At 45.7% G+C, this 72,089-nt stretch overlaps 1 pseudogene; it reads left to right on the top strand.

Moving 5' to 3' along the window:
• The first annotated feature begins 20,181 nt into the window (after nucleotides 1-20,181).
• Nucleotides 20,182-31,634, top strand: LOC137379131 (uncharacterized; annotated as a pseudogene).
• The last annotated feature ends 40,455 nt before the right edge of the window (nucleotides 31,635-72,089 follow it).

The following is a 72,089-nucleotide window of genomic DNA, read 5'->3' as shown; positions in this document are numbered from 1 at the left end:
ACTGTTCCAGAGTCTATAGAATCTTGGAAGATGACCACCAATGCATCCATTATTTCTAGGGCCACTTCCTTAAGTACTCTGGGATGTAGATTATCAGGCCCTGGGAATTTATTGGCCTTCAATCCCATCAATTTCCCCAACACCATTTCTCTACTAATACTGATTTCCTTCAGTTCCTCTCTCTCACGAAACCCTGTGTTCCCCAACATTTCTGGTATAATATTTGTGTCCTCCTTTGTGAAGACCGAACCAAAGAATGCATTTAGTTGGTCAGCCATTTCTTTGTTCCCCATAATAAATTCCCCTGTTTCTGACTGTAAGGGACCTACATTTTTCTTCACCTATCTTTTTCACTTCACATACCTGTAGAAACTTTTACAGTCAGTTTTTATGTTCCCCGCAAGCTTGCTGTCGTACACTATTTTCCCCTTCTTAATCAATCCCTTGGTCCTCCTTTGTTGAATTCTAAACTGCTCCCAATCCTCAGGTCTGTTGTTTTTTCTGGCAAATTGATATGCCTCTTCCTTGGATCTAGTGCTATCTCTAATTTCCCTTGTAAGCCATGGTTTGGCTACCTTTCCCGTTTTACTTTTGCGCCAGACAGAGATAAACAATTGTTGCAGTTCATCCATGCGCTCTTTAAATCTTTGCCATTGCCTATCCACCATTATCCCTTTAAGTAACGTTTCCCAAGACGCCATGGCGAACTTGCGCCTCATACCTTCATAGTTTCCTTTATTAAGATTCAGGACCCTAGTCTCAGAATCAACTACGTCACTCTCCATCTGGATGAAGAATTCTATCATATTATGACCGCTCATCCCCAAGGGGTCTCGCACCAGTAAATTGTCAATTATTCCTCTCTCATTACACAATACCCAGTCTAGGATGGCCTGTTCTCCAGTTGGTTCCTCAACGTATTGGTCCAGAAAACCATCCCGTGTACACTCCAAGAATTCCTCCTCTGTGGTATTGTGACTAATTTGATTTGCCCAATCAAAATACAGATTAAAGTCACCCATAATTACAGATGTTCCTTACAGATGCGTCTCTAATTTCCTGTTTAATGCCATTCCCAACATCACCACTACAGTTTGGGGGTCTATATACAACCCCCACTAATGTTTTTTGCCCCTTAGTGTTTCTCAGCTCTACCCATACAGATTCCACATCGTCAGAGCTAATATCCTTCCTCACTATTGCGATAATTTCCAGCAATGCAACTCCACCGCCTTTTGCTTTTTGTCTGTCCTTCCTAAATACTGAATACCCCTGGATGTTCATTTCCCATCCCTGGTCACCTTGCAACCATATCTCTGTAATCCCGACTATATCATACCCGTTTACATCTATTTGCACGAGTAATTCATCCACTTTATTGCGAATGCCCCGCGCGTTAAGGCGCAAAGCCTTAAGGCTTGTCTTTTTAACATTACTTGTCCCCTTCCCACTATTTTTCACTGTGGCCCTGTTTGATTATGGCCCTTGATTTCTCTGCCTATCACTTTTCTTATTCCCCTTACTGTCTTTGTTCTTGTCTTTGATCCCTTTTTATTTTCTAAAATAAAAACAGAAAATGCTGGAAATATTCACCAAGTCTGGCAGCATCTGTGGAGAGAGAAACAGAGTTAATGGGCTGGATGTTACGGTGGGTTGGGGGAGACGTCCACTGATTGAAAAGATGGTGGCGATCCCGCCTCTACCAGGGCGAGGGATTTTACTGTTTCCAGGCCCTTAATTAATCTTGGGTGGGACTTCCACCTCATTGAGGCAGGAAGTCCTGCCTAATGGAGCTGCTGGCCAATCAGCGGGTCGGCAGCACGTAGTCCCAGCAGCACCACTGGGAGCAGCAACCACTGTTGGGACTGCAACTCAGCTCAAGGATGAAGATGACATAGAGCACTGGAAAACTGGTAATTTTTGGGGCCACACCAGGGGCAATCAGTCGGGCCCCGGCGAGGCAAGGGGGGGTTGGTTAGGGGGCATGTTGGGCGTTGGGGGCAGTTGGGGCTTCGGTGGTGGCCCTCTATCGGGCACAGGGTGCCCAATTAGGAGGGACCCCCCCCCCCCTCCCCCCACCCCACAACCAGGCTGTCAGAAGGCTGCTTAGTTTTAGCAAGCGGCTTTTCTGAGGCCTCATAGAAACATAGAAAATAGGGGCAGGAGTCGGTCATTCGGCCCTTCGGGCCTGTTACGCCATTCAAAAAAGATCATGGCTGATCGTCTAATTCAATACCCTGTTTTCACTTTCTCCCCATATCCCTTGATCCCTTTGACATTAAGAAATATATCTATCTCCTTCTTGAATATAATAAATGACTTGGCCTCCACTGCCTTCTGCGGTAGAGAATTTCATACGTTCACCACCCTCTGAAGAAATTTCTCCTCATCTCGGTTCTAAATGGCATACCCCGTATCATGAGACTGTGACCCCTGGTTCTGGACTCCCCAGCCATCGGGAACATCTCCCTGCATCTGGCCTGTCTCGTCCTGTTAGAATTTTATAGGTTTCTATGAGATCCCCTCTCATTCTTCTAAACTCCAGTGAATACAGGCCTTGTCGACTTAATCTCTCCTCATACGTCAATCCTGCCATCCCAGGTATCAGCCTAGTAAATCTTCTTTGCACTCGCTCCATGGCAAGAACATCCTTCCTCAAATAAGGAGACCAAAACTCCACACAATACTCCAGATGTGGTCTCACCAAGTCTGTGTATAACTGCAGTAAGACATCCTTGATCCTGTACTCAAATCCTCTTGCAATGAAGGTTTGACCAATCTTAATGCAGATTAAAGTCACCCATGATTACAGTTGTACCCTTATTGCATGCATCTCAAATTTCCTGTTTAATGCCATCCCTTACTTCTCCACTACTGTTTGGGGGCCTATAGACAACCCCCACCAACATTTTCTGCCCCTTGGTGTTTCTTAGCTCCACCCATACAGATTCCACATCATGATTTTCCGAGCCAATATCTTTCCTCATTATTGCATTGATTTTCTCCTTTACTAACAACGCTATCCCACCTCCTTTCCCTTTTTGCCTGTCCTTCCTAAATATTGAATACCCCTGGATGTTCAGTTCCCATCCTTGGTCACCCTGCAGCTATGTCTCCATAATGTCAACTATATCATAACCGTTTATATCTATTTCAGCTGTTAATTCATCTACCTTATTTCGAATGCTCTGCGCATTAAGACGTGATGAATTTAGACTTGTCTTTTTAACATTGTTAGACATCGTAGCTTTATTTTGCACTATGGCCCCATTTGTTCTTCGTCCTTGTTTTCTCTGCCTTCCACTTTTGCTTCTTACCTTTCTGTCTTTCATTTCTATGCTCAGATTCCCATCCCCCTACCATTCTAGTTTAAATCCTCCCCGACAGCACTAGCAAACACCCTCCCGAGGAAATTGGTCCCAGTCCTGCCCAGATGCAACCCGTCCAGCTTTTACTGGTCCCACCTCCCCCAGAACCGGTCCCAATGTCCCAGGAATCTGAATCCCTCCCCCCTTCATCTTTTCTCCAGCCACATATTCATCCAATATATCCTACTATTTCTGCTCTCGCTAGCATGTGGCACTGGTAGTAATCGTGAAATTACTACCTTTGAGGTCCTACTTTTTAATTTACGTCCTAACTCCCTATATTCAGCTGTAGGACCTCATCCTTTTTGTTAACCTATGTCGTTGGTACCGATATGGCTGCTCGCCCTCCCCCCTCAGAATGCCCTGCAGCTGCTCAGAGATTTCCTTGACCCAAGCACCAGGGAGGCAACATACCATCCTGGAGTCTCTTTTGTGGCCGCAGAAACGCCTGTCTGTTCCCCTTACAATTGAATTGCTTATCAGTATAGCCCTGCCACTCTTCTTCCTCCCCTCCTGTTCAGCAGAGTCACCATGGTGCCATGAACTTGGCTCTTGCAGCTTTCCCCTGAGCCATCTCCCCCAACAATATCCAAAACGGTATATCTGTTAGAGAGGAAGATGGCCACATGGGGATTCCTGCACTACCTGCCTTCCTCTACTCTGCCTGGTGGTCACCCATTCCCTTTCTGTCTTTGCAGCATTTGCCTATGGTGTGACCACCTTGCTAAACGTGCCGCTTGCCAGCCAACTGTAAAATCCCCGTGGCAACGGGCGGAGGCCCTTAAGTGGCCGTTAATTAGCCACTTAAGGGCCATGATTGGCATGGGCGGGCAGGCTGTTTCTTGCCGCTGCTGCCCCATATAAATTGGCAGCGGGGGTGGGAGTGGGTCGGGAAGGGCCCCACCAGCCTCCCACTCCATTTTATGCTGCCACCAGCCCGCTCTTTTGGGGGGTGTAAAATTCCGGCCAATGTTTCAGCTTTGTGACCTTTCATCAGAACTGAAAAAAGTTAGAAATGTAATAGGTTTTCAGCAAGTGAGAAGGTGGGAAAAGAAACAAAAGGAAAGGTCTGTGATAGGGTGGAGGGCAGGAGAGATTAAATGACAAAAGTTTTCATGGTACAAGGCCAAAGAGAGTGGTAATGGGATAAGTAAAGAAACAAAAGATGTATCTGGAGGAAATGTGAATGGCAGGATCCCCTGAATAGCTGCCGTCTGAAAACAAAAAAAAGGAAATAAGAGAGAAACAAGAGAGGAAAAAAGAAACAAAACAGGGCCAGAGGTTATGATCTAAAATTCTTGAATTCAATGTTGAGTCCAGAAGACTTTAAAGTGCCTAGTTGAAAGTTGAGGTATTGTGTCTCGAGCTTCATTAGAACACTGCAGGAGGCCAAGGACAGAAAGGTCAGAGTGGGAGCAAGGTGGAGAACTAAAATGACAGGTGACTGGAAGCTCGGGGTCACACTTGTGGACTGAACAGAGATGCTCCACAAAGTGGTTAATCAGTCTGTGTTTGAACTCCCCAATGTAGAGGAGACCACGTTGTGAGCAGTGAATACAGTATACTAAAGAGAAAGATGTACAAGTAAATCACTGTTTCACCTAGCAGGAGTGTTTGGGGCCCTGGTTGGTGCGAAGGGAGGAGGTAAAAGGACAGATTTTGCACCTCCAATGCTTGTACAGAAAGCCGCCGTGGGAAGGGGAGGGGGTGTTGAGGGTTACTGAGGAATGGACCAGAATATTGCGGAGGGAACAGTCCCTTTGGAATACTGAAAGGGGAGGGGAGGATATGTTTGATAGTGATTTCACACTGGATGTAGCGAAACTGATGGAGGATGATGCATTGGATAAGGAGGCTAGTGGGATGGAAGTTATCGACAAGAGAAGTTAAGGACAAGGGAATCCCTATTGTAGTTCTGCGAGGGAGTGGAAGGGGTGAGAGCAGACGTGCATGAAATAGAACAGGCATGGTCGAGGGTGGTGCCAACCATGGTGAGGAGGAATCCTTGGTTGAGGAAAAAGGAAGATATATTGGAAGCGCTGGTATGGAAGGTTGCACTGTTCGAACAGATGCAATAAATACAGAGAAACTGGGAGAATAGAATCAAGTTCTTACAGAGAGCAGGAGGTAAGGACGTGTTGTCAAGGTGGCTGTGGGAGTCAGTGGACTTACAGAGAATATTGGTTGATAGGCTATCCCCAGAACTGGAGACAGAGAAGTCAAGGAAAGGAAGGGAAGAATCAGAAAAAGGACATGTGATGGCAAAAAGAGTGAAAATTGGAAACAAATTCAATGAAATTTTCCAGTTCAGGATTTGAGCAGGAAACAGCACCGATACATACATCAATGTACTGGAAAAAGAGGTGAAGGAGGGGGCCTGAGTAGGCCTGGAAAAAAGAATGTTCCACATATCCCACAAAAAGGCAAGCATAGCTAGTACCCATGAAGGTACCCATAGCAAGACCTTTTATTTGGAGAAAGTGAGTGGAGTTGAAGGAGAAGTTGTTCAATGTGAGAACAAGTTCAGCCAGGCAGAGGAGGGTGGTGGTGGATGGGGACTGGTTGGACCTCAAGGAGGAAACGGAGAGCCCTCAGACCGTCCTGGTGGGTGATGGAGGTTGTAGAGAGATTGGACATCTATGTTGAAAAGGAGATGGTTAGGGCCAGGAAACTGGAAAATGTTGAAATGGCAGAGGGCATTGGAAGAATCAAAGATGTAGGTGGGAAGATGCTGGACAAGAGGAGAAAAAACAGTCGAGATAGGAAGAAATCAGTTCAGTGGAGCAGCAACAGGCTGAAATGATGCGTCAACCAGGGCAGTCCTGTTTTTGGATTTTTGGAAGGAGGTTGAAGTGGGTGGTTCATGGTTGGAAGCCTATGAAGTTGGAGGCCATGGAGGGAAGATCTGCAGAGCAGATGAGGTCATGACAGTGACAGTCCTGGAAACAGTGGCTTGATGTTTGGCGGTGGGGTCGTGATCAGGGGAGGTAGGAGGAAGAGTCAGAGAGTTGGCCCTCAGCCTCTGCCAGACAACAACAGCACCCCCTTTGTCAGCAGCTTTGATGAAAATGTTAGCATTGGACTCGAGGCAATGGAGTGCTGAGGGAGATAGGTTAGAGTGAATGATGGGAGCAGAGAAATTGAGACAGCAGATGTCACATTGACAATTCTCAATGAAAAGATCTAGAGAGGGTAATAGAGTAGTGGTGAATGGTTGTTTCTCAGACTGGAGGAAGGTGGGGTTCCCCCAGGGGTCAGTACTAGGAACACTGCTTTTTGAGATCTACATTAATGATCTAGACTTTGGTGTACAAGGCACAATTTCAAAATTTGCAGATGACACAAAATATGGAAGTATTATGAACTGTGAGGAGGATAATGATAGATATCAAGAGGATGTAGATAGGCTGGTGGAATGGGGGATCACATGGCAGATGAAACTTAATTGGTAGGAAGAACGAGGCGAGGCAATATAAAATAAAGGTACAGTTCTAAAAGGGGTGCTGTAACAGAGGGACCTAAGGTGTATGTGCACAAATTGTTAAAGGTGTAGGACAGGTTGAGAAAGTGGTGAATAAGGCATATGGGGTCCTGGACTTTATAAATAGAGGCATAACAGTACAAAAGCAAGGAAGTTATGATAAGCCTTTATAAAATACTGGATTGAACTCAATTGTGTCCAATTTTGGTCATCACACTTTAGGAAGGATGTGAAGGCATTAGAGAAGGTGCAGAAAAGATTTACAAGAATATTTCCAGGGATGAGGGACTTCAGTTACGTGATGTAGTGTTGTAGTCTTTTGAGATTGCAATTGTATTGTGCATTGTATACTCTAGAGGCTACTGTAGGACACACATGCTAGCAAAGGGAAAGTGGAAGGAAAACACAACAAAGAAGAAGCCTTTATGTTCAACAGCCTGCAGTCTCTGTCTCACATATCTTATACTAAACTTGACTAAACCTTACTTAAGTCCTGAGATCATTACATGTGGATAGATTGGAGAAGCTGGGGCTGTTCTCCTTAGAGAAGAGAAGGTTGAGAGGAGATTTGATAGAGGTGTTCAAAATCATGAAGGGTCTAGACAGAGTAGATAGGCAGAAACCTTTTCCATTGCTGGAATGGTCGAGAACCAGAGGTCACTGATTTGAAGTGAATGGCAAAAGAACCAAAGGTGACATGAGGAAAAACATTTTTATGCAATGTGTGATTAAGATCTGGAATGCACTCCTGAGAGTGTGGTGGAAGCAGATTCAATCCTGACTTTCAAAAGGGAATTGGATAATTACCTGAAGAGAAAAAAGTTTGCAGGCCTACGGAGAAAGTGCATGGGAGTGGGACGAGCTGAGTTGCTCTTGTAGAGAGCTGGCATGGACATGAAGGGCTGAATGGCCCCCTTCTGTGCTGTAATCATGAATGTAAGAGGCAAGAGAGAGAGATCCAGGTGGAGAGAGAATACTGGAGATGGGTAAAAGTGTCCACTATGCAGGGGGGAGGACTCCTGGCCAAAGAAGTGGACGCGGAGGCGAAAGCAATGGAAGAAGAGCTCAGCATCGTACTGGGCTTGAAATACATTGAAGGAGAGGCATAAGTGGATGAAGCAGAGGTCTTAGCAAAGAATAGATCATTCAGGGTCAGAGAGGGGCAAGTCAGAGGGTATTATAAATGGCTGCGTTTGCCAACAACACAACTACTAGGTGGTGCAGTACTAGCACATGCACAAATGCAGCCGCTTCCACTGAAATGTCACTGTCTGCGACGTTTCAGGCAGCTGCCAGAATTAAAGATGGCACTGCTCAATTTATCACAGAAAAACAACTTCAACCTAAAAATCCCCTCAATGGTTGCCATCACTGCCTCCATCCCACACCCAACAGTCCCCTGCTCTCTCCTGCCATTGCGCTTCTCTTTGCCGTACCTTCCTACACCTATCTTCTCGCAGCTTGCTCCCCGCTGGCTTCCTTTAGCCACTCACTCCAGCCTCACCGCTCCCCCACCCCCTCACCCCTCAGACACTCGCTCCAGACCTCACCACTGCTCCACCCCCTCCCCTCGGCTGATCGTTCCCCCCTTCTTGCTTCCCACCCCCCATCCCGCTCTCTGTCTAACCATCCCCCTCGACCGATCGTTCCCCCCTCCTTGCTTCCCACCCCCCATCCCGCTCTCTGTCTAACCATCCCCCTCGACCGATCGTTTCCCTCTCCTTGCTTCCCACCCCCCATCCCGCTCTCTGTCTAACCATCCCCCTCGACCGATCGTTTCCCTCTCCTTGCTTCTCACCCTGCCATCCTGCTCTCTATCTAATCATTCCCCGGTCTTGCTTCCTCACGCTCCCCCCCGCCTCTGCCACTCTCTGACTGATTGTTCCCCGCTCCTCGCTTCCCCCCACACCCTGCTCTCGGCCCCTCGTTTGCTCCTGCTCCCTCCTCACTCCAGCCGCCAGGCCGCACTGCTTCCCTCCTCCCTGCCACTCGCTCCCACGTTTGATTGTTCCCCACCATGCTACCCAAAGAAGCAAGGTGGGCCGTGAGGGGTGATGGGGCAACGTAGGAGCGAGTGGCTGAGTGGAGGGAAGCAGTGTGGCCTGGAGCCAGCGGCTGGAGGGGCCTGAGGGGCGAAGTGGTGTGTGAGCGGCCGATGGGAGGTGGGAGGAGCAGTGGCAAGGTCTGGAGCGAGCGGTTGAGGGGAGGAAGCAGCCAGTGGAGAAGCGGGGGGGTAGCAAGGAAGAAAGTAGAGAGGGTGGGAGCGAATGGCTGAGAGGGGAGAGCAGGGATGCTTGGGATGAGTGACTGAGGGGGACAGCGGCCAGTGGGGCGGGAGTGATTAGCTGAGGGGGGCGGGAGGAGCGAGTGGCTGAGGGAAGGCAGCGGTGTGGCAGGGATTGAGCGGGGTGAAGTTGTAATTGAAGCAGGGATGGTGGGAGGGAGCAGGGTACTGTTCGGGTGAATGGAGATGGCTATTGAGGGGTGAGGACGTCATTGCATGGTGACGTCATGTGCGCATTCATACTGGCAAGCTGGCAAATGTTCGCACGCATTGATGACGTTCGTAATCGCTCTGCACATGCTCTACGTTGTCAGGAGTCACTTTGATTATAAATACACAGCAAGCAGTGAGATTGAAAAAAGGAATGGGGTCAGAGGGAAGAAGTTTCCGCAGGGATGCCAGTACCCATTGGTTGTTGAAGCTTGAGTTTTTTCACATATGGAAGGAACAAAGAAAGTTTTTTGTTAAAGCGTCAGATGAGACAAAGAGTGAAATGAAACTGTGGACCAGGACAGCTTTGAGATAAAGTGTTTCGATGCTGCTGAAGAGAGAGGTTGAGGATGTGCATGTGACAGCACATAGCGTTGAGTGCAGATCTCAGGATATGGTGTAAAGAGCAGTTTGAGAAATGCTGCATGTCTAGGGGATACCAGTAATCGTGGGTGAATCCGAAATAAGAAGGGTCAAATTTCAGTTGGAATCTACATGAAATAAGTCTGAGCTGGAGACGGTTGCTAAGGAAGGAGATGTGACTTTGAAAGCGAGTTTTCATAGATACCTAATCAAACATGAGAAGGGAAATCGAAAGCATCTCCTTTTCCCTGGCACTATTATCCCTTGTCATTTAATCTCTCCTGCCTTCCACCCTATCACAGACCTTCCCTTTAATTCTCCATCCCCCCTTTCCTTGTCTCTGTATTTGCTTAAAACCTGTTACATCTCTAACATTTTCCGGTTCTGATAAAAGATCATCAACCTGAAATGTTAGCACTGTTTCACTCACCACAGATGCTGTTAGACTGGCGAAATATTTCCAGCAATTTCTATTTCTATTTTAAATTTCCAGCAGCTGCAGTATTTTGTTTTTTTGCATCAAATCATGGATCATGTTTATCAAGGCTAACACCGTTAGGTATTGCTACTTGCCAGCTCATACAGTTACCCGTGAGATTTTTCCAGATGCCAACACTAATATTAGATTGCTTGATTATGTCTATGTATCTCTTTCACTGCACAAACTGGGATGAATTTAATGCAGCCACCGAGGGCGGGTATGGTGGTGTTGGGGGACAGAAATCTGGCATTGTGATGTTGGTTCCCGATTTTGTCAGTGGCGGGAAAGCACAATGGCGGCATTGCCACCACAACTCAATGGGATCTATTTTAAATTGGTGATATACCAATTTACATGCATTAAAATATAATTACAAGTGATTTAATGATCGGGGTGTGTTTCTATGAACGGCGGATGGCACTCACGTGCCTCCGGATTCAGGATCAGTAAAACCTGGCGGCACTGAGGCGACAGGACACATTGCCAGGATGGGTAGGCAACTTTGAGCATTGCTGCATGGGGGAAAGGGCGGGTGGCGGGGGTGGGGGCAATTTGGGGGCCATTGTGGAACTGTGTTGCTTAAGGCTCTGCAAAGGGGTCTGGGGTCCTGGGGCCTCTGTGAGGGGATCTGTGATCCTGGGGTCTCTATGAGGGGGTCCTGGGGTCTCTGCGAGGGGGTCCGGGGTCCTGGGATCTTTGCGAGGGGGCCCGGGGTCCTGGGTCTCTGCAAGGGGGTCCGGGGTCCTGAGGTCTCTGCAAGGAGGTCCGGAGTCCTGGGGGCTCGGCAAGAGGGCTAAGTGTGGCTGTTGAGGGGTTGTGGTCAGTATAGGCAAATTGCTGTGTGATGGGTCTGTTTGCTCACACTGCTGGAATAGATGGTGGGCCATTGTCAAGGTTGGACTCTGAGGTCTATCAGTGACTGGGCCGACAGAATTGTCACATCCTCAGGTGTCAAGGCAGGAGGGCAGATGGGTTAAGCAGCATGCAAAGGAGGTAAGAGACAACCTCATAATGACTCGTTTACAGCCATCCTGGTTTCCATTCACAGAGAGTGAAATAAAGGCTCACCTTAATGCATGAACATATTGAACTCTGCATTCCATTTGTGGTCCCTGTCATGTGAGCAGCTGCAATGCATGCTAATGACCATGGGAGAACATGTGTTAATGAGGGTTATCATCCCGCTGGCATGTTAATGAGGGCTGTGTAAACCTTAACAGAAAATCCGGAGTGGAACCCCGAAGGTGGTCATGTGTCACCTTTGGCATGTTTCCGGCAGTTCCTGCAGCCATACCGGTGCCAAACATCGTGCTCTGCTCTCCTTTGGACCCCACCAGGAAGGCCAAGAGGGGGTTTTTGACGCTTGTGCAACTCACAACCTCCATACATCTGCCCAGGCATGCGCCATGGAGAGGTCACTCCATAGTCGCCTCACAACGACCAAAACAACATGGAAGGCAGCAGTTACAGGTTATAAGTCCAGCTCAATTGGCGTAGAGATTGGGCACCATGGGTTGCCTTTGTCGGTGGGAGAGGTCATCGCATCTCACTGGACAGCTACCGCCCGCCTCAAACCGGGCAGCTCCCGGTCAGTAAGGTTCTGTCCCGCCATAGTCCACCTGCTTCAATGGGTGCTTGGAGCTCAGGGTCATTGCCCGACAAGAAGACTGTAACATCGCACCAAACAGCACGACAAAAAAAGGAACCAGCCCTTTGTTTTGCAAGCTGGAATGTCAGAACTATGTGTCCTGGCCTGTCGGAAAACCTTACACAAATCAACGATTCTTGGAAGACCGCCATCATTAACAACAAGCTCAGTAGACTCAATGTGGACATTGCAGCACTTCAGGAGACACACCTCCCTGCGAGCGGATCTCTAAGAGAGCAAGACTACACCTTCTTCTGGCAGGTTAGGGATCCTGAAGAACCAAGACAGCATGGAGTGGGCTTCGCCATCAGAAACTCCTTGCTCAGCATGATAGAGCCACCTTCAAGTGGCTCGGAACGCATACTGTCCATCCGACTGCTCACCGCCTCTGGTCCAGCACACCTACTCAGCATCTATGCTCCAACACTCTGCTCCCCACCTGAAGTTAAAGACCAGTTCTACGAGGAACTGCATAATATCATTAGTAGCATCCCCAATACCGAACATCTGTTCCTGCTGGGGGACTTTAATGCCAGGGTTGGGGCTGACCATGACTCATGGCTCTCCTGCCTTGGGCACTATGGCATTGGAAGGATGAATGAGAATGGACAGAGACTGCTTGTGTTGTGTACCTATCACAACCTCTGCATCACCAACTCGTTCTTTCATAATAAAGCTTGTCACCAGGTTTCTTGGAGGCACCATAGATCACGTCGTTGGCACCAACTGGACCTCATCGTCACAGGGCGAACCTCTTTAAACAACGTTCAAATCACACGCAGCTTCCACAGTGCGGGCTGCGACACTGACCATTCCCTGGTGTGCAGCAAGGTTAGACTCTAACCGAAGAAGCTGCATCACCCCAAGCAGGAGGGCTGCCCGTGCATCAACACTAGCAGAATTTCTTATCCACAGCTGTTGCATAAGTTCCTAAATTCACTTGAAAAAGCCCTTCAAAACACTCCTACAGGGGATGCAGAGACCAAGTGGGCCGACATCAGAGACACCATCTGTGACTCAGCAATGACCAACAATGGCAAATATATGAAACAGAATGTAGACTGGTTTCAATCTCACTTTGAAGAGCTGGAACCTGTCATAGCCGCTAATCGCATTGCACTGTTGAAGTACAAGAAAGCCCCCAGCGAGTTAACATCCGTAGCACTCAAAGCAGCCAGAAGCGCTGCACAAAGAACAGCCAGGCGCTGTGCAAATGACTACTGGCAACACCTATGCAGTCATATTCAGCTGACCTCCGACACCGGAAACATCAGAGGAATGTATGATGGCATTAAGAGAGCTTTTGGGCCAACCAACAGGAAGATCGCCACCCTCAAGTCTAAATCGGGGACACAATCACTGACCAACACAAGCAAATGGACCGCTGGGTGGAGCACTACCTAGAACTGTACTCCAGGGAAAATGTTGTCAGTGAGACCACCCTCAATGCAGCACAGTCTCTGCCAGTCATGGATGAGCTGGACGAACAGCCAACAAAATCGGAACTCAGTGATGCCATTGATTCTCTTACCAGTGGAAAAGCCCCTGGGAAGGACGGCATTACCTTTGAAATAATCAAGAGTGCCAAGCCTGCTATATTTTCAGCACTCTACGAACTGTTTTGCCTGTGCTGGGATGAGGGAGCAGTACCCCAGGACATGCGCGATGCCAATATCATCACCCTCTATAAAAACAAAGGTGACCGCGGTGACTGCAACAGCTACCGTGGAATCTCCCTGCTCAGCATAGTGGGGAAAGTCTTCGCTCGAGTCGCTTTAAACAGGCTCCAGAAGCTGGCTGAGCGCGTCTACCCTGAGGCACAGTGTGGCTTTCGAGCAGAGAGATCGACCATTGACATGCTGTTCTCCCTTCGCCAGCTACAGGAAAAATGCCGCGAGCAACAGATGCCCCTCTACGTTGCTTTCAAAGTTCTCACCAAAGCCTTTGACCTCGTCAGCAGACTACTTCAGACTACTAGAAAAGATCGGATGTCCACCAAAGCTACTAAGTATCATCACCTCATTCCATGACAATATGAAAGGCACCATTCAGCATAGCGGCGCCTCAATAGACCCCTTTCCTATCCTGAGTGGTGTGAAACAGGGCTGTGTTCTCGCACCTACACTGTTTGGGATCTTCCTCTCCCTGCTGCTCTCACATGCATTCAAGTCTTCAGAAGAAGGAATTTTCCTCCACACAAGATCAGATGGCAGGTTGTTCAACCTTGCCCGTCTTAGAGCGAAGACCAAAGTACGGAAAGTCCTCATCAGGGAACTCCTCTTTGCTGACAATGCTGCATTAACATCTCACACTGAAGAGTGTCTGCAGAGACTCATTGACAGGATTGCGGCTGCCTGCAATGAATTTGACCTAACCATCAGCCTCAAGAAAACGAACATCATGGGACAGGACATCAGAAATGCTCCATCCATCAATATCGGCAACGACGCTCTGGAAGTGGTTCAAGAGTTCACCTACCTAGGCTCAACTATCACCAGTAACCTGTCTCTCGATGCCGAAATCAACAAGCGCATGGGAAAGGCTTCCACTGCTATGTCCAGACTGGCCAAGAGAGTGTGGGAAAATGGCGCACTGACACGGAACACAAAAGTCCGAGTGTATCAAGTGTCCTCAGTACCTTGCTCTATGGCAGCGAGGCCTGGACAACGTATGTCAGCCAAGAGCAAGGTCTCAACTCATTCCATCTTCGCTGCCTCTGGAGAATCCTTGGCATCAGGTGGCAGGACCGTATCTCCAACGCAGAAGTCCTCGAGGCGGCCAACATCCCCAGCATATACACCCTACTGAGCCAGCGGCACTTAAGATGGCTTGGCCATGTGAGCCGCATGGAAGATGGCAGGATCCCCAAGGACACATTGTACAGTGAGCTCATCACTGGTATCAAACCCACCGGCCGTCCATGTCTCCGCTTTAAAGATGTCTGCAAACGCAACATGAAGTCCTGTGACATTGATCACAAGTTGTGGGAGTCAGTTGCCAGTGATTGCCAGAGCTGGCGGACAGCCATAAAGGCGGGGCTAAAGTGTGGCGAGTCAAAGGGACTTAGCAGTTGGCAGGAAAAAAGACAGAAGCGCAAGGAGAGAGCCAACTGTGTAACAGCCCCGACAACCAATTTTATCTGCAGCACCTGTGGAAGAGTCTGTCACTCTAGAATTGGCCTTTATAGCCACTCCAGGCGCTGCTCCACAAACCACTGACCACCTCCAGGCACTTACCCATTGCCTCTCGAGACAAGGAGGCCAAAGAAGAAGAAGAAGGTCACATTGGCATTGCTCTAAGGGGGAAGGGGGAGCTCAGCAGCTCATAATTAAGGAGTGGCTTTCAGACAATGAAGTCTAATGATTTGAATAAAGGATTTTTCAATTGTTTACCAAAAAACATATATGTGACACCTGTGAGATGCAAAGTGTGGCTATGTGCACTTCTTAATATGTTTGTTGAGTGCTCCTACATGGTGTGATCTCTGCAACAGCAGCTGGACTGGAGGCAGGCTGCTGATCAGGCTGTCCCTTGGCCTATGATGACTTTGGCAGGCATTCTCTGACTGCCTGAGGCCTGGAAGGCCCTGGCCGCCTGGCGATGTCCTGGACTGGTGCAGGACTCTCCTTAAGCATTGCAGCTGCTGCAGCTGAGCTCACTGGCGGAGAGGCTGAGGAGCTGGTGGCCACACTCAGAGCACCCTGAGGGGAGCCCCCAGATGTGGAGTCTCTCTTCTTCCCTTTGAAGGCTCTCTTGTGCCTCCCTGCTCACCAGAGAAGGACCAGGAGTTGGGGAAGGCTCATTTTGCCACTTCAACATTGAGCTCAAGGCCAAGGCGGTAGTGTCCAGGTCTGCACGTGTTTGTGGGATCTGGTTCTCCATGACGGTTGATAACCTCTCGATGGAAGAAGCCATGCACTCATAGGCCTGAGACAAGGCAGCAGTCCTTGCATGGATGGACTCCTCCATCATCCGCTCATGACTGCATATGGCCTCTGGCAGCTCCACCAGATGTTGCCTTACCTCTCTTTGCACCTCTAGCATGCCCCGTGCTGTCGACACCAGAGGCTCGTCATCAGCCTGGGGCTCAGCATGGGTCTAGCCAGCCATAGTCCTCTGACCGTCAGAGACTTCAGCTGTGTCAGCCTCAGCCAACTGTTCAGGTGCGTGCGTGGTGCTCTCACCAGCTTGTGACCCTGATTCTAACGCCGAGCGGTTACGCACTGAGGTGAAAGTATCTGCACCGGTGGAGGGTGCAAGAGAGTCGTGGGACGATGCATTCTCTGAGCAGTCCTCCTCCTCAGAGGTGGACGAATGTTTCCCTGTGGCTGCGGAATCTTGCGCACACCAACCTGCATGAGAGAACACAAACATGTGCGTGGTAGACTGTGCCGATCTCCTGATGGCGCTATGTGGGCCTCCAACTTTAATGCGCATGCCGATGGGACCCAATCTTCACTCTCTTGTGCAGGGACTCCAGTCACCCCATCAGATAAAGTGCAGCCACCCTGGGTGCCCACCAGCTCCAATGCCTCTTCCTTGGCGGAGGTGAGTGGATGTAGATGGGAGCCCTCTGCCAGTCCAGGTCTTCTCCGTCCTATCATGGGCCGTCTTGTCCTGCAAAAGGAAGGATGGAGATAGTAGCCAGTTCTGATGAAGGGTCACTGACCTGAAAAAATTAACTCTGCTTCTCTCTCTCCATATATGCTGCCAGACTTGCTGAGTATTTCCAGCATTTCTTGTTTTTATTTATTATTATTGGAGATAGTAGAGAATGGCAGACAAATCAACATGACAGTTCTGCTCATGTCAACCCCTCGTTCCCTACTGGGGGATCTGATATATGTAATGCCAACACTCACTGTCAGAGAGTTGACAGGGTGAGCTGTGAAGGAAGGTGGCTTGTGGCCGAGTTGCAGCCATGCATCTGTCAGGAAGAGGTGAACTCTATCCATTCAGCCAACGGCACAGTACTGCTACCCTCTCCATGTCGCGCAACCTCCCGCATTGTCACATGCAATGCTCAGAATGGTGATTGGTATGGAACACTCACCTTGGCAGAATGCAGGAGGTTGTTGACCCTCTGGTGGACCCAGTTGTGCTGGGTGACCCCACTGTTGCTGACCTCCTCTGCGATCTCCACCCAGGCTTGCTTAGTCAGGCAGGAGGACCTCATCTTGCCATTGCAGGGAACAGAACCTCCCGCATTTCCCTAGCAGCCTGGAGAGGAATCTGCGGGGCGACATCCCTGAACTGTGGGGCCACCCTGTGTCTGGCCTCAGCCATCGTCTTCTGCCCTCCTCAAGGTTGGAGGTGGGGTACAGGAACCAGTCAGGCAGAGTTGTTGGCTGCACAAAGCTGACAATAAATCCAAGTCAGGAGTGAATGCAGGGCTGGCAGACCTTTAAATATGGCGGCAGCACCTTCTCCAGAGTCATCTCAAGCTGTAATCAACAACTCGCCTCACACTCCCCGACACTTGATTAGGGGGATTCCCAAACCTCCCCTATGCAAAATGGCCACTGCTGCGTAATCACGGTGGTGTGACCGCCCACGTGAGGAATGCGAATGGTACCCTTTTCCTGGTGGGTCCTCATTAAATTCAGCCCACTGCTTCAACTTGCACCATTCCATCCAGCTATACAGGTTCCTTTTTGCCATGTTAGAGTATAAAACTTGAAACAGTATGACTTTAATTCTAGTGATTTTGGTGTATTTGAAGATGTCGCAGTGTGTGTGTGTATATATATATATATATATATATATCTGTAAAACAAGGAATGTCTACATGTAACAGGTCACTGTAAGTGGGTTAACGTAAGTGGACTAGATTCCTAATGCCCTTTTTAGTACCTAAGCAGTAAATTTTACTCTTTAGTGCATATTCCCATTCTCCGTTTTTTGTCCATAGTGTACAACTTCGTATTTATACATGTAGCATTTTCCATGTTTGCCCACTCCCCTAATTAATATGTTCTTCTGCAGCCTTTTGCATTTTCTCTGACAATTTTACTCACTTTCTCCTTTTTATCCTTCAGCCTTGCTTCTATTGATGTCACCTTTTTATCCTTAATTCCAAATGCTAAATTTCCACAAGTCTTGTATGTAGCAATTTATCAAATACTTTTTGAAAGCCCAGATCCTGAATTTCTTTGAATGTTTTGCCACTGCAGCCTCAACAATTTCACCGGAAACCTCTTTTTATGCGTGTAAACATGGTTACTGGTGTATAATCACTTGAAAAGTGATCTCCCTTTAAGAACTCAGTATGCTAATGAGCTAAGTACCAAGATGTAGTCATGTGACTAGAAGCCAGACTCACTCTGCACTGCAACATCCTAAACAAAGCTTCTGTATACAGTTTGCTCTGTGTCATATATACTAGTTTAACTGTTAATAAACCCTCTAAAGGTATTCAAGGAACTGGAATCCACATACCTCATTGTGTTGCTTAAGATAATACAAAGAAACTCATGATATGGTGGCAGCAGTGGTGAAAAGGTAAGATATAAGCTTGAAGACCACAGGTAAAACAGCTGTGAAAGCGACCCTTCCGACAGCCAAAAGAGAGGAAGTTCGAAAGAAATTCTGGCCCAAACAGTGGAAAGAAGAAAAATGTTACCTCCAGCTGTGGGAGACAGAGCGCTGAAAGACAGGCTACAAATAAATTCCTGTGGTCAGGTAAGTCATTGTACCGATGGTCAAGGAATCCCGGTTTAAAGAAAAAGCATTGAACAGCTTAAAAAATTGACTTTTAAAGGCTTCGTAGAAGAGAGAAAAAAAAACAGGGAAAACACAATACCTCTCTCAGGCTGATCAAGGTCGGTGCCATTACAGGAGGCATCCAAATAAAAGCGCATGAAACCCTGAACACAGCAGAGTCTCCATTCACACAGCCAAAGCTGAAAAAAATCATTAAACCAGTCAAGCGTGAAAAAGATAAACAAACTCTATCAAAGAAAAAGCAAAGGGGAAAACCCTTGAACGGCCTATGGAAAAGCTGTCTAAACATACAAACAAAGTGCTGAAAGACAAAAAACTGTCAAGCACCTGTTACACACTGTCAAAGCAGCGAGCCTGGAAAAAAGAATTTCTTAAAAAGGGAGCAGCACAGAGTTAATAGAACAAGTTTTAACACAAGTTTTAAGTCACAAATAGACAAGTCCTAATACGTACAGTGCTAAAGGCACACACAGAGCTGGATAAAGTTAAATATAGAGCAGAAAAAGAAAGATCAGCAGAAGGATGGATATCAAATTCCCCAGCATGAACCGTAAGGCCATTGATATCCTATCCAAGTTCAAACTTTTTAAACTAAGAATGCAGTTATGCTTCATAGACCAAGCAGTTGCAGAACCAGTGAAGCAGGCTGTGAAAATACTGATAGCTGTTGGAAATGAGGGGTTATACAGAATCAATACCTCTGACTTATCTGAAGAGGACCAGAAAGATCCCGCAAAGATATGGAAAGTGCTAGAAGATCAGCTTCAGTTAAGAGTGAATTTTAGAATTCATCACCTGGAGTTGATGTCCTACATGCAATAGCCACAGGAATCAATTGATCAATTCATCAGTAGTTGATGTCGTAAGAGCAACAAATGTGATTTTTCAGAAACTGAGCTGTTGAAGTGAATAATGGAGCTAGTGCTTGTCTCAAAACCTATTGAAGCATTTCAAAAAGACCTCTTGAGGAAAAAGGTCACAGCATTGATGCGCTGCTAGAAGATTGCAGGAAATACAAAGCCATTGTAGCTGGGCAACTGCATCTGCAAGCGCTAGGTGCAGCCAACAGTATCGGCACGGTAACCAGGTCACAAAAAGCAAGCAAGCATAGTGGTAAGTGTGGTTTGTCCCACTCACCGCGAAGTTGTCCTATATTTCAAGATTTGTGCAAGGCGTGCGGTGCAAAAGGACACCGGGCCCACCTATGCAAGAAATTTGTCTCCAAAGGCACAGCCAGAAGGCATAATAGGACACAAACAAACAGAAGACCGGCGCAGCAGCAGGGCAACAGCAGCAAGGAGAGGGCCAGAGACCTGTGTAAACACAACCCGATACACTAAGTCCACAGTGAATTAGACTTGTGACAAGACTCACAATGGAGCGATTCTTAGCCAGAAGACGAGCAAGCATTTCACATTGTGAACCTGACACATTGTGTTAATGAAGTCAAACAACTGGAAGCATTCGCTACTATTAATATCATGTGCCCAAGGAAAGTTGGCAAACACACACTCAGGACTAAGATTGACACGGGAGCGCTTGCAAATATCCTACCAGTCCAAATTGTGAAGGATATGTACTGGGGTCGTTGGAAATTAATGATGCAACCGACAACTGCATACAATGGGTAACCCATCCCTTGCACTAACAATGCAATGCAGCTATGGCAATTTGGTATGGAAATCACAAATATTTTACCTGGTAGACACATGCGGACCAGCAGTGGCAGGACTGCCAGCATGTAAGGACCTCAACTTTGTGACTATCCACGAGATCACCAAGGTACCCACTACAGCAGAAGAGACCGAGGGTATCTGCATTGAGTCAGTCCAGGACTTACAACAAATGTACACAAGCAGGTTCGATGCCATAGGAGATTTCAAAGGCGATGCTGTACTGCACCTGAGAGAGGATGCATTCCTTGTGTCCGGGTCCCTCATGTCTGAGATTGAGTGACAGTTCTTCCAGGATCTCAGTCATTCTGGTTTGGAGAGTATCAGCGCCCTCTCAGAGACACCACACAAAGAGAATGAAGATCTAAATTCAGATGATGAACGTTCTTTGTCATCAGATAATATTTCATTGCGTGCCAGTGACTCAGAAGAAGAGGTTGACGTTCTGACCATTGAGAAGCAAAGGCTGGCAGTGGGGAGTATTGCCAAGGGGAAATCTCCAAGGACTGGAACCTGCTCACAGACTCTGGCCAGCCTCAAATGGTGCAGTCTGGAAATCCAGCAACAGCACAACTATGCCGCACCCTCGCCTATGCTCTCCAGAGAACTGCCAGCACCAAAACGAGCCAGAATGGACAGGCACCTCCATGAGGCCAAGTGCTCCTTCCCCAACAAGTTCTCAACCTTGAACCCCAGGCCTTCAGACACAGACGATGAGGAGAGGCGAAGGACACACAATGTCCTGGAGAGGCAGAAAAGGAATGAGTTGAAGCATTGTCTGTTGGCTCTTCAAGATGAGGTGCTGGAACTTTCCAAGAATGAAAAGGCCACTAAAGTGGTCATCCTGAGAAAAGCAACAGAGTATGTTGGCAGGCTGAAGGCAGAGCAACAGAAACTGAATGCAGAGAGGAAGAAACTTCAGAAAAAGCAGCAACAGCTTAGATGCAAATTCTCCAAGATGCAGGAGCCACTGCTCGAAAAACAAGGGAGAATGAAGATGGTATATGACCGACTTGCAGTGTCAGAACAACAGGACAACAACCAACACATTGACAACATGTCTGCAAACCAAAAACAGCCCAGGGTGAAATCCACATCCCCAGAAGGTTATACAAAAACAAGATCTGGAAGAGTTGTCAAACCACCGAAACCATGTATGGACTCTTAAGCTTCTGCACTTATAAATTTCACAATCCCTATCTTTATACTTTTAAATTTTATACTCTCTATCCCTGCATAATTAATTTTGATGTTATTCAGTTGGACGTGCTTTTACTAATAGCTTACGTGACTTATCTTTGGAAACGAAGGGGATGTTTTATGATCACTTTAAGAGTGGTGTCTCTTTAAGAACTCAGTATGCTAATGAGCTAAGTACCAGGATTTAGCCATACTCACTCTGTACTGGTTCCGTATATAGTTTGCTCTGTATTGTATATACTAGTTTAACTGTCAATAAAGCCTCTAGAGATCTTCAATGAACTGGATTCCACGTACCTCATTGTGTTGTTTAAAATAGCACAAAGAAATGCATGACACTTTCCACCACACTTCCAGTAAAGTGGTAGAAAGTCTGATACACCATAACTACTGCAGGCTGGGAAGATTTATAAAACTTTCCCCTAGATACCAATCAGCTACATTTTGTGCAGGCCGCACTTTCGGTATAGTATCTTTTTGTTCATGTTTGTTTGGCAGGGCTCGTGGGTGGAAACTGGGGGATTCCCAAGGTGGCAGAGGCCTAAACTTTCTTTGTTGGGTACTGAACACTCCTCTACTGGGGCGTCTGGTAACTTTCACTAATTGGAGTGGACACTGTGGTCATTCTAGCCCGTGCAGAGTTAGAATTCCCTTGCAAGTCCTAGCTAAGTGATAGGACCCTGATTAGCATAAAGTAATGAGTTATCTGCCTTACTCTAGCAGTTACCTCAACTGCCTGGATGAAAATTGCTGCTGGGCAGTAGCAGAGTGGGAAAAAGAGACACTCAATTGTAATTCCCATTCTGCCTGGCTCTGCTGGGTGGAGGGAGCTAAATTCCACCATTATCTTTCCCAGTTCTTCTTTTTTCCTGCTCCATAATCCTCTGGATAACTTTACTTTTTCTCCCTCAGCCTTTTGGTTCTCTGACTTTTTATCCAATTTCTCCCTTTTCTATTGCATCAACGCTTGAGATGTTGGTTGCGTTACTTCCATTGGAAGCCTTTGTAGTTGAATGCAGCTCTGTCATGAGGTCACCTTAGAGACCTAAAAACACTGAACCTTGATTCTGTCCATTTTGATGTCTAGTCTTCCTGCCCTCAACTATTGTTTCTCACTGACTCTTCCTCAATTGAATTTCCTTTTCACATTTTCTATTGCAACTCCTGATGTACTTAGGATTCTGCTGTTCTTGCAACATACTTTTTAGCTCATTTGAATTACCCAACTTTGATCTTTTGTGGCTAAAACTATATTTCTCTCACTACATAAAGTGTGCTATCTTTATCGTTCTCTGAACTCTTGAACGTTTCCACATTTTGTCAAGTAAAATAAAAGCTGTCAATTCTTAACTTTACCTCCACTGAGATCAGCATTCTTAGGGACTTTAATGTTCACCATTTGCATTGATTGCACTTCTCTTCTGATCATTTCAGCAAGTTTGCTTTGTCGTCCTGAGTGACCTTGGCCAACTCATCAATCAGCCTATCACATTTCTTATCACACTGGCAATTGAACAAGAGCTTTTCCTCTCCTCCAATCCTAACTCTTACACGGTATCTGTTCCCTTGCTGCTCGGTCGTTTTGGATACTGTCTCATTTCAGTCTCTTGCAGAATAACGTATCACAAATTGCCTGTTATGCGCCATTCCCACCATTATCATTATATTCACCTTACTAAGACAGTCATCAAGTATTCTTTGCTGTTTTCCTCTGGTCTAACTGGCTCTTTTTAATCTCTGGTCCTTTAATGTCTACTAGTAAAGTAACTAATGTTACTCAGACTTGAATGAAGGCTCATACTTCACTTTTTCTATCACAACTGGTACCATATCTTGACTTAATCTTGTCTGTCATAAAATGCTTTCCTGTGTACCTGGGCAGCTTGACCAGTCTGAAGTATTCTGAGACAATTTTATCTCTGTTCATAACCTCAGTCAATTCAAAATTAAAGCAGTTAAGCACAGCCTTATTGAAAGGAAATGTCAACTGCTATCTTTCTACCCTTCTAAATACGTCTGGTCCCTTGCCAAATCACTCTCTCATAGCTTCTGTACATCCTTTTTATCATCCCCTTTCAGTTCTAATAATATCATTGCTCATTCTCTTAAAAAAGAAAGCTGATCTATTTGGCTCAATTTTTTCCCAATTCTAATCCTGATGGCTTTGGTGAAGAACCTTTCCAATCTTCTATTATGATTCCACCAGACTTATTGGATTTCCTCCTCTCCGGACTTCAACATACTTCCTGGTCCTCCCTTCATCTGTAAGATTTTTGCCTCAGAACTTACCTTTTTTAAATTTCTTTAATCTCTTTAGGGGTAATTGTGACTGTAGACGATAGTGTAAAACCCACAACATTGGCGCAGCCACTTGTGAAACACATCCCAGACTGTTATTTCTATTGAAATCTGAAAATAAAAAGGTGGCAGCTTTAAAAATAACCAGGAAACTGTCAGATTGTCATAAAAACCTAACTGTTTCATTAATGAAGAATGAAAGAAAACCTGACATCCTTACCTGGTCTATGCTATGTGTGACTTCAGTTCCACACCAACATGGTTGACTCTTAAATGCCCACTGATATGGCACAGCAAGTCATTCAGTTTTATCAAACTATGACTAGATGTTCAAGAAGACTCACAACCATCTTCTTGGTGCAACTAGGGATGAGGAACAAATGCCAGCTTTGCCAGTGTCACCGAAATCACAAGAATAAAATTTTAACAAGGCACAGGGTTAATATGAAGCTATGTGGCAATGTCAATATTACTAACTCCTCTTGGGAGCCATTCCACCTATGTGGTGAAAATTGAGTGTCATGTGGAGCTGATGCCTTCTTTCCACAGGGTAAGTGATGAAATTCTTGCCCCTTGCTTACATTGCATTTATTCCTTATGCTATCCGTATGTGCATTGCTAGCTAACCAATCTGACAGATGCTTGCTGTAATAGCTTGGAAGGATTAGGCAGCATAAACGCTCAATTCAGGGGTAACCTTCACTGAAATGCAAATAGCGTTTCTGCTCTAGACGTAGACTGTAGCTCTACTTACAGCAGACAGCCTAACTCTGTAGAAGACTGGCTGCTCTCCCACATTCTACTCTCTGTGAACTTGATGTTATGCAACAATCGGCTGCCTGTATCTTAACACACACTCAGTCCCATTCCCCTATCACCCTTGAGCTCGCTGACCTCCATTGGCTCCCGAACAAGCAACGACTTGATTTTAAAATTCTCATCCTTGTTTTCAAACCCCTCCATGACCTTATCTCCCTATCTCTGTAACCTCTTCCAGTCCCACAACCCTCCGATATGTCTGCAGTCATCTAATTCTGGCCTCTTGTAAATCCCTGATTTAATTCTCTCCATCTTTGGTGTTTGTGCCTTCAGTTGCCTTGGCCCCAAGCTCTGCAATATCCTCCCTACACCTCTCCGCCTCTCCACCTCACTTTCCTCCTTTAAGACACTCCTTAAAACCTGGGCACACCCAGCCTGTCGACCCTGCAAAGTCCTCCTTACTTGCGACCAAAATTGGGAGAGCTGTCCCACAGACTAGTCAAGCAACAGCCTGACATAGTCACACTCACAGAACCATACCCTACAGACAATGTCCCAGACACCACCATTGCCATCCCTGGATATGTCCTGTCCTACTGACAGGACAGAACCACCAGAGGTGACGGCATAGTGGTATACAGTCAGGAGGGAGTTGCCCTGGGAGTTCTCAACAGTGACTCTGAAACCCATATAAGTCTCATGGCATCAGGTCAAACATGGGCACAGAAACCTCTTACTGATTACCACCTACCATCAGCCACCACCACCACCACCCCCCCACCACCACCCGCCCCCCCCCCCACCCCTCAGCTGATGAATCAGAGTTTCTCCATGTTGAACACCACTTGGAAGAAGCACTGAGGGTAGCAAGAGCCCAGAATATAGTCTGGATGGTGAACTTCAATGTCCATCACCAAGAGTGGCTCGGTAGCACCACTACTGGCCAAGCTGGCCGAGTCCTAAAGGATATAGCTGCTAGACTGCATCTGCAGTAGGACGGGAGCGAGCCAACAAGAAGGAAAAACCTACTTGACCTCGTTCTCATCAATCTACCAGTCGCAGATGCATCTATCCATGACAGTTAATTGTTCAATATAGTTTTTTAAAGTCACTTTCAGTTACTTAAAATCAGGTTACTCACAGGTGATGAACTAGACACTATTATTTAAAATGTTTAGATGGTTGGATGGCATCCTTCCATCGATGAAAGATGATGGACACGAGCAAACAATCCATTTAGGTGGGGTGTCTTCTCTTGGTGCACCTTTGCTTATGGCTGTGAAGGCCAATCCTTGAGAGGCAGGTTCTGCCACAAATGCTGCATGTGATGCTGCCAAGTGACACTGTGAGTTGTTGTTTTTGACGTTGGCGCCCATTACCAAGCTGCTGTAGTAACTGGTCATTGTGGTAGTGCACACCAGTCCACAGGATGTGTCGCTATTTCCCTCTTTCACTAACTAGTGACTCCCAAGTGCGATAATCGACATTTAGGGCCTTCATGTCACTCTGACACGCATTCTTGAAATGGAGCTTTGGGCACCCCACTGGTCATCTGACCCTGGCTACCTCACCATACAGAAGGTCCTTGGGTATGCAACCGTCTTCCATTCTGCGGACGTGTCCGATCTGCTGAAGCTGCCTCTATTTGATTAGTGCCAACACATTTGGGAGCTCTGCCTTTGAGAAGACTGCTACATTTGTGATTTTGTCCTGCCAGGATATACCCATAATGCCCTGCAGAGAGTGCAGATAGAAATTATTGAGCTTCTTTTCCTGGTAGCTGTAAGTCGCCCATGTTTCACAGCCATAAAGCAAGGTGCTGAGAACACCGGCCTTAAAAACCATGAGCTTGGTCCTAAGGGTCAGCTTGGTGTTATTCCATGCGTGTTTTGCAAGTCGGTCAAAGGTGGTAGCTGCTTTCCCTATGTGTGTATCGAACTCTGCATCAAGGGACAGATTGTCTGTCACCGTGGAGTCAAGCTAGTAAAATTTGCTAACCACTTCCAGTGGGGTGTTATTTAGTGTGATCACGGGTGGAGATCCAACACCTTGTCTGCACTGAGTGTGAAGAAGGCAGTTTAGTAAGTGAGTGAATTTTAAGGGTTAATCTCTCAAGACTAGTTTTTGTTTTGTTTACATCTAGCAATTAATTGAAATTCCTGTTTCAGTTAAGAGGTAAGTTAGGTTTCTTGCCATTTTAAACAGGGACATACTAACACTTTGAAAATAGCTGTAGCTAGTTAATTAGGTAGCTAGCTTAAACTGGTTTATGAGCTGCAGCAGAGTTCAAGCAGAGCTGACACAGCATTGTTTTCTGAGTATAAATTCAGGGGACTCTCAGTGCCGCTTGTCTGCACTGAGTGCTACTGGAGGGCACAGAGTGTGAAGGGAGTTTGGTAATTGAGGGGAAGGGTTTCCTTCCTTCCTTCCTTCCTTCCTTCCTTTCCTTCCTTTCCTTCCTTTCCTTTCCTTTCCTTTCCTTTCTTTCTGTCTTTCTTCTACCTTTTTTCAGCCTCCAGTAGCTGTCTCTCTCTTCCGTACAGGAGAAGAAGCTGATTGGTGAGTAACTGGTAAGTTATTTTACTTCTCAATGTAATAAAAAGTTTTTAAAGTTACGGTATGGCAGGGCAGCTTGGCCAAGTGGAATGTATGTCCTGCGGTATGTGGGAAGTCATGGAGGCAACATGTGTCCTAGACGAACATATCTGCAGGAAGTGTCACTGGCTGCAGAAGCTTGAGCTCCGGATTTCGGAACTTGAGCGGCAGCTGGAGTCACTGTTCTGCATCCACAAGACAGAGGACTATGTGGATATCATGTTTAGGGAGGTGGTCACACTGCAGGTTAGGAGCATGCAGGCAGAGAGGGAATGGGTGACCTCCAGGTAGTCTAAGAGAACCAGGCAGGCAGTGCAGGAGTCCCCTAAATCTATCTTGCTTGCTAATCAGTTTCCCATTTTGGATACTGGTGAGAGTGATGGTTCCTTGGGGGAGTGCAGCCAGAGCAAAGTCTGTGGCACCACGGGTGGCTCAGCTATACAAGAGGGGAGGAAAAAGAGTGGAAGAGCAAAATTGATAGGGGATTCAATAGTCAGGGGATCAGACAGGCATTTCTGCGGCAGTAAATGTGACTCCAGGATGGTGTGTTGCCTCCCTGGTGCCAGGGTCAAGGATGTCACGGAGCGGCTGCTGGACATCCTTCTGGGGAGGATGAACAGCCAGAAGTCGTGGTCCACATTGGTACCAATGACAGAGGTGGGAAGAGGGATGAGGTTCTGGGGCAAGTGGGACCTGTACAAGATGGACGGGCTACACCTTAATAGGACCGGAACTAATATCCTTGCAGGGAGATTTGTTAGTGCTGTTGAGGAGGGTTTAAACTAGCTTATCAGGGGATGGGAACCTGAGGGGCAACTCAAATTGGAAGGGAGTAAAGCTGGTAACAGGAGGTAGAAAAGTAGCTAGTAACATTAGAAGACAGGCAAAACAAAGGCAAGCATCAACTAGGCTTAGAATCCAGAATGTCAAGAAGGCAAGGTTAAGGGCACTCTACCTGAATGCATGCAGCATTTGCAACAAGGTAGATGATTTAAAGGCCCAAATAGAGGTAAATGGTTATGATCTAATTGCCATAATGGAAACGTGACTACAGGGTGACCAATGGGAACTGAAAGTTCAAGGATATCCGACATTTGGGAAGGACAAGCAAAAAGGAAAAGGAGGTGGTGTTGCGCTGATAATAAGGGATTAGTAAGGGAGGATCTCAGATTGGAAGAACAAACTGTGGAATCTGTTTGGGTGGAGCTAGGAAACAGCAAGGGTCACCAAACAGTAGTGGTAGTGTGGGGCATAGTATTAAACAGGAGATTAGAAAAGCATGTAGCATGGGTAATACAGTAATCATGGGTGACTTCAATCTGCATATAGACTGGATAAACCTAATGAGCACTAATGCTGTGGAGGATGAGTTTCTGGAGTGTGTTAGGGATAGTTTTCTAGGGCCGTATGTTGAGGAACCGACTACAGAACAGGCTATTTTAGATCTAGTATCATGTAATAAGAAAGGGTTAATTAATAATCTTGTTGTAAAAGAACCTTTAGGGATGAGTGACCATAATATGATAGAATTTTACATTATGTTTGAAAGTGAGGTAGTTCAATCTGAAGCCAGGGTGTGAAATTTGAACAAAGGAAATTATGAAGGTATGAGGGGTAAATTGGCTGAGATGGATTGGGAAAATACATTAAAATGTAAGCCAGTCCATAGGCAATGGATAGTCTTTAAAGAAATATTACATAGTTTACAGCAACTATACATTCCTTCAAGGCACAAAAACCCCAAAAGTAAAGGCAATCAACAATGGATAACAAAGGAAATTAAGGATTGTATAAGATTAAAAGAAAAGGCCTATAAAGGTGCCAGAAATAGTAGTAAACCTGAGGATTGGGAGGATTTTAGAATACAGCAAAGGAGAACCAAGAAATTGATAAAGAAAAGGAGAATAGAATATGAATGTAAGCTAGCAAAAAACATAAAATGGACTGTAATAGCTTCCACAGGTACGTAAAAAGGAAATGTTCGGCGAAGACAAATGTGGGTCTATTACAGGCAGAATCAGGAGAATTTATAATGGGGAATAGAGAAATGACAGAGAAGCTACATAATTACTTTGTGTCTGTCTTCATTGAGGAAGATACAAGAAATCTCCCAGGATCAGAGATCCAAGGGACTAGGGAGAATGAGGAATTTAAGGAAATTAGTAAGAAGGTTGTATTGGAGAAATTAATGGGGCTGAAGGTTGATAAGTCCCCAGGACCTGATATTCTACATCCAAGAGTGTTGAAAGAGGTAGCTACAGATATAGTGGATGCATTGGTGATGATCTTTCAAAATTCTATGGATTCTGGAGCGGTTCCTGCAGATTGGAAGGTCGTAAATGTCACCCCACTATTTAAGAAGGCAGGGAGAGAGAAAACAGACCTGTTAGCCTTACATGAGTTGTTGGGAAAATGCTAGAATCTATTCTAAAGGATGTGATAAATGGACACTTGGATAATAATGATCTGACTGGGCATAGTCAACCTGGATTTATGAATGGGAAATCATGTTTGACAAAACTGTTGGAGTTTTTTGGGGATGTTACTAACAGAATTGATAAAGGGGAGTCGGAGGACATGGTATACCTGGATTTTCAGAAGGCTTTTGATAAAGTCCCCCACAGGAGATTGGTTAGCAAAATTAAAGCACATGGGATAGGAGGTAATATATTGGCATGGATTAAGGATTGGTGAACAGGCAGAAAACAGAGACCAGGAATAAACGGGTCATTCGCACATTGGCAGGCTGTGACTAGTGGAGTACTGCAGGGATCAGTGCTTGGATCCAACCTATTCACAATATATATCAATGATTTCGATGTGGGGACCAAATGTAGCATTTCCAAGTTTGCGGATGACACAATACTAGGTGGGAACGTGTGTTGTGAGGAAGATGCAAAGCAGCTTCAAGGGGATTTGGACAGACTTAGTGAGTGGGCAAAAATGTGGCAGATGGAATATAATGTGGAAAAATGTGAGATTATCCATTTTGGCAGGAGGAATAATGTGCAGAGTATTTCTTAAATGTTAAGAGATTAGAAAGTGTAGATGTACAAAGGGACCTGGGTGCCCTTTTCAATAAGTCACTAAAAGCTAACATGCAGGTGCAGCAAGCAATTAGGAAGGCTAATGGTTATGTTAGCCTTTATTGCAAGAGGATTTGAGTACAGGAGTAGTGAAGTCTTTTTTTCAATTGTATAGAACCTTGGTTAGACTGCACTTAGAGTACTGTGTCCTGTTTTGGTACCCTTACATTTCTTTCTTTTTTCTTTTGGGCCTCCTTATCTCGAGAGACAATGGATACGCGCCTGGAGGTGGTCAGTGGTTTGTGAAGCAGCGCCTGGAGTGGCTATAAAGGCCAATTCTGGAGTAACAGGCTCTTCCACAGGTGCTGCAGAGAAATTTGTTTGTTGGGGCTGTTGCACAGTTGGCTCTCCCCTTGCGCCTCTGTCTTTTTTCCTGCCAACTACTAAGTCTCTTCGACTCGCCACAATTTAGCCCTGTCTTTATGGCTGCCCGCCAGCTCTGGCGAATACCCTTACATTAGGAAGGATATTATTGCCATAGAGGGACTGCAACAAAGATTCACCATAAATAAAAACAAAAAGTGCTGGAAATACTCAGCAGTTCTGCCAGCATCTGTGGAGAGAGAAGTAAAGTTTCATCAGACTTGTTCCCGGGATGGCGGGACTGTCCTATGAAGAGATTGGGGAAACTGGCCTCTATTCTCTAGAGTTTCGAAGAATGAGGTGATCTCATTGAAACCTACAAGATACTTAAAGGGCTAGACAGGGTAGATGCAGCTAAGATGTTTCCCCTGGTTGGGAGTCTAGAATCAGGGGACACAATTTCAAAATACGGGGGAAGCCACTTAGGACAGAGATGAGGAGAAATTTCTTTACTCAGAGGATTGTGAATCTTTGGAATTCTCTACCCCAGAGGGCTGTGAAAGCTCAGTCATTGAGTATGTTTAAAGCAGAGATTGACAGATTTCTAAATACAAATGACATAAGGGGATATGAGGATAGTGTGGAAAAAGGCATTGAAGCAGATGATTAGCCATGATTGTGTTGAATAGCGGGGCAGGTTCGATGGGCTGAATGGTCTACTCCTGCTCCCATGTTCCTATGTTCCATGACCACAGTTTTCTTGATGTTTATAGTCAAGGAGAACAAGTTACAGGCACAGGAGAGACAATCCATGAGCCTTTGTAGCTGAGTTTCCGTGTGAGTGACTAGCGCAGCGTCATCAGTGTAGAGGAGTTCTCTGATCAGGATGTGATGTGTTTTTGTCTTTTATTTCAGCCTTGATAGATCGTAGAGCTTGCCGTCTGACCAAATGTTCAAGCAGACTCCTTCCATATCTGCAGGGAAGGCAAAGATCGGGAGCATGGAGAAGAAGATGCCAAACAGAGTGGGGGCTAGGACACAACCCTGTTTCACTCCATTCTTCACTCCGAAACTGTTGGATGTGGAGCCATCAAACTATACAGTTCAGTGCATTTTGTCATGGAAGGAGTGGATGAGACGGAGGAACTTTGGCAGACTGTAATGAGAAGTTTTTTATGTTGTCTGATGCAACATAAATGAGATGCGTGGAGTCCAGGTTGATTGAAGATCTCAAACAGGTTTATTAGCAGCTAACAAGTATATGCAGTGCAGAGCTAACTATTTACAGACTTGTCTCTTAGTGTTACAGTAGCAGAGTGAGATTGGCATGTAGGCACATGACTGCATCGTGGTACTCAGCTCAGTAGCATACTAAGATCTTAAAGGGACAGCACTCTTAAAGGTAATCCCCCTTGTTTCCAAAGGTAAGTCTCCTAGGCTAAAAGTAAAAAACATAAAATTAGATAATATCAAAATTATTGACAGATGGATAGAGATTGTGAGGTTTACAGATATAGAGCCTCAAAAGTCCATATATCGTCTTGATGGTTTGACAACTGTTGCTCAGGGAGTTTGCATTTATCTGTTACAGTTCTTTCTGAAGTTTCTCCCTCTCTGAATTCAGTTTCTGTTGCTCTGCCTTCAACCTGCTAACATACTCTGTTGCTTTTCTCAAGATGACCATTTTTGGGGCCTTGTCATTCTTGGAAAGTTCTGGCACCTCATCTCTAAGAGCTGATAGACAATGCTTCAACTCAATCCTCCTCTGCCTCTTCAGGACATTGCGTGTCCTTTGCCTTGCTTCATCCCCTGCCTCTGAAGGCTTGGGGCTCCAGGTTGAGGACTTGTTGGGGGAAAAGTACTTGGTTGCATGGAGGTGCCTGTCTGTTCTGGCTAGATGTGGTGCTGGCGATTCTCCATAGAGCAGAAGTGAAGTAGCGGCATAGTTGTGCTGTTGCTGGGTTTCCAGACTGCAACATTTGATGCTGATCAGAGTCTGTGAGCAGATTCCGGTCTTTGGAGATTTCCCCTTGGCAATGCTCTCATGGATGGTTATGATGTTGAGGTCCTTACATGCTGGTTTTTGGTTTCTATGCCAACTTGCCATAGCTGTATTGCTTTGTTAATGTGCCACTGCACAGGATAGGTGACCCATTGTATGAAGATAACTTGGCAGTTGTTGGTTGTATCATTGACTTCCTGCGACTCCGGTACATATCTTTGAGGATTCGGACTGGTAGGAAATTTGCAGTAGCTCCGGTGTCAATCTTGACCTTGAGTGTATGCTTGCCAGCTTTCTTTGGGCACATGATGTTAATAGTGGCAAAAGCTTCTAGTTGTTGGGCTTCATCAACGTGATGTTTTAGGTTCACAATGTGAAATGCCTGTTCATCTTCTGTCTGAGAACTACGTCTCTCTGAGTCTTGTCTCAGGTCTACTTCGCTGTGGACCTCGTGTATCAACTTGTGTTTATACAGGTCTTTGGCGCTTTCCTTGCTGCTGTTGCCCTGCTGTCTGTTTGTTTGTGTCTGACTGTGACTTCTGGCTGCATCTTTGGAGCCAGAACTCCTGCATAGGCGGGCCCAGTGTCCTTTTGCACCACATGCCTTGCACAGGTCTCGAAATGCAGGGCAATTTCGCTGTGAGTGGAACAGACCACACTTACCACACATCTTGCTTGCTCTTTTTGACCTGGTTATGGTGCCAATACTGTTAGTTGCACTTAGTGTTTGCAGGTGCTGTTGTCCAGCTACAATGGCTTCGTATTTCCAGTAGTGCATCAATGCTGTGACCTTTCTTTTTCCCCAAGAGGTCCTTCTGAAACACTTCAATGGGTGTTGATACAATCACCAACTCCATTAGTCGGTCTGATAGCTCAGCTTCTGAAAAGTATCACTCATTGCCCTTACTACAGCATCTGCTGATGAACTGGTCTATTGATTCCTGTGGCTGTTGCCTGTAGGACATTAATTCCAGCTGGTGACTTCGAAAATTCACTCGTAATCAGAGTTTATTTTCCAGCACTTTCCATATCTTTGCGTGATCTTTCTAGTCTGTTCAGATATGCCTGAGGTATTGATTTTGTGTAATCCCTCATTTCCAACTGCTATCATTATTTTTACAGCTTGCTTTTCTGGTTCTGTAATTACTTGGTCTGTAAAGCATAATTGCATTGAACTTGAATGGGATATCCAAGGCTTTTCAGTTCATGCTGGGAAATTGGTATCCATGATCCTGCTATTCCTTTGCTTTAACCTTGCTTTAAGAACCTGCTTCTGTGACTCTGTACTGCTTCCCTTTAAAAAAAAAATTCTCTTCTTTAGACTGGCTGGATTGATTGACAGGAGCATCTTGTTTGTTTATCAAGCTTCCAGCTCTCTAGTCTGTCTGTTTATATAGCCATTCATTTGAGTGGTTTTATGAGTTTTTTTGAGTGATTTAATGGTTTCTTTTTAAAGCTCTAGCTGCCAGCTGTGTGAATGGAGGATTCCTGTGCTTTTTGCTGTTGGACGCCTCCTATAATGGCACCTGATCAGTTTGGGGCAGCCTTTGAAAACAATCGATCAGCCTGAGATAGGGATTGGGTTTCCCCTGTTTTTATTTACTGAGCCTTTAAAAAAAATCAACTTTGCAAGCACCTCAAAGCTTTTTTTAAACTGGGGTTCCTGTACCGATGGCAACCTGAATCACTTGATGACAGTGATTGATTTGCAGCCAGTCGTTCAGCTCTGTCTTCTACAGCTGGAGGTGAGTTTTTTTCTTTACACTGTTTGGGTCAGTATTTCTTTTAACTTTGCCTCTTTTAGCTGTGGTTGTTTTTAAAGCTGTTTTCCTGTGGTCTTGGATTCTGCCTTCTCACCACTACTGCCACCATGTAATGAGAAGCTTTTTATGTTGTCTGATGCAACATAAATGAGATGCATGGAGTCTAGGTTGATTGAAGATCTCAAACAGGTTTATTAACAGCTAGCAAGTATAAACAGTGCAGAGATAACTATTTACAGATTTGCCTCTAAGTGTTACAGTAGCAGAGTGAGACTGGCATGTAGGCACATGACTACATCCTGGTACTCAGCTCATTAGCATATTAAGATCTTAAAGGGACATCACTCTTAAAGGCAATCACACAACATGTAGAGCCAATTTTTTCCAAAATCTTTAGAGCCCTGCTCTGCTGACAGTGTCGAATGCCTTACTGAGATCTACAAAAGTAAATACAAAAATGTTTACATAGTCGCATTGTAGTTACAGCATGGAAACAGGACATTTGGCCCAATTAGTCTATGTCAGTATTTATGTTCCATATGAGCCTCCTTCTCCCTTTCTTCATCTAACCCCATCAACATATCCTTTTATTCCTTTCTCCCTCATGTGTTTATCAGCTTCCTTTTAAAAGCATTTAGTTCCATACCACTGTTCTCCCCCAGAGCTCTGCAAACTTTTCCATTTTAAGAACATAATCCTCAACTTTGAGTCCATTTGCAAGTTTTATGGTTCTCAAGGTGTCAGCTGTGACTCTGTTGATAGCACTCTCGCCCCCAAGTCAAAAAGCTGTGTGTCCCACCCCAGTCTTGGGTGCAAAAAGTACTGAAGGAGTGCTGCATCGTTGGAGGAGCCTTCTTTTAGATAATACATTAAACTGAGGCCCCATCTGCTCACTCAGGTAGATTTTTTTTATGACAAACCCACTTTCAGCTGTATGAATAAAACTGCACCAGATTACCACTCTTAAATAAATCAAGTAAAAAAAATTTTTATTTAGAGATACAGCACTGAAACAGGCCCTTCGGCCCACCGAGTCTGTGCCGACCAACAACCACCCATTTATACTAACCCTCCAGTAATCCCATATTCCCTATCACCTCCCAACACTAGGGGGAATTTACAACAGCCAATTTACCTATCACCTGCAAGTCTTTTGGATGTGGGCGGAAACCGGAGCACCCGGCGAAAACCCATGCAGACACAGGGAGAACTTGCAAACTCCGCACAGGCAGTATCCAGAATCGAACCCAGGTCCCTGGAGCTGTGAGGCTGCGGTGCTAACCACTGCGCCACTGTGCCGCCCTTTTGTTAGAATTTGCCGAATTTGTTAGAGGCTACACTATAAACACAGTCCTATTGCTGGTTCCCAGCCAAATTTACATTTGTGTTTATGTAAATGATTGAGTGAAAATGCGAGCCATAAATTAAATTCGGAAAACTAGCACAATTTTGAGTGAAATTTTCGCCCGGATTGCTGATAGCACCCAAAGATGAAACACTACCCACATGAAATCCAGTGAGGGATTCATTCCAATAAAAAGAAAAAAATTGCAAATGATGGAAATCTGAAACAAAACCTGAAAGTGCTGCAAACCACCAGCAGGCAAGTCTGCATCTGTATTGAGAAAAGACAGATTGACATTTTGGGTTGAGCCCTTCTTCAGAATGATTTATTTACATAAATTTCAAGCCTCCGGTGAGCGGTAGCCTGTCCTGTGGTGCAGCTTCTCCCACACTCTGAAGCTTTGGAAAGGGTGCAGAGGAGATTTACTAGGATGTTGCCTGGTATGGAAGGAAGGTCTTACGAGGAAAGGCTGAGGGACTTGGGGTTGTTTTCGTTAGAGAGAAGGAGGAGGAGAGGTGACTTAATAGAGACATACAAGATAATCAGAGGGTTAGATAGGGTGGATAGTGAGAGTCTTTTTCCTCGGATGAGGATGGCAAACACGAGGGGACATAGCTTTAAGTTGAGGGGTGAAAGATATAGGACAGATGTCAGAGGTAGTTTCTTTACGCAGAGAGTAGTAGGGGCGTGGAACGCCCTGCCTGCAACAGTAGTAGACTCGCCAACTTTAAGGGCATTTAAGTGGTCATTGGATAGACATATGGATGTAAATGGAATAGTGTAGGTCAGATGATCGGCGCAACATCGAGGGCCGAAGGGCCTGTACTGCGCTGTAATATTCTAATTCTAATTCTAATTCTTCTTTGCCACAAAATGCAGCACGGCTGTACCTCGATTGTACAGGCCTACTCGCCCGATTCATAACATCATAAATAGTGCAGCAGAGGAGGCAATACAGCTCCTCGAGTTTATCCCGACTTTTTCAAAGAGCAATCCATTTAGTCCCACTCCCCTGCTTTTACCCTATATCCCTGCAATTTTTTTCCTTCAAGTATTTATTCAATTCCCTTTTGAAAGGTACTATTGAATCTGTTTCCATCAGCCCATCAGGCAGTATGTTCCTAACCACATGGTGTAGAAGAGTTTTTCCTCATGTCACTTCTGGTTCTTTTCCTAATCACCTTAAATCTGTGCCTTCTGGTAACCAACAATTCAACCATTGGAAACAGTTCCTCTTTATTTACTCTATCTAAATGCTTCATGATTTTAAATACCTCCATCAAATTTCCTCTTAGCCTACTCTGCTCGAAGGAGAACAAAATCAGACCTTATAGATAAAAGCACATATAGTAGGCAGTCCTCATTACATTCAATAAGGGCAACCCTATGATCCCTGAACCCATGTAGACTCAGTCAGCTTACTAAGGAAAAATGCACTGTCTGATCATTTTGATAGAGGGGAAAAAACACCTCCATTTATATGCCACCTTGCTATATTTGCCAGAAATGTCTCCAAGTGCTTAACTAAATATATTTTTGGGAATATTTCAAAGGATAATCCTGGATTGTTCAATGCATGCGTTTAGTCTGTGCTTTTTTGGACTGTGCTTTACTGAGTTTGTCTAGGATTAGCAAAGTTAACTGAAAATAAAATAGTCAAAAGACTACATGGGCCAGTAAAGGGCAACACAGAGCTGGTGTCACTTCCTGAGATCTACAAAAATTAACTGCAAAAAGAAAGAGTTCTAACTTTTATTACCACATCATATAATTTCCTTCATGAAATAAGAGACACGTTATTTGAGTACAGATACTGGTCTAAGGACTGTTCTTGTTCTTTTAAGCCTGTAATCCATGAGTCCTGCATTGGAGGGTTATGGGCTGCATGTGACAAATTTGAATAAATTGTGACTGTCTTTATTGTTCATAGATGATATTCATATGAGGGTTTCATTACATGGAATAAAATGGATGTATTATAAGGCTATAGTAAAATAGGTATTCATATTTGTTTTATTGCACAAAGTAAATGGATTATAATATAATTGGCTTAATTTATATCAATTTCATGACTCAAGCATAACTTATACCAGCTGAAATGGATTTTGCACCATGAAATACTAAATTGGTTTAGTGCCAGCGTCATTCCCATCCTGTAAACTGTATTTTAATTTTTCTTTTGTGCTATCACTGTGCTAACTTGAAGAATCACTCACGCACTCCTGGCACTGCAGGCTGGCACCTTATTATCCCAAATTAAAATTTAGAAAGAGGGAAACAGATTACCATCATGAAGGGACAAAATTCTTCCAATAACAGCAGTACTTAAAAAGAACAACTACTTTCTAATTGTAAAATAGAGAATTGGTGGAGGGTTGCTACCTCAATACTTATCAAGCACCCAAACAATATGTATCCCTCTATGGAGCTACAACAACATGACAAATTAGGCAGCGCAGAACAGTATAGGAAAAAAAATCCAATCACTTGTCTTTGAGAATCCAGGCCCCGATATTGCCTAGAAAACCTAATCTATCTCCATAAGCGATGGATACCTGGTGATGCCAAGGTATATCTGCACTGGTCTACCAATGGTCCTGACTGAGGGCTATGCTACAGGAAGTCCTGACCTAGGGAGACGCATTCTGGCCTCACCTCTCCCTTATGCACATGGCCTTGTGGGGTGGGTTTCAACCCCACACGACCATATGGGAAATGTTGTCTCAAAACCATGACGTGGTGTATTATTCATGAGCAAGGTGGCTGCTGGCATCCACTGGAATGACTGCAGATTTTCAGTCGTTTAAATAAGGGGATATCCCAATAAGTTACTGGGTGGGGAACATGAAATCTGGAGGAGGGCATATGGAGTACTTGACGTCCAGGATATTCTGATAGCTAACATCATGATATTTGCGGAAGGGGAAGTTGTTGCATTTAACCTTATAGCAAAATTTTTTTTGTCAGATTTTAATGCAGTTGTCACCAACTTGAAATGTTAACCCTGTTTCTCTCTCCACAGATGCTGCCAGACCTGCTGAGTATTTCCAGCACTTTTTATTTTATTTCAGTAACTCTACCTCCTTGTGTTTGGAGAAGCCCATAAATAATGGGAGCACAATGAATCTTTTGCTCTGAACTGCTGGGTTTGGATCATTGAAATGAGGTTATTATTTTAAAACTTGATCACAAACTTCTTGGGGTATTCTTACCTTTTGTATTGATATTTGATTGCATTTTGCCACTTGCAAGAGATTCTGTTACTAGGAAGCTGACATTTTAAAAAATATTATCTGTTGCCAATACTTTCCTACAATTTTGCTGCTTGTTGCTGCTATTTATGTTGCAGAAAACTAAGTGGAAAGGATGGGACTCCTTCTGGGATTCTAACATTGCTGCATGCTCTAGATACGAATATGGTTTCATGAGGGGTTAACAAGAGGCATTTTGTCTATATCTGTCATGTCCACAAGACATCAATTTACAGAATTTTATACATCCACCTGGATGTATTCGAGGAGGCCTTCCTTTGGAACCTCTGCTTTGCAAGAGAGAACAAGAACAACTTAGATTTCGATAGCACCTTTTACATAATAAAATGTCCCAGGGTGCATTTCAGAAGCATTATAAAACAAAACATGACACTAAGTCACAAAAGGAGCTATTAGGTCAGATGACCAAAAACATGGTCAAAGAGGGAGTTTTTTATTTTATTCTTTCATGGGATGTCGGCGTCGCTGGCTAAGCCAGCATTTTTGCCCTTGAGAAGGGGGTGGTGAGCTGCCTTCTTGAACCGTGGCAGTCCATGTGGTGTAGGTACACCCACAGTGCTGTTAGGAAGGGAGTTCCAGGATTTTGACCCAGCAACAGTGAAGGAATGGTGATATAGTTACATATCAGGATGATGTGTGGCTCGGAGGGGAGCTTGCAGGTGGTGGTATTCCAATGCATCTGCTGCCCTTGTCCTTCTAGGTGGTAGAGGTCACGGGTTTGGAAGGTGCTGTCAAAAAAGCCTTGGTGAGTTGCTGCAATGCATCTTGTAGATGGTACATTACTGCCACTGTACATCAGTGGTGGAGGGAGTGAATGTTGAAGGTGGTGGATGGGGTACCAATCAAGCAGCTGCTTTGTCCTGGATGGTGTCGAGCTTCTTGAGTGTTGTCAGAGCTGCACTCATCCAGGCAACTGGAGAGTATTCCATCACACTCCTGACTTGTGCCTTGTAGATGGTGGACAGACTTTGGGGAGTCAGGAGATGAGTTACTCACTGCAGAATTCCCGGGCTCTGACCTTCTCTTATAGCCACAGTACTTATATGGGTGGTCCAGTTCAGTTATGGTCAATGGTGACCCCCCCCAAGAAGTTGACAGTGAGAGATTCAACAATGGTAATGCAATTGCATGTCAAGGGGAGATGGTTGGACTCTCTCTTGTTGGAGATGGTCATTGCCTGGCACTTGTGTAGTGCGAATGTAACTTGCCACTTATCAGTCCAAGCCTGAATGTAGTCCAGGTCTTGCTGCATATGGAGACAGACTGCTTCAGTATCTGAGCAGTCACGAATGGTGCTGAACAGTATGCAATCATCAGCAAACATCCCCACTTCTGACCTTACAATGGAGGGAAGGCCATTGATGAAGCAGCTGAAGATGGTTAGGCCGAGAATACTACCCTGAGGAACTTCTCCTGGGGCTGAGATGATTGACCGCCAACAACCACAGCCATCTTTCTTTGTGTTAGGTATGATTCTAATCAGTGGAGAGTTTTCCCCGATTCCCATTGACTTCAGTTTTTCTAGGGCTCCTATATGCCACATTCAGTCAAATGCTGCCTTGATGTCAAGGGAAGTCACTCTCACCTCACCTCTTGAGTTCAGCTCTTTTGTCCATGTTTGGACCAAGGTTGTAATGAGGTCAGAAGCTGAGTGGCCCTGGTGGAACCCAAATTGAGCATCAGTGAGCAGGTTATTGCTGAGTAAGTGCTGCTTGATAACACTGTTGACGACCCATTCCGGTGATCGAGAGTAGACTGATGGGGCGGTAATTGGCAGGGTTGGACTTGTCTTGCTTTATGTGTACAGGACATACCTGGGCAATTTTTCACATTGTCGGGTGGATGCCAATGTTGTAGCTGTACTGGAACAGCTTGGCTAGGGGCGTGGCTGGTTCTAGAGCACAAGTTTTCAGTACTATTGCCGGAATGTTGTCAGGTCCCATTGCTTTTGCAGTATCCAGTGACTTTGACATGGACTGAATTGGATTGGCTGAAAATTGCCATCTGTGATGCTGGGGACTTCAGGAGGAGGCCGAGATAGATCATCCATTCAGCACTTCTGGCTGAAGATGGTTGCAAATGCTTCAGCCTTGTCTTTTACGCTGACGTGCTGGGCTCCCCCATCATTGAGGATGGGGATATTTGTGGAGCCTCCTCCTCCTTTTTGTTGTTTAATTGTCCACCACCATTCATGACTGGATGTGGCAGGACTGCAGAGCTTAGATCTGATCTGCTGGTTGTGGGATTGCTTAGCTCTGTCTATCGCATGCTGCTTCCACTGTTTGGCATGCATCTAGTCCTGTGTTGTAGCTTCACCAGGTTGACACCTTATTTTTAGGTATGCCTGGTGCTGCTCCTGAAATGTCTTCAATGAACCAGGGTTGATTCCCCAGCTTGATGCTAATTGTAGAGTGCCGGGCCATTAGGTTACAGATTGTGGTTGTGTACAGTTCTGCTGTTGCCGATGGCCCACAGTGTATTATGAATGCCCAGTTTTGAGTTGCTAGATCTGTTCAAAATCTATCCCATTTAGTCTGGTGGTAATGCCACACACAACACGATGGTGGGTATCCTCAGTGTAAAGACAGTACTTCATCTCCACAAGGACTGTGCAGTCGTCACTCCAGTGATTTTCTTAGTAAATTTTTTTTTAACATTTAAAACTTTTAAAAAGGTACCTATTAGCTCCTGTGTATCTAGAAAATACAGCTTAATTTTAAGAGTGATATTGAAGGCCCACAAATAGGTGCAATTCGTGGAAATGCAGCATAACGATTAATTGGATCTGGAGGTGCAGTCAGTTTCGTGGGCAGGGTCAGCTTCCAGCACAATAGATTGTGGAAATGTGACTTGTGCTGAATGTAACTTGTTCTTGAAATTCTGCAATCTTTTGCACTGGTGTGGCTGATTTGGGGAGAATTGCACTGGGAAGCCAATGCAACCTAACAGTAACTCTACCCCAAAATAAAAGCAAAATATTGCGGATGCTGGAAATCTGAAATGAAAATAGGAAGTGCTGGAAATACTCAGCAGGTCTGGCAGCATCTGTGGAGAAGGAAACAGAGGTAATGTTTCAGGTCAATGATCTTTCATCAGGTGTTACTAGGAAGCTGACATTTTTAAAAATATTATCTGTTGCCTATATTTTCCTACAGTTTAGCTGCTTGTTACTGCTATTCATGTTAGAGAAAACTAAGTGGAAAGGATCGGACACTTTCTGGGATTCTAAAGCTGCATGCTCTAGATAATGAAGATGGTTTCATGACGGGTTAACAAGAGGCATTTTGCCCATATCTGTCATGTCCACAAGACCCCGATTTACAGAATTTGCTACATCCACATGGACATGTCAGAGGAGGCCTTTCTTTGAAACTTATGCTTTGCAAGCGAGAATAAGGACAACTTATGTTTCTCTAGCATCTTTTATTTAATAAAACGTCCCTAGATGCATTACGGAATCATTATAAAACAAAATATGACACTGAGCCACAAAAGGAGATAGTAGGTTAGATGACCAAAAACTTGGTCTAGAGGGAGTTTTTTTTATTCTTTTAAGAACACAAGAAGTAGAAGCAGGAGTAGAGCATGTGGCCCATAGATCCTGCTCCGCCATTCAAAACAATCATGGCCGATCTTAGGATTCAACTCCACTTTCCTGCCCACTCGCCATATCCCTTAAATGTTTTCAACGATGCATCATCCACAACCCTCTGGGGTAGAGAATTTACGGGATGTGGGTATCGCTGGCTAGGCCAGCATTTAATGCACAACCCTAATTGCCCTGAAGAAGGTGGTGGTGAGCTGCCTTCTTGAAGCAGTGCAGTCCATGTGGGGTAGGTACACCCACAGGGCTGTTAGGGAGTGAGTTCTGGGATTTCGACCCTGTGAAAATGAAGAAATGCGATATAGTTATACGTCAGGATGGTAAGTGGCTTGGAGGCGAACTTGCAGGTGGTGGTGTTCCCACAAATCAGCTGCCCTTGTCCTTCTAGGTGGTAGAGGTCACGGGTTTGGAAGGTGCTGACAAATATGTCTTGGTGAGTTGCTGCAGTGCATCTTGTAAATGGTACACACTGCTGCCACTGTGCGTCAGTGGTGGAGGGAGTGAATGTTGAAGTTGGCGGATGGAGTGCCAATCAAGCAGGTTGCTTTGTCCTGGATGGTATCGAGCTTCTTGAGTGTTGTCGGAGCTGCACTCTTCCAAGCAAGTAGAGAGTATTCCTTCACACTCCTGACTTGTGCCTTGTAGATGGTGGACAGGTTTTGGGGAGTCAGGAGGTGCGTTACTCACTGCAGAATTCCCAGCCTCTGAACTGTTCTTGTAGTCACAGTACTTATATGGGTGGTCCAGTTCTGTTACTGGTCAATGGTGATCCCCAGGATGTTGATAGTGGGGGATTCAGCGATGGTAATACTATTGAATGTCAAAGGGAGATAGTTGGATTCTCTCTAGTCAGAGATTGTCATTGCCTGGCACTTGTGTGGCGTGAATATAACTTGCCACTGATCAGCCAAGCCTGAATGTTGTCCGTGTCTTGCTGTATATGGACACAGACTGCTTTAGTATCTGAGGAGTCGCGAATGGTGCTGAACATTGTGCAATTATCAGCGAACATCCCCACTTCTGACCTTATGATGGAGGGAAGGTCATTGATGAAGCAGCTGAAGATGGTTGGGCCAAGGACACTGCCCTGAGGAACTCCTGCAGTGATGTCCTGGGGCTGAGATGATTGAGCTCCGGCAACCACAGCCATCTTCCTTTGTGCTCGGTATGACTCCAACCAGTGGAGGGTCCCCCCCCCCCGCCCCCCTCACCCCCCCCCCCCCCGATTCCCATTGACTCCAGTGTTGCTAGGGATCCTTAATGCCACACCCGGTCAAATGCTGCCTTGATGTCAAGGGCAGTCACTCTCACCTCACCTCTTGAGTTCAGCTCTTTTGTCCATGTTTGAACAAAGGCTGTAATGAGGTCAGGAGCTGCGTGGCCCTGGCGGAAACCAAACTGAGCATCATTGAGCAGGTTATTGCTGAGTAAGTGCCGCTTGGTAGCACTGTCAACGACCCCTTCCATCACTATTCTGATGATCGAGAATAGACTGATAAGGAGGTAATTGACCGGATTGGATTTGTCCTTTTTGTGTGCAGGACATACCTGGGCAATTTTCCACATTGTCGGGTAGATGCCAGTGTGTGGTTGTACAGGAACAGCTCGGCTACGGTCGTGTCTAGTTCTGGAGCACCAGTCTTCAGTACTATTGCTTGAATGTTGTCAGGGCCCATAGCCTTTGCAGTATCCATTGCCTTCAGCTGTTTCTTGATATCATGTGGAGTGAAACAAATTGGCTGAAGACTGGCATCTGTGACACTGGGGAACTCAGGAGGAAGAGGCTGAGATAGATCATCCACTCGGCACCTCTGGCTGAAGATGGTTGCAAATGCCTGTCAGCCTTGTCTTTTGCACTGATGTGCAAGGCATCCCCATCATTGAGAATGGGGATATTTGTGGAGCCTCCTCCTCCTGTTAGTTGTTTAATTGTCCACCACCATTCACGACTGGATGTGGCTGGACAGCAGAGCCGAGATCTGATCTGTTGGTGTGGGATCTGTCATAAGAGTTCTGTTTCTTTTTTTAAAAACTAAGAGGTGTGTGTGCCTTTAATACTAAGAAAAAAAGACTATTTATCAAATTTTCCACTTCAAGTGGCATCTGACTATTTGACTCTGGGACACCTTACTGGTCTGGAAAAGTCCTACCAGAAGTTATAACTACTCTGTCCAGCCCCTCATGATTTTGAACACCTCTATCGAATCTCCTTTTAATCTTCTCTTCTCCAAGGAGAACAGGCCCAGCTTCTCTAAGCTATCCATGTAACTGAAGTTCCTCATCCCTGGAACCATTCTTGTGAATCTTTTATGCATGATCTCTAATGCTTTAACATCCTTCTTAAAGTATGGTGCACAGAACTGAACACATTACTCCAGTCGATGCCGAACCAGTGTTTTATACAGGTTTGTCAGGTCATTTAAAATAGATGCATTAATTTACCTCCTTGACAGTATCAAGTTCAGTAACCTCTCCAAGATAGTCCCTCTGTATCTCTGATGATTAGTATTAAGAATTATGTCATTAGAACTCAGTATTTCAATAAATTATTGAATAAAATAGCAACAGGTGCACTTGTAAAACACAAAGTAAATCAAGTTATCTGTGTAATTAGTATTAACAGGAAGCTAAGATGACAGAGCCTTTTTCCCACTCTTAAAATAAAAATGCCCCTTAGAAAATTGTTTGACATTTTATGACTCGTACCATATTGCCTTAGATTGCAATCTTGACTACTTTTCAGACTTTTTATGTATAAAGAAAATACATGTTAAAAATAAGTAAAAGAAAACATCATTAGGCATAATTTTGATAAAAATTTCAAATGCTTACTCAAATTTTAATATATTAATCCTCCATTTTGCCAATAAAAAAATTTCCTTATTTCCCCCCGGTTCTTTTGCAAATCTCCTTAAATCTGTGCCCTCTGGTTACCAACCCTTCTGCCACTGTAAACAGTTTCTCCTCATTTACTTTCATGAAATGCAATATGCTTTTTAGCAGCTTTCTCAACTTGCCTTCCACCTTTAAAGATTTGTATTCTTACACCCCCAGTTCATGCTGTTCCTGCACTCCCTTTAACTTTGTACCATTTTGTTTATATTGTCCATCCTCATTCTTCCTACCAAAATGAATCCCTTCACATTTCTCTGTGTTAAAGTTCATCTGTCATGTGTATGCCCATTTCCTCAGCCTGTCTACATCCTCCCAAAGTCTATTACTATCCTCTTCATTGCTTACTAGCAGCTGTGTCCTTTAGGACTCGGCCAGCTTGTTTTCTGTCATCTGCAAACTTTGAAATTATGCCCTGTACACCCAATTCCAGGTCATTAATACATATCCAAAAGAACACTGTTCCCAATGTTGACTCCAAGGCAGCACCACGGTATACCTCCCTCTAGTCTGAAAAACAATCGTTCACCATTGCTCTCTGCTTTCTGTCCCTTGGCCACTTTTATATCCAGGTGGCCATTTTCCCTTTAATCCCATGGGCTTCAGTTTTGCTTACAAATCAATTATGTGGTGCTTTGTCAGATGCCTTTTAAAACTCCCTACACACAAAATCAACCACACTACCTTCAATCAATTATCTCCATTACTTCATCAAAGAACTCAATCAAGTCAATCAACCATGATTTTCCTTTAACAAATTTGTGCTGGCCTTTATTTATTTGCCCATAATTTTCTAAATGCCTATTATTTTTTCCCAAATTTAAAATAAAATGTTAACATATTTATTATGTTCAAAACTTTCAAGGGCCTGGTGTAAGTGAATCTGTGTAAGTGAATGGGTTTTGAGTGAGTTAAAATCGGACCCTTTTTATTTCCATTATTATATTCCACAGCTAGCTGAAGTTCAAGATGGTGGCCAAAGTTATTTTCAAAAGTATTTGAATCCATTTGAATGCAATTTATCACCTTGTAATGGTGGCAAATTTTTCATTAGTCATCTATGATCAGAGTTTTGTAACCTTCATGACTAGTGACTGCTCTTTGCTGATGGATATTCCTCAATTGTAATTTATTACTATTTATGTGTACAAAGTTTGAGCCAATCATGTAATATATTTGCATATACACAAGTACGATGCTGCCTGTACATTTTTAACTCTTTAAACATGGACATTGACTCACAGAAGCTACTTGATGACAAGGGACCGGTTGGGAGGAAGGGACTGATGGCCAGGAATGGAGAAGTGGTGTTGATGCCTGGAAACCATTCTGATGGCATGGTAGTTGTTATGTTTCATATCCCAAGCATGAAGAAATTAGACTGAAGATTTCTGCGTTTGTAGGCTTTATTCAAATGGCTGCCCGGATCTGTCTTAGTTTCACTTTGGAACCACAGTTCCTCAGGGTTGACTGACAGCATGGTGAGCAGTCTTACAAACACAGCACAGAGCAATCAATAACTGAGCACTCAAACACAACATACTATCTCCCTAAACAAGGAGCTTACTTTGAAGTAAACCTTCATAAGCCTCAAACAGGTATATATTGGATCATTTCTTAGAGTCCCATTTGTTTCTCGAAGTACACAAATAATCCTTGAGCTATGAAGGTGTCCTATAATGGTGCTGAGATCGATGAAGACATGGTTCTGATTCAGCATGATCATCTTGATGAGGTAGATAATCAACATCACGATCACTAATCAGAAAAAGAAATGTATCCTCGTAATCACGATTGTCGAAATCTCCAGGTCTGCTCACAATCAAGCGTCTCACGTTTCACCTGGTGTTGTCATCCAAGAGATAACGTTACCTTCCGGGAGCGGAGTGGAGAGGAGCGGACCTGAGGGGAGAACTCTGAGAGAGGAGTGGATAAATAGAGCCTGAGGATCGCAGCCGAGACACTTACCTTCCGGGTCTGGAGAGCAGTCCAGGCGCGCCAGTGTTTTGAAGAAAGAAGAAATAAAAAGTCAACAGTGACCTCACAGGAAAGCTGCAAGGTGATTGGTTGGTGAGTAACAGCTGTCAGGGAATAAATCTAAATAGCTGGGTAAGTGACCAAAGTAAAGAGAAAGGTCTACAGTTTTTTTTAATATAGTCGGTAGTTTTTTTTTAGGGAATCAAGGTTCCTCGTGTAAATAATTTAATTTTTGGGTAATTTAAGGGAGTAAATTAAGGGTACGTCAAGGCAGGGCAGCTCGGCAATGTGGAGTGCTCCTCCTGTGCAATGTGGGAAGTCAGGGACACTTCCAGTATCCAGGGCGAACATGTGTGCAGGAAGTTTCTCCAGCTGCAGCTACTCAAAATCCACGTTTCACATCTGGAGTGGCGGCTGGAGACACTGTGGAGCATCCACGAGTCTGAGATCATCGTGGATTGCAAGAACAGGGAGGTGGTAACACCGCAGGTAAAGACAGGTCAGACAGAAAGGGAATGGGTGACCGCCAGGCAGAGTAGAAGAACTAGGCAGGTAGTGCAGGAATCCCCTGGGTCCATCTCCCTATCTAACAGGAGATAGCTTTTCATGGGACTGCAGCAAGAGCCAGGTTTGTGGCACCACGGGTGGCTCAACTGCACAGGACGGGAGGAAAAAGAGTGGAAGAGCTATTTTGATAGCAGATTCTATTGTAAGGGGTACTGATAGGTGTTTCTGTGGCCGTAAATGTGCCTCCAGGATGGTATGTTGTCTCCCTGGTGCTAGGGTCAAGGATGTCACGGACCGGCTGCAGGACATTCTGAAGAGGGAGGGTGAACAGTCAGAGGTCGTGGTACACATTGGTACCAATGACATAGGTAGAAAGAGGGATGAGATCCTGCAACAAGAATTTAGGGAGCTAGGTAGCAAATTAAAAAGTAGGATCTCAAAGGTTGTAATCCCTGGATTACTCCTGGTGCCATGTGCTAGTGAGTATAGCAATAGGAGGATAGAGCAGATGAATGCATGGCTGAGGAGATGGTGCAGGAGGGAGGGCTTTAGTTTCTTGGATCACTGGGTCTGTTTCTGGCGAAGGTGGGACCTATACAAGTTGGATGGGTTGCACCTGAACCAGAACGGGACCAACATTCTTGCTGGGAGGTTTGCTAGTGCTGTTGGGGGGGGGGGGGCTTAAACTAATTTGGCAGGGGGATGGGTTACAGAGTGGAGGTACAATAGGGGGTGATGCACAGTCAAATATCGAAGAGAAACTGAGTCAGTCTGGAAGGCAGAGCAAATATAGACCTGTTAAGGCACAAGTGAATAATGCAAGGCTAGATTGCGTCTATTTTAATGCAAGCATTCTTACGAGTAAGGCAGATGAATTGAGGGCGTTGATTAACACATGGGAATTATTGCTATCACAGAGACATGGTTGAGGGAAGGGCAGGACTGGCAGCTCAATATTCCAGGGTATAGAATCTTCAGGCATGACAGGGGAGGGGGTAAAAGAGTAGGTGGCATTGCACTGTTGATCAAGGAGTCAATTACTGCAGTAAGGAGGGATGATATCTTGGCAGGTTCCTCAAATGAGGCCATATGGGTAAAACTTAAAAACAAAAAGGGGCAATCACTTGGCTGGGAGTGTCCTACAGGCCTCCAAACAGTCAGGGAAAGATAGAGGAGCAGATATGTAGGCAAATCTCAGAGAAGTGTAAAAATAATAGAGTAATAATAGTAGGGGATTTCAACTTCCCCAATATCAACAGGGATAGGCTTAGTGCAAAAGGATTAAAGCATACAGGAGAGCTTTTTGAGCCAGTAAGTAGAAAGTCCTACAAGAAAAGGAGCGGTACTGGATCTCATCCTAGGGAATGAAGCCGGACAAGTGGTAGAAGTGTCAGTGGGGGAGCATTTCGGGGACAGTGACCATAACTCTGTAAAATTTAAGGTAGTTATGGAAAAGGACATAGATGGACCGGAAATAAAGATACTGAATTGGGGGAAGACCGATTTCAATATGATAAAACAGGATCTGGCCAAAGTGGACTGGGAGCAGCTACTTGTAGAAAAGTCTACATCAGAGCAGCAGGAGCCATTCAAAAAGGAAATAGTGAGAGTTCAGGGCCAACATGTTCCCATAAAGGTGAAGGGTAGGACTAACAAGTCCAGGGAACCCTGGATGTCAAGGGATATAGAGGATTGGATAAGGAAATAAAAGGAGGTTTATGGCAGATTCGGAGCGCTGAAAACAGCGGAGGCCCTAGAGGAGTATAGAAAGTGTAGGGGGTTATTTAAGAAAGTAATTAGGAGAGCGACGAGGGGACATGAAAAAACACTGCCAGGCAAGATAAAGGAAAATCCCAAGGCTTTTTATGTATATTGAGGGCAAGAGGATAACCAGGGAAAGAGTCGGGCCCATTCGGGACTAAAGTGGCAACCTGTGTGTGGAGCCGGAGGAGGTTTTAAATGATTACTTTTCATCTGTGTTCACTATGGAGAAGGACAATGTAGGTGTAGAGATCAGGGAGGGGAATTGTGATATACTTGAACATATTAGCATTGAAAGGGAGGAAGTATTAGCTGTTCTGGCGGACTTAAAATTGGATAAATCCCCAGGCCCAGATGGGATGTATCCCAGGCTGTTATGTGAGGCAAGGGATGAGATAGCAGGGGCTCTGACACAAATTTTCAAATCCTCTCTGGCCACAGGAGAGCTACCAGAGGACCGGAGGACAGCAAATCTGGTACCATTATTCAGGAAGGGTATCAGGGATAAACCAGGTAATTATAGGCTGGTGAGTCTAACATCAGTGGTTGGGAAACTATTGGAAAACATTCTGAGGGATAGGACTAATCTCCACTTGGAGAGGCAGGGATTAATCAGGAATAGTCAGCATGACTTTGTCAGGGGGAGATCGTTTCTAACAAACTTGATTAAATTTTTCAAGGAGGTGACTAGATGTGTAGATGAAGGTAAAGCAGTTGATGTAGTCTACATGGACTTCAGTAAGGGTTTTGATAAGGTCCCACATGGGAGATTGGTTAAGAAGGTAAGAGCCCCTGGGATCCAGGGTAATTTGGCAAATTGGATCCAAAATTGGCTTGGTGGCAGCAGGCAGATGGTGATGGTCAAGGGTTGTTTTTGCGAGTGGAAGCCTGTGACCAGTGGTGTACTGCAGGGATCAGTGCTGGGACCCTTGCTGTTTGTAGTGTACTTTAATGATTTAGACATGAATATAGGAGATATGATCAGTACATTCGCATTCGACACGAAAATTGGTGGTGTCGTAAATAGTGAGGAGGAAAGCCTTAGATTACAGGATGATATAGATGGGCTGGTAAGATGGGCAGAGCATTGGCAAATGGAATTTAAACCTGAGAATTATGAGGTGATGCATTTTGGGAGGAATAACAAGGCAAGGGAATATACAATGGATGGTAGGACCCTAGGATGTACAGAAGGTCAGAGGGACCTTGGTGTACTTGTCCATAGATCACTGAAGGCAGCAGCGCAGGTAGATAAGGTGGTTAGGAAGGCATATGGTATACTTGTCTTTATTAGCCAAAGCATAGAATATAACAGCAGGTAGGTTATGATGGAGCTGTATAAAACGCTAGTTAGGCCACAGCTGGAGTACTGTGTACAGTTCTGGGCACCACACTATAGGAAGGATGTGATTGCACTGGAGAGGGTGCAGAGGAGATTCACCAGGATATTGCCTGAGCTGGAGCATTTCAACTATGAAGAGAGACTGGATAGGCTGGGGTTGTTTTCCTTAGAGCAGAGAAGGCTGAGGGGGGACCTCATTGAGGGGCAAAATTATGAGGGGCATTAATAGGTTAAATAGGAAGAAACTTTTTCCCTTAGCAGAGGCGTCAATACCAAGCGGCATAGATTTAAGGTAAGGGGCAGGAGGTTTAGAGGGGATTTGCTTATTAAAGTACGCTTTTACTTTGCCTTGTCGCTTCACCTTTCTTTTGCTTTCACTCTGACAATTGCATTGGATAGCGGTGATGGCTGAAGAATGGTCAGCAGCATGCTAATGTTGCAACCAATCTTAAGATCGGCCAGTGTCTTTCCAGTCAGAGAGTATGGGGTGGATAGATATGTGTGAAGTAGGATATGAATGGATTGTTCAAATGTTTTCCCCTCCGACATGCTCATGCTCAAGCTCTCCTTGATCACCCTGCTAAAATGTTCGACACCACCATTTGATACGGTTGTATCGCAATTTCTGTAGCTTTCTACGAACTCCGTGAACTGACTGGAAACAAACTGCAGTCCATTGTCCATGGTGATAGTCTCCGACAAACCCCATTTTGTGAACAACTTGTCTAGAATGTCAAAGTAGCAATTTGTTTTAGCGATTTCCGACCACTTGCTCTGTTGATCATAAGTAAAAAACGTTGATTGCTAGGAGCTGCGTGTAATTCTTCCAAAATATCTACTTGGAGTTGTTGCTATGTTTTAGTTGACTATGGGGTCGGTTCTAGAGGTGCAGGACACCATTTAGCAGATTTTTCACTGTACATGCTATGCAGTTTCTGGTGAACTCTTCTATGTGGTGATCTATTGCTGGCGACCAGACTGCTTCACGGGATCATTGTTTCATCTTAATGACACCCGGATGTCCTTCACGGACAAGGTCATAGTCATAGTCATAGAGTTATACAGCACAGAAACAGGCCCTTCGGCCCATCGTGTCTGTGCCGGCCATCAAGCACCTACCTATTCTAATCCAATTTTCCAGCAATTGGCCCCTAGCCTAACAACTGTTACTGTAGCACTTTCAGGATAACTGCTCAGGTTCCGCTTGCGATACAGTGTCATCAAACAATGTGAGCTCATTGTGTACTCTGTGGTACGGGACCAGCTCTTCCTCGATTTTGTGAGGCTAGTCGGTTTTTAGGTACTAGCTTACTTTCTGCAGTACACTGTCTGCCACTGACTCTGCCTTCAGCTCCTCTCATGTTGCAAGATTTGCAGTCACGTGCGAAATCTCTGCAACTACATAATCTTTAATGTCACAAGTTGCTTCACTATCATTAACGCTGTCTGCAGTAGTAGTGTGGCTAAGCATATCAGCTACAACAAAAACAAGAAATGCTGGATTCACTCAGCAGGTCTGGCAGCATCTGTGGAAAGAGAAGCAGAGTTAACGTTTCGGGTCAGTGACCCTTCTTCGGAACTGACAAATATTAGAAAAGTCACAGATTATAAACAAGTGAGGTGGGGGTTGGGCAAGAGATAACAAAGGAGAAGGTGCAGATTGGACCAGGCCACATAGCTGACCAAAAGGTCACGGAGCAAAGGCAAACAATATGTTAATGCTGTGTTGAAAGACAAAGCATTAGTAAAGATTAGGTGTGAATATACTGAATATTGAACAGCAGCAAGTGCAAACCTGAAGAAAAACAACCTGAAAAAAACAGTGGGTAAGCAAACTGAACAAACTAAGATGAAATGAAATAAATGCAAAAAAAGATTGTAAAAAATGTAAAAAGGAATGTAAAAAAAAAGGAAGAAAAAATAACTAAAAATGACTAAAAATGAAAGTAAAGTGGGGGGCTGTCATGCTCTGAAATTATTGAACTCAATGTTCAGTCCGGCAGGCTGTAGTGTGCCTAATCGGTAGATGAGATGCTGTTCCTCGAGCTTGCGTTGATGTTCACTGGAACACTGCAGCAATCCCAGGACAGAGATGTGAGCATGAGAGCAGGGGGTAGTGTTGAAATGGCAAGCAACCGGAAGCTCAGGGTCCTGCTTGCGGACTGAGCGGAGATGTTAAGCATATCAGCTACTCGATTGTGTGAACCTCAAAGTTGTACTGACGAAGGTGATCAGACCATCTGTAAATGCATAGAGGTTGATGACCAGATCGTGACGTGTCTAACAATGTAGTCAGTGTTTGGTGATTGGTGCAGAAGGTGAACTGCTTGCCATAGAGATACATGCACCAATGTTCACAAACGTAGCTACAAGCTAGTGCTTCCCACTCTCCAGTGGAGTATTTGCGTTCAGTTTCTGACTCGATTGTTCGCTTCCTGCAATGTACTATGACAGTACAGCTCCTAGCTCATTTCCTGATGCGTCCGTTGAGACGTATGTTTCTGCATGTGGGTTGAAATGCTTGACGACTGGCAGAGATGCTATCTTTGCCTTTTACGTGTCAAATGCTGTTTGCTGTGTGATTGTCCATTCCCATTGTGTATCTTTGTTCGGTAGCTTTCGAAGAGGCTCCATGATCTCCCCATACAAGGGCACAAATTTGTGATACAAGTTGGTACTGCCGAGGAACAATGCCAACTCTTTCGCATTTGACGGGATCTGAAGCACATGAATGGCTTTGATCTTGTTGTTCATGGGCTTTACTCCAGCCGCTGCCACTTTGTACCCAAGAAAGTCAATCTCGGATGCCATGAATGTGCATTTATCCTCGTTGAGTGTCAAATTGTCTTGTGTGCGTTGAGCGTCAAATTGTCTTGTGTGCGTTGAGCAAGCACCGCAGATAACTGCTGATTATGTTCAGCTTTATCCACTCGATGGACAATTACATCGTCAAAAAGATGAAGCTTCACCTTGACGTCTGGCAAGACTGAAGATATAATCTTATAGAAAGCGCTAGGTGCTGAAATTAGTTCATAAGTTCTGCAGTACTGAAATGCCATTGTGTGTAACAAAGGCTGTAAGATGTCGGCTTCGCTCTGCCAGTGGTATCTGAAGATAGCACCATTGCATGTCGAGCTTCGTGAAGACTGTGGTGTCATGAAATGAAGATGATAGTTCTTGGTTCATAGGGAGCGGGTACTTGTCCAGAGTAATTGCTTTGTTGACCAACTTAAGGTCAACACATAGTCTAAGTTCTCCATTTTTGCATTGTGCAATGACAAGGTTCACTATCCATGGGGATGAATTGATTTGCTCAATGATATTGTCGGCTTCCAGTCATTTCAGCTCCTGTGATACTTCAAGCGCAGATTGCGATCGGCAACCATCTCAAATTTTGAGAAACAGGCAGAATTGATGTGTCAATGTGAGGTACATGACAGTACCCCAAAATCTCCCCAAATCTGGTGAATAAGGAAGGATACTTTTGTGCATAGTCTGTATCATTGATCACATTAATGTGTGCTCTGATTGTTTCTGCAAATTTGAAGCCAAACTTATCGAACAGGTCTACTCCCATAAGACTCCTGCCTTTCGCCACAGAGAACTTGAACTTGTCTAGGTTCACATCTTGTAGCGCAATGGAACTGTGATCGTTCCAAAGTCTGGGATAATCAAATCATTGTAAGCTTGAAGAATGTCTGTCACAGGAGTGAGAGAAAGTTGCAAAAAAACAGTAAAGGTCTTCACTCAATATGGATACTTTCACACCCACGTCAATAAGGATCGACACTGAGATGTCCGTCTTCACCACTGTGCAGTTCTTGAAGTGACCCCTGTACATGGGACCGGGTGCTTCACTGTCCGTGATAGTATACTCATACCGTATTTCATGTGTTCCACCACGTGTCAAACTGACTGTCCTCTTCTTCGACGACCTGCATCCCTTTGCGAAGTGATTCATCTTTGAAAATGAGTTGCACTTTTTCCCTTGTGCCAGACATGGTGTTTTGAATCCATGGGTTACCCCCACATTTGAGGCACATTTTTGAGGGTGCTTGACTGTGATAGGGTTGATGAGCCTGCTGAGGTCTCTTTGTCTATATCCCTTGCATGTGAGCTGATTGAGCAAGCTGTGTCTGCAACCCTGAGCCTGACGGTGTACTTTTGTGTAACATCTTTGAATCAAGAGGAAGTTGGATGGCCACTTGAAAGAAATAGACTTGCAGGGCTACGGAGATCAAGCCAGGGCGTGGGACTGACAGCATAGATCCGTGGAGAGCCAGCATGGATTGATGGGCCAAATGGTCTCGTTCTGTGCCATAAATAACTCTATGACTCTATGGCTCTCACCTCTAACATGGCTGATTTGATTTGGATGGCCAAGATCGTGGCCTTTTCCAAAGTCAAACCACCATCCTCCATGAGTGGACGTTCCATAATTCATGGGATTGAAGTTTTTTCATTTAATTGGTCACAAATTAGATTAGTTCATTAGTTAGTGTGCTAAATTTGCATGTAGATACCAACTGACACAATGCTGCCACATATTGTTTTATGAGCTCACCATTTCCCTGGCATCTCTGGTGAACATGTATTGTTCAGTCATCACATTTCTCTTTGGGCTAAAGTATTTCTTGTGAACACTTACCACCTTCTCGAATATAGACATGTTATCCGTTAGCTCCTCGAATATACGCTGACCCTCTGCTCCAAGGCAATGCGCAATGTCATGAATGTGTTTCCATTATTAATATTTTTTGAGGACTTGTGTTTAAAAGACTGTGGAAAATACCTGAGGGGATGATGAACTTTTTTATTAGAAGGGATATCTTAAGCTAAGTAAACAGCTGGAGCCTTACGGATGATAGAACTATTTGGAGTTGTTTACAAAGAAGTCACATGTCTAGATTTATGGTGGTCAGGTTTCATTTTTGGATATTGTTTGGAGTACAGTTGGTGTGTATCCTGCTAAGAGAGAAGCCACCCAACTCATCCTTTGCCACCTGTTTTGAAAACTCTTCTGAGAATCCAGTGTGATAGCTGAACCCACTGATGCAGTAATTCTCCCGAAAAGCCTGCAATATTTCCTACTCGATGTCTCCTGAACAGACCTGCTTATGAAAAAATCCCAGTGACAATCGCATGTGTCTAGTGACACCTTTCTACGTGCACCCGGACGCCAGACCGAAAGGCAACTGGAACATTTCGTAGCTTACCCTTTTTTTCTTCAAGAATTAACAAGTATTTGGCCAAAGTATTTTTGTTTTTGTAAAGTTGATCCCTACAGAGAAAGCTGCTTTATTTTTTCTTTAACTGGGATGTGTGTGTGCGCGCGTGCATGTATGTTGGGTTACTTAGAAGGGAGGATACTTAGACTTTCATATTTCAAACAGTGTGTTTAAAAAGCTTTGCATCTTTTTTGAAATAGTCTTGCTTATAATAAATCAACAATATTTTTGTTTATTAAAGAAACCTGGTTGGCGGATTTTTATTCTGAAACTATATCAAGTATATAATTGGCCATATCGGTAACTGGGTAAAACATTTAGATATATGTTGTGACCAGTAGAGTAGTGAAACTAGAGAAAGACAGTACATTCCTTCAACCTCAATCGTAACAACAAGTATCACTTCTTGCAGTTCCCTGCTACATCCGTTCCATCTATACCCGTAGCGAGCAAGTAGGCTTTAATCCTGGAAATCCATCTGTCCCATGGAATGCGTGGATCTCCCGGTGATGACAGGAAAGGCACTGGGGCTGGTAAATTTAAATTACTTGCCATCCTCATCACCAGATGTTATATTTCGTACCCGAAGCATGAAGAAAATAGACTCATGATTTCCGTGTATTTGGGCTTTATTCAAATGGCTGCCCGGATCTGTCTTCGTTTCGCTTTTGGAACCACGGCCCCTCAGGGTTGACTGACAGCACAGTGAGCAGTTTTGCAAACATAGCACAGAGCAATCAGTCACTGAGCAATCAAACACAACAGTAGGTAACTAGCTGGGAACTTATTGAGTTGTTCCTGGGACCCAGGAACAGGTTGCAACAGATCACACTCCCATCTCACATTTTGTGTGTGCCGTTTTCTCTCTGACTTTCTCTCCTCACTCTTTGTCTCTCTGTTTCTCTCTTGCTATATCACACTCTCCATCTCACATACTCTCCTCTGCCTTACACACACTCTCTATCTCTTTCACTCATACACACACAAACCAGCTGCAAAGAGAAAGTTTCTTAATGGGTGAAATCAAAAGAAAGGCTTTAGGCTGAGAAAAAAACAGATTTTTCCTTTTGGCTTTAATCACAAATAATAGAATGGACAGCTGCTCTTTGTCTTCTTCTGAAGTAAAATTGAAGCAGTTTTTTTTCAACAGTGGATATAATAGTTAAAATGTAAAGGCTACCTGATGAAGATAAAATTAAAATTTGTTCTCCAACATGTTTTGTAATAATTTGGAAGCAAAACAGCCTGGAGTAGGCCAAACATAGTGAGACCTTTACTGGAAAATTGTATACACTGCACACGCTCAGACTGTGGCATCTCTCTGAAGCTAACAGATTGATAACTCTAGGCCAAAACAGAGAAAGAGTCATAGCCAATATTTATCCCTCAACTAACATCACTTAAGAAAAAAAATCAGATTATCTGGTCATTACCACATTGCTGTTTGTGGGAGCTTGCTGTGCACAAATTGGCTGCCGCATTTCCTGCATTACAGCAGAGACCATGGGGCTGAATTTTCAAAATGGGGTCAGGAACCCGGCGCGCAGATGATTTCCAGGTCCCAACCCCACACCTGAGCTGTGTTGCTACTGCGACACGATCTTCAAAAGTTAATGCCCTAATTGTGCAGAAGGAAAGCTCGGCGCCCAATTAGTGGTGCTGAGCATCTGCAGGAGGTGGGGGCTGCCTGCAGAGCACAAGCAGCAAAGGCAAACTGCAGTCATGATGGGGCCTGCTGATGCCTTGCCAATGAGAGCAGGCAGCTCCAGAAGAGGACCAGTGAAATAAAGAACTGAGGCAGCACTTCCAGAATTTTAAAAAATCCTGTGCTTGGCCCAGTGCAAGATCCCCATGGGCCCAAAACATTTCAGCATACAGCAATAAAGTTTGCCCCCAGACCACTGTGAGCCCAACAGCTGGTCAGGCTTGCCAGAATCACACTTACATTGCTGACCCCCTCAACCCCCTCAGCCCCTTAACGAGCTCCTTCTTGAGTTTAATGGGCCCTTAATTGAAGCCGAGCACCTTCCCCATTCCCTCCCCCCCCACCCCCTCCACCGCCCTGAAAAGTCAGGTTCCGGAGACGGCCTCCAGATCCACTATTTACGAATCCTGTCTGCACCAGGTCCTGATCCCACAGCTCTTTGAAAATCCAACCCACACTTCAAAAAGTACTTAATTGGCTATAAAGCACTTTGGGACATCCTCAGGGTGTAAAAGACACTATATAAATGCAAGATTTTCTTTTAGGTGCATTTTAAGGAAGGCCAAACAAGAAGTATGGGAGGTGGAGGGGTTTATGGTGGAAATTCTAGAGCATAGGACCTAGGTTAGCCAAAACACTTCCACCAATGGGTGGGGTTGAGGCAAAGAGTGGGTTTGCACAAGAGGCTGGAGTCAGAGGAATAAAGAGTTCTGGAGGATTTTAGGGCTGGAGGAGTTACAGAGATAGGGAGGCACAAGGCCATGGAGCAATTAATAGATGAGAGTAAGTGGATATTTCAACTTTGTTGTAGTTCCTTTAATTTGATAACAGTGAGTCAAATCTTAGTAGTAAGTACAGTACAATGTACTGAGGTAGAATATCATGGGCAGGCTTTTCTTTCTGGGGTCAGGAAACCGACATCGGGATTGTTTCCAGGTTCCAACCCCATCCCCAGAGTTAATCACAGCCTGTGATTTTTGAAGATGCGGCCTCCTATTTGGCTGGAAAGTAGTTGGGAATGGAGCTGGGACTGAAGAAGTGCGGGCCCCATTTAAAAACATCATGGCAGCCATCACTGTAGCTGCTGTTTGCAGGAGAAATACCAGGGACTGGGGAAGGGAGGTATAGACCTGGCATGTGGGTCAAACCATCGATTCTCTAATGCCAACCCCAAGATCCTACTAGAGGCAGTGAGGGAGAGGAGGGAGATCCTCTTTCCACAGGGTGGAAGGAGAAAGCCAACCTCCCAAACTGACTGAGACCACCAGCAGCAAGAGTGTAGTCTATAGGAATTGGGTTCAATGAAAAGGTACTTACTGACACCCTAAGCAAGGCTCAGAGCCCTAGTGCTGTTGAGGATTTGGCAGCACTCATACATGCAGCTGCCTATGTCAATGAACCACTGGCATTGGTCAGAGAGGACAGCAGTGCCTTATCGCTCTCTCTCTCTCTCTCTCTGTCTCTCTTGTCCTTGCAGGAGAAAAGGGCTCACAATGCCAGAGAAAGGAATCTAGCAGGAGGAGGAATGCCCCATCTGCACATCAACACTGCCATGGAGGAGGGAGCCATGGAGATCACAAGGGTGGCCCCGCAGGTGCAAGTCAGGGAAGGAGAGATGGGCATTCCTGGTGGAGAGGGTAAAAAGATATTGCAGTCTGTAGTTGAAGGGGGTGGAGAGCGCTCTTCCCCGTCTGACAGTATGCCAAATACTCAGCACTGCAGAGGCTTCTGCTGTCACAGGCTAATTGTCATGATCTCTTCTTGTGTCTACCACAGGTTCTGACATGGAGGGGGGAATGCCAGCGTCCTGAAACAGCACCAGCAAACTCGCAAGAAACTGAGACAGCAGAGCAAGCATTGTCACATCTTCCATGCACACTGTCCACCAGCACAGAAACACTCACATCGATGGGTCCTGGCGTATGATTAGATAGGGTGGCACTGGGTGAAGAGCATATCATGAGTCCTGGAGCTGAGTGAGAGTAGGCATTGTTAATCTAGACTGACTCCTTGGAACACAGTCAGTCACCTGCAGCCTGAACGTATACAAGATTCAGGATTAAGTAAAAATGTTGGCACGGAGAAGCAGCAACATGATTAGCTCATTTTTGGTTGCAACAAATCACTTGCCCTAGTTATTAACTAATCTTTTTAGCACTTTCAGTACAATAATTATATCGATTAGGGGACCATACACTTATGGTTGGATAGGAGATTTTCAGCTAAAGTGAGCAGGAGGGAGGGAGGCAGAGGCAACCATGGGCAGATCCTCTTGGAGGATGGCGGACAGACTTAGTCTTGCTCAGGTGGGCACAGATGCAGGGCCTTGGGAGTCACAGAAAAGAAGGCTTTACTTAGATCAGCAAAAACAGAAGTATTCCCACCTGTCACGAGTTCCCTGAGGCAGTGCAGGGCCATGGGCTGAGAATGGAGAAGTCCTTTCAGCTCATGTGCATCACCAGGCTCAGGGCTTTGAGTGCATTAACTCCTACATTGAGAGAGTGACCAACCTCATGGAGAGCATATGTGGCAGCACTCTGAATGCATGCAGGAACTGCGCACTGATATACAGGATGCATGCCACACTATGTAGCATGGACACATCAGTGATGCTGTTGGCACAAAGACGTTTGCAGGGGATGCCAGTTGCCCCCCAACTGGTGCTCCCCTCCAGCAATACTGAGTGCCAGCCTAGGGCTGAGGCAGTTACCAAGAGGATGTGGGTGCCACCCCTCTTGGGGCGCCATCATCATCATTGGCTTCCTTGGCCCCTCCAACTGAGGGACCGTTAATGCAGCAGGGCCTCATGACTGAGGCTGCCCCTGCATTGACACCAGTGGAGCAGCCTCTGGATGTGCTCCTACTGGCACCTTCATGACGAGGATGACTACCATGTGCATCTCAGCTGTAAACAGAGACAAACGAGCAGGCTGCCTCCACCTCATCCAAGGCCACAGCGACGTGGCTGAGAACGGAGGGTTCACTGGGGTTTGGCTCACCTGTAAATGTGCACTTTTCCACTTTTTGAACATAATGTAAATATTGACACAGGACACCAGACATATGAGCTTCCATTCTTTAATCACAACCTGAAAAGAGGGATGACGTGGTGAAAGGAAGCTGTGGTCTTTGAAAGGGGACAGTGAGACCTCTGGACAGATCTGCATCATTCATTGATGGTAAGAGTGGATCTATTCCAGGCTGCATCTTCAATGGAAGTGCTCTCACAGGCAGCTCAAAATGAGTTCCAGACAATGTTGACCTCCTGGGTTAGAAGGACTCAGTTGAAATGTGCCTGGATCAGATAATCCCTGTGTCATTTCAGTAGCTGACCATATTCAAGGTCCAGACCTCTCTGGAGGGCCTTGTAATAGAGAGTGCAGCAGACTACCACAATGCATAAGACCCTTGTAGGAGTGTACTGCAGAGAGCCGCCCGACGAGTCTCAGCTAACTCAGAAGTCTGACAGCTTGACTTGATTGTGGTCCTTGTGAACGGATGGCTTTTGTCATGAGTTTCTTTGTGTTATCTTAAGCAACACAATGAGGCACGTGGATTCCAGTTCCTTGAAGATCCCTAGAATATTTATCAACAACTAAACTAGTTTCTACAGTAATCCTGCCCCTGTGGGAATCCAGCGATGGAGGTGCAACGCACTGTTACTGCATGGCTCCATCTGGTTAGAATTGAATATACTGGCCAACTTTCATCAAATAGGGCATCAGTTTCTACAACACAGAGCAAATTATATACAGAACCCTTTGTCCAGGATGTTGCTGTGCAGAGTGATTATGGCTTCTAGTCACATGACTATATCCTGGTACTTACTTCATTAGCATACCTAGTTCTTAAAGGGACATCACTCTTAAAGAAATCATACAACTGCTTTGTGGCTTTGGTTGTAGCATCTTTGTGCCTTCGTCTCATGGTCATGTAAAGAGATGAGTAGCCATCGCTTCAACAGATAACCTTTATCCCCTAGAATCCATTCATGGAGTTTGCAGGTGGAATGAAATGCTGCAGCAGCCTGGACAGATGGAGGATGAAGGTGTCATGGCAGTTGCCATGAAAGTGAGCGCACACATGCAGGAAGCTTTGGTTGTGGCCACAGACCAACTAAACATTGAGGGAGTGGAAGCCCTTATTGCTGATGAATCTCACTAGCCGCTCATTTGATGCCTTGATGGCCACATGGATGCAATCAATGATATCCTGCCCCTGTGGCAATCCAGCGATGGAGGTGCAACGCACTGTTACTGCATGGCTCCATCTGGTTAGAATTGAATATACTGGCCAACTTTCACAAATAGGGCATCAGTGGCCTGTAAGACACAATGGTAGACAGCCGCTTGCAAGACACCACCAAAGTTTATAGTTGATACTCAGAAGGAGCCAGAGGCGAAGAAGTTCAAGGCCACGGTGACTTTGATGGCTACTGGCAGGGCATGGTGAGCAGGCTGCAAGGTCTGAGGTCTTCCGTGACGAGGGCAGAAATCTCTGTGACCATCTGCCTGGATAGGCACAGTCTCCTACGGCACTGGTTCTCCGACATGTCCAGGTAGTTCTGTCTTCAATGGTAGATTCTATTATGAGGGAATGGCCTCCATTGCCTTCCTGCCCCTGTCCCTCTGCTCTGCCCTCCTCATGCCTGGGCTCTGCCTCTACTGCTGAGGATATTGATCCTCATCAACACTAGACTCAATATCTGAGAATCATGCTCCCATAGCAGAACCTGCCTTCCCAATATTGTCCAGTAGCCTAACCCTCCTCTTATGCCCCCATGATGCCAGGAGGGTTATGACTGCCTGAGTGCATACAGACCGCTGTCTCTGCAACCCATGCACAACAGATGGCACCTGTGTGCCAATGGCTGAGTGCCCCTCTTAGCCGTTCTCCCTTTTATGCGCCTACCTAATAACATGGTGTGGGCATGACTGGTTCCCAACTATGTTGCCACCTCCAAGCACCCAGTCTGTTTCTTATCCAGCGTGAAACCTGTGTGGCCCCACCAAAATCCCAAACTAGCCCTCAATGAGCAGACAATGATTATTGTCAACACTAATTGGCCTCATCTCCAAATCAGGCAGGTTGCTGGGTCCCACCTTACCCTGTCCTGAGGAATATCACTGGTGGCAGGAACAACGACAGCTCGCCTCCGTTCCTGCCACCCTCGGGACCTAAAAATCCTGCCCCATGTTTCCAGTTGAGTCCCTGATGGGAGCAAATACCAGCCACTGGGCCATATGGATCAAAGTAAACAAAATAATTATTGACAATAAAACAAGGCTAACTCCAGAGCACCAATGATATTAAAGCTACTCGGTATTTCAGGAATACAACAGAAAGTGCTGGAAATACTCAACAGGTCTGAGCATCTGTGGGGAGAGATTCAGAGTTAAAGCTTCTGGTCAATGATCTTTCATCAGAACGGGAAAAATTGGAATCTCTTTTAAATTGGAACCCTCCAACTGCAATTGCAATGTGGATAAGTTAAATAGGCAATAACAACCACAACCCATAACAATGACTTCCTTTATTAGTGCCTTTAGCTGGTCATTATCACATTGATGTTTGTGGGAGCTTGCTGTGTGCAAATTGGCTGCTGTGTTTCCTCCATTAGAACAGCAACTACACTTCAAAACTACTTCTTTGGCTGTAAAGTGCTTTGAGATGTCCAGTGTTTGTGAAAGGTGCTATATAAATGCAAGTCTGTTTTTTCTTTCTGGTTCCCCAATGCTTCAAATTAAAATGTGCTTTCATTTATTTAAATTGATGATTAAATTGTTTAAGGTGCTTTGCACCTCCAGCCCTACAAGACCCCAGCCCTGAACTCTCTGTTCCTCTAACACTGTCCTACTGAGCATACCCATTTCCTTTGTACCATCATGTCCGATTGTCCCTACAGCTGCTGAGGCCGCACAATCTGAAATCCCTCCCTAAACCTGTCTACCTTTCCAGTCCCTCTATAACCGATCTCTTTGACCTCCTAATAACTCCATCTTTGTCGTGGCAATTATTTTTTGTCCATTACACCTCTGTGAAGTGCCTTAGGACATTTATCTAGGTTCATTTATCTTGGATATTTATCTAGCTTGTCACAAGCTGACAAAACCAGGAGTCAATGTAAGTCAGCAAGGACAGTGGTGATAGGTGAGCATGATTTGATACAGACTACGAAACAGGCAGCAGAGTTTAGGGTGAGCTGAAGTTTCTGGATGATGGAGAATGGAAGGCCAGCCAGGAGAGAATTGAAGCATCGGAATAGTCACCTGGAAAATAACAAGCATGGATGAGGGTTTCGTTGGCAGAGGGCCTGAAGCAGGGGCCGAGCCGGGCAATGTTACAAAGATGGAAAGAGGTGGTCTTTATGATGGAGAGTATATGGGATTGGAAGCTCAGCTTGGGGTCAAAATGGATGCTAAGGTTGTAAAGAGTAAGGTTCAGCCTAAGACAATGCCAGGGCAGAGGATGGAATCGGTAGTGAGGAAATGGAGTTTGTGGTGGGGGCTGATGAGTATGACTTCAGTCTTCTCAATGTTCAACAGGAGGCAATTGTAGAGCATCCATGACTGGATTGTGTACAAGCAGTCTGACAACATGGAGGCAGTCAACAGGTTGAGAAAGATAGTGGAGAGATAGTGAATACGCAGAAGCTGATACCATGGCCAGTATTTTATCAAAAAGTGAGTAGTCCCGCTGCCTAGACCCAACCCCGTGTGGGCAGATAGCGGGACTCTGAGCAGCATTTTACCAGTGGTGGACAATTAAGAGGCTACCAACGGTGGCCCACATCGCAGAGCTGCCGGCCCAATCAGAGAGATAGCAACACGGCAGAGCCACTGACAGAGGTGGCCACTGCTGAGGCTGCAGAAAGAAGGAAAGTATGCCTTTATGCTGAGGCACCTTCGAAGGCAAGATAAGTATTTTTTATTTACCATGCCAGGGCCAGAAAGGCAGGCCCCGGCAATTGGGGGATGCACCTTCCAGAAGCAGCGCCAAAGCCACGGGGGTGGGCATTGCTCCCAGAGGGCCCCTCCTGAAGCAGCCATAAGGAACGCACTGGAAAGCAGCCAGGGTTTACCTTGCAGTCTCCCCACATGGCGGCGGCCCCTCCTGCACTGGTAAAATGTTGGCAAGAGTGGGAAGTGGTCAATAATAGGCTGTGCTGTTGAGGGTCCTGCTACTAGTAATATCCTGCGGCGGCGGGAAGACGTTGTTGCTCCCCTCCCAAAGCTTTCCACCAACATTTTATGAAACCTCCCACCACCCAGCCCATCTCCAGAGGGCTGTTAAAATGCAGCCTCATATCAGCAGATGATGTTAGCAAACAGTAGCATGTAGACAATGAAAAGGCAGGAGTCGAGGACAGATCCCTGGGACTCCAGGGATAACAGTGAGGGTGGGTAGATAAGCCATTGTTGGAGATGCTCCAGCTATGATTGGATAGAGGGGAACCTAATGATGGTAGTGCCACTTAGCTGGACAACAGAAGAATGAGTTTAAAGGAGGGAGGTGTAGTCAACCATATCAAAGGCTGCAGAGAGGTCAAAGAAGATAAGAAAGGTTCGTGCACCATGGTCACAATCACAGCGGGCATCACATGACTTTGGTTAGGGTCTCTCCGGGAGCTGAGAGGGCTGGAACCAGACCTGCAAGGAAGCAGTTAGACCTGGGAGAGAATAAATACAGCACCAGGCTCGGGGCCTGCGCTTACCTTCGGGAGCTGACAGGGCTGGAACCGTACCTGCGAGGAAGCAGTTAGACCTGGGAGAGATTATATACAGCTCCAGGCTCGGGGCCTGCACTTACCTTCGGGAGCTGGAAACTGACCTGCGAGGAAGCAGCTAGACCCGGGACAGAATAAATGCAGCTCCAGGCTCAGGGCCTGCACTTATCTTCGGGAGCTGACAGGGCGAGAACTGGAGGAAGCACCTCTTAAGGGGTTGGCTGAGTTTGAAAAAAATTCGAACAATGATAACATAGGAAAGCTGTAAGGTGATTGGTTGGTGAGTAACTGCTGTTAGGGAGTATCTGTAAATAGTAAACACTACTGTCAGAGTGCGTGTGTAAATAGCTACAAATTAGAAAAAAACTTAAAATTAATAATATGTAACTACCTTATAATTAATTAAGGCACCCAAGCAGAAGGGGAAAGCTGGTGAGTCTACTGTTCTGTAAGTAGGTGAATGGCTGGGTGAGACTTCAAAGCTACAAACAGTGCGAGAAGGGAGAAAGAGCAGCGAGGCACAGGGAGCTATTCGCTGATTATGTGGCAGGTATTTTCTTACTTTCTTATTTTCTTTTATCCGTTGATTTTTATTTTTTCTCTAACATTTAAGTCTATCTACTAAGTAGAGGCTAAAATACCAGTTTGTTCATTCTATTTATAGCCATTTTATTGTGTTTATTTAACTTCCAATAATAGTGCAGTAAATAAATAATTCAAGGCACGATAGGGCTGCTCACACCCATCGAGTGCACATCTTGTGCCATGTTGGGACTCCAGGACCCTACCCATGTCCTGGACAACTACATGTGCAGGAAGTGCCACCAAATACAAAAAGTTGAGCACCGAATCTTGGAACTCAAGGAGCAGCTGGTGTCACTGAGGTGCATTCGCAAGGATGAGCGATATGTAGATAACACGTTTCAGGAGGTAGTCACCATGGAGCTTAAGAGAGTGCAGGCAGCGAGGGACTGGATGGCTGCCAGACAGACAAGAAGATCAAGACAGGTAGGGCAGGAGTCCCCAGAGGGCATCCCACTTTATAACCGGTATTCAGTTCTAAGTACCGATGGGAGAGAAGGTTCCTCTGGAGAGTGCAGCCAGAGTCATGACCAGAGCACCATGGGTGGCTCAGCTGTGCAGGGAGAGAGGAGAAAGGACAGGAGAGCAATAGTGGTAGGGGATTCTATAGTTAGGGAAACAGATAGGCGTTACTGTGGTCGCTGATGTGATTCCAGGATGTTATGTTGCCTTCCTGATGCAAGGGTCATCGAGCAGCTACAGAGCATTCTGGAGGGTGAGGATGCACAACCAGAAGTCATGATCCATATTTGTACCAATGATATAGGTAGAAAAAGGGATGAGGTCTGAGTTTAGGGAGTTAGGAAAGAGATTAGCAAGCAGGACCTCAGAGGTAGCAATCTCCGGATTACTCCCAAGGCCACGTGCTAGTAAATATAGAAATAGGAGAATATATCAGATGAAGAATGCATGGCTGGAGAGATGTGCAGGAGGGAGGGCTTCAGATTTCTGGGGTATTGGGACTGGTTCTGGGGAAGGTGGGACTTGTACAAGTCAGACGGTCTACACCTGAACAGGACCGGGACGAATATCCTTGCAGGAAGGTTTGCTAGTGCTGTTGGGTATGGTTTAAATTAGTTTGACAGGGAGATGGGAACCTGAGGGAAGTTTCAGATTGGACAAATTCAGAGAGGGAATGGGAGGCAGAAAATTAGCAAGTGACTCTGAAAGACAGAAGAAGCAAAGGTTAAAAGTGTGCAGCACAGGAATTTAGCAGTGTTAAACGGGATTTATTTAAATGCAAAGAGTATAGCAAATAAAGTCGATGAGCTGAGGGCACAGATAGACACATGGCAGCATAATCCCTGCAAGTTCTCCTCCAAGTCACACACCATCCTGACTTGGAACTATATCGCCATTCCTTCACTGTCGCTGGGTCAAAATCCTGGAACTCCCTTCCTAACAGCACAGTGGGTGTGCCTACCTCACATGGACTGCAGCGGTTCAAGAAGGCAGCTCATCACCGATTTCTCAAGGGCAATTAGGGAAGGGCAATAAATGCTGTCCTAGCCAACGACACCCACATCCCATGAATGAATTTTTTTTTAAAATGATATCATTGCTATAACGGAACCTTGGCTTAAAGAGGGGCAAAAATGGCAGCTCAACATCCCTGGATATAGAGTTTTCAGGCAAGACAGAGAGGGGAATAAAAAAGGGGGGTTGTAGCATTATTGGTTAAAGAATCAATTACAGCTGTGAGGAGGGATGATATGCTAAATGAATCATCAAACGAGCCCATATGGATTGAGCTCAGAAATAAAAAAGGGGTAGCCACACGACTAGGGGCTGAATTTTACCAGCCCCCGATGTCGATGGTCGTGGAGGGGTGGCTGGAAAATGCCTCCGGGAGAGGCCCACCACGCTCCCCAATGACAGGAAGGCCCGCCCCATATTACTGACAGCAGGCTTTTACTGAGGCCTCGGGGCGAACCCCCCGCCCCCGCTCAGTGACAGGAGCCCAATTTCAATATTCAAAGTGCTACTTACCTTGCCTCATTATACATCCCACTGCCTCTTAGTCAACAGTTCCGCATATTCCGGTGATTGGGGGTCGCTCACGTGCCGTCCCATTCCCGACTAATAAAAGCCAGCAGGACAGAGGTTGCAGTGCGCAGAACCTGTGAAGGTAAATCTTGCGAGACAGGTCTCAACTCTGCATACATGTGTATGGAGGTGGGAGGAGGGATGGTATTACTGGGGGTACAACTCTGCAGGCATAAAGGGAGCTACTGAGTACCCTTCTTCCGTAAGGAATGACACTCTGCATCATTGAATGTTTGTGGAGTGAAGGAACAATGGAACTCCGAGAACCCTGTGTGTTGGGAGGGTGCCATGAACAGTAGGCGTTTAAAGATAATCTGGTTGCTGGGTCAATCGATGCAGCTGCTACAATCTGAATGTGGTTATGCTGTGCCACTCTTAGTGGAACATAAGACAGCCAATGCCGCACCACATAGTTGATGCCTGAAAGCACATGATGAACCAGTCAACATCATTATTTGCTCTGTTAAGAAGTGAAGGAACCGAGTTTAATTGCAATTTGGAGTTGGAGATGGTACACCCTATATTCATTGATCCGCTTGTCGTGAAGATCCATATGCGCCACAGGCAAAACCAACAGGCAGGTGCAGCCTATGTAGAAGCCCCCAGTCATGAGCAGCAGCAGCCCCCAAGGAGAGCTCGCCACTACAGATCGCCGCACATCTACAGGTCCCGCATGACATACCTGCAGATGTCACAACACCAGTGTCAGAGGCGATTGCGCAGAGAGGCGGTGACACATCTCTGTGCCCTGCTGGTTGACGACCTGCAGCTGATGGGCTTCGGTGGACATCCTATGCCTGTGACCCTCAAAGTGACAGCAGCTCTTAACTTTTACGCCTCTGTATCATTTCAGGGACCCACCGGAGACCTTTGTGGGGTCACACAGTCAGCCGTGCACCCACTGCATCAAGGAGGTCACTGATGCCCTGTATCAGAGGGCTGGTGACTATCTCCACTTCAGGACGGAGCCTGAGAGCTAGGCCCAAAGGGCCATCGGTTTTGGCTCCATCGCGAGATTCCCACAGGTGCAAGGGGTCATAGACTGCACCCATGTGACCATCAAGGCTCCCGCCAGGCAACAGCTGAATAAGTAAACCATAAGGGCTTCCACTCGCTCAGGGTGCAGCTGGTATGTGATCACTGGAAACACTTTATGCTGCCATGACGTCTTCATCCTGCGCCAGTCCCAGCTGCTGTTGCTGTTCAATGAACTGGGTCACATTGAGGGGTGGCTTCTTGAAGACAAGGGCTACCCCTTGCAGACATGTCTCCTGACGCCAGTGAGAAACCCACCAGTGATGGAGAGGAGAGATACAACACCAGCCACAGCGTGACAAGAGCCACCATTGAGCAGACATTCGCATGCTGAAAATACGCTTCCCCTGCCTGGATAGATCAGGTGGTTCCCTGCAGTACGAACCAGAAAGGGTAGCTCGTATAGTTATAATAATAATTCCGAATAGTTCCGAAGAAGGGTCAATGACCCGAAATGTTAACTCTGCTTCTCTGTCCACAGATGCTGCCAGACCTGCTGAGTATTTCCAGCATTTCTTGTTTTTAATTCAGATTTCCAGCATCTGCAGTATTTTGCTTTTATTATAGCTCGTATTGTTGCTGTCCGCTGTGCTCTGCACAACTACGCACTCAATAGGGGGGAGATCTTGCAGGATGAGGAGAGACATGAGCAGGACTCCTCCTTGGATGAGGAGGATGCAGAGGACTTACAGCAGGAAAGGCACACGGGAGGACAGAGAGCATCCAGGCGCAAGCAGCGAGCAAGAAATGCACGGCAACGCCTCATTGATCAAAGGTTCTCCACGCTATAAGAACTAGCATGGGCTCTGCAAGGCCACACAGCACCCTCATTCACCTGTTGTGCAGCAGTCCGCAACTGCAACATCTTTGTCTCCACCATTACTGGCAGCAGCAGACTGAGCCATTGTCCAGGTTACTGCATCCGTGGAGACACACATGAGTAATACTGGCATGGCAATGATGTTATTCCATACATTGGCAGTTCTGAAAGGCCAATGGTGTAATGGAAGGAGACATAATTGGTATATGCTACCATACGTCATTTACACAGTAAAAACGACACACATGTTTTATTTTATTTAGAGATTCAGCACTGAAACAGGCCCTTCGGCCCACCGAGTCTGTGCCGACCAACAACCACCCATTTATACTAACCCTACACTACCCCCATATTTTCTACCACAACCCCACCATTCTTCTACCACCTACCTACACGAGGGGCAATTTACAATGGCCAATTTACCTATCAACCTGCACGTCTTTGGCATGTGGGAGGAAACCGGAGTACCTGGAGAAAACCCACGCAGACACAGGGAGAACTTGCAAACTCCACACAGGCAGTACCCAGAATCGAACCTGGGTCGCTGGAGCTGTGAGGCTGCGGTGCTAACCACTGTGCCACTGTGCCGCCCAATGTTAGTGAAGAACATTTAGTGAGTTAACTTTTTACAGTGTAGTGTCACCCATGCTGACCCATTTGTGTCAGTATGTTTTTTTAAAACATTTGCAGGTGCTCCTTCGCAGTCCCACTTCTGCAGTAGCAGCCTGATTGGAGGAAGGCTGCTGATCTGATTGCCCTTTGGCTGCGGACGACTTCGGCGATCATCCTCAGCGCGCACGAGGCCTGGAGCTGGCTGGCTGAGTTAATCCTGGGTCAGTGCAGAACTCTCCTCAGATGTCGCAGCTGCTGGAGCTTGGCTCACAGGCGGAGGGGCAGAGGGGCCAGCATCCACATTGGAATCACCTTGAGGGGCCCCCTCGGATATGGCGCGCAGGCTCACCTCCTCCATCTCAGGGCTGATTTGAACCTCTCTCCTCTCCCAGAAAGGACCAGGGACAGGGACTGTCTCTCTTGATTTGCCACTGCTGCGAGGATCTCATGGTCTCAGCGAGGGATTGCAAGTCAGCACGTATTAATGGAATCTGGATCACCAAGAGAGCCACCGCCCTCTCAATGGATGAAGCCATGCGTTCAATTGCCTGGGACATGGAAGCTGTCATGGCCTGGATGGACTCCCCTATCATGCTCCCAAGGCTGCACATGTTGCCATGACTGCTGCCGTAGCTCCAGCATGCCCTGTGCTGTCCACAACAGAGGGTCATCAGTAGCCTGGGGCTAAGCATGGGCCACTCACAGCCCTCCGACTATCAGGGGCCTCGGCTTTCTCAGCTTCAGTCAGCTGCTAGGGCGTGTGTGCAGTAAAGCACTACAATGCCCTGTTGGATAGCGTTATATGGGAAATTCCCGACTCGAACCCGACGCATGTCGTCAGGTCCCATTGAGGTCGGGTCGGGTAGCAAGTCTTTACCCATCTACTGATGTAAAGGCCTGCTACCCGACCCGACCCTGACGGGACCCGACAATGTGTGTCGGGTTTGGTCAGGTCGCACTTCCTGGTCCGGCATTCGGGCTTGGTCGGGTTTCCTTTGCAGACCTTTAGTGTGCAGTGCTCTCACCAGCTTGTGAACCAGACTCCAATTCCGATTGCATTCTCACCAAGGTGACTGTATCTGCGCTGGTGGAAGGTGTGGGAATGTCATGGGACACTGCTTCCTCTGAGGATGTCTCTTGCTCTGAGGTGCGGGAGGAGTCCTGGACCGTCAGGATCGATTCAGAGCGTTGACCTGCAAGATACAATGTGAAGAGCACACTGTCAGTCTTGATGTTGCTCAGGTAACGATTATGACAGCATTGTCTCAAACAATAACAATTTCACAGTCATCATTCTGTTTATCAAATGGCTGTATGTTCACCCAGGGCCCCGAGCTCTATGTCACCGAATGAACGGTCCACATGAATGGATGCCAGTTCCAGGGCCTCCTCCTCAAC

Source organism: Heterodontus francisci, chromosome 17 (genome assembly GCF_036365525.1).
Source record: "Heterodontus francisci isolate sHetFra1 chromosome 17, sHetFra1.hap1, whole genome shotgun sequence".
NCBI classification, from domain to species: Eukaryota; Metazoa; Chordata; class Chondrichthyes; order Heterodontiformes; family Heterodontidae; genus Heterodontus; species Heterodontus francisci.
This window is presented reverse-complemented; position numbering and strand designations above follow the sequence as displayed.